At 39.1% G+C, this 72089-nt stretch overlaps 1 protein-coding gene across 1 annotated transcript; it reads left to right on the top strand.

Annotated features, from left to right (window-relative positions):
• Positions 1 to 5534: 5534 nt before the first annotated feature.
• Positions 5535 to 10874, top strand: MGST1 (microsomal glutathione S-transferase 1). The gene is made up of 3 exons (XM_029963622.1): positions 5535 to 5697; positions 7754 to 7848; positions 10259 to 10874. Exons 1-3 carry the CDS (start codon positions 5572 to 5574, stop codon positions 10503 to 10505), a joined length of 468 nt encoding a protein of 155 aa, XP_029819482.1. The 5' UTR covers positions 5535 to 5571; the 3' UTR covers positions 10506 to 10874.
• Positions 10875 to 72089: the final 61215 nt, after the last annotated feature.

Genomic DNA, 72089 nt, shown 5'->3' on the forward strand with positions numbered 1-72089 from the left:
GATATGACCACTCCCGTGTTTTGTGGAGACTGTATCCTTTTCTCTCACTGCTTGTTGGTCACCACTGCCTGTGAATGGTCACTTAAATCACAAGCTATTGTTTCTGTCTCACAAATGAGCACCTGAAACTCTGAAAAAAATGCCAAATTGCGATACTGAGAACTGTTGTCCTCTTAACAGTGGCATGAATAAAAGGGGTGGATGGATGAACACTGCTCTTTTGGAGCTAGAAGCTCAACCAAAAGGCAGCTTAGACGCTGAGCTATACCCAGCAGAGACTGTTCCCGACTGAAGAAAAAGATCCTTTCTTGCTGTTTTTGAAGCAGTTCCCCAGAGAAACCAGGCAGCAGCTTGAGATCTTCTGAAGCAGAAGTGTGTGAATCACAGCGAAATTACACAGGTGTCAACACTTGATATAGTGAAAGTTCTCCCAAACCAGAACGTGTAGGTTTTAATGGAGTAGCACAAAAACTGACTCTGGCCCGTTATACTAAACATTCCATTCGGCATTTAAACAGCACTTCAGATTTTGAGACAAAACATGGACTGAATATTAGTGTTCATTATTTGTTTTTCTCTGCAAAGCATTGGTTCATTTCATGCAGGAGGCATAATTTGTCAATTTTACTTGAAGAAAGCACTAATTTATATTATCAAGGGGATGGTGAGCAAAACCTTGAGGTATGGTGAAAATGTACTGTCAGTGCCTTCTTTACCACTCTAATTATGGTAAATAAATGGAGCCAGGGAAGGAGACAGGATTGGAACAAGGCTGATCAATATATACCTATCCCTTGCCCTCCCTGCAGTTAAAATAGAATGATTGCACTTATCTGGCCTTCTTGGGGAGTATCTATTCCTTGCTGGAGGTTAAATGAAAAACTCTTTTATTCCTACTTTTATGCTGACCCTAAACTCATGTCCTGATTCTACTGTCTCTGGCTATATGGGTAGTTCTTCAAGTCGATGGGAAAATTGTCATGAAAAAGGGTTGCTCACATGAATGAGGTTTGCAAGATCAAGCCCTTCATGATCAGCATAACCCTGGGCACTGGGCTGATATGGCATCCCTGATTTACAAGAGTAATCCCATTAATATCCAAGGGACAATTCACATGAGTAAGGACTGTAAGAATGGGCCCCTCAGGAGCAACTATCACCAGTTATGTATCCAACCTCACTTAGATCACAGCAGTTTTCAAATGTTCTACAGGCACTTTATGCTGCTACTGAACCTTGAGAAGCAAATAGACCTTGAGCACAAGTTAATTTCTGCTTTACTGACTATTGGGCCCACTTTGCACTCTTCTGAGACTCTTCCCTCGAAGAGGCTAGGAACCTGAACCTTTTAAGTGGTTCAGTGTCTGCAAGAAATCTTGGTTTCTTTTCTTGTTTCTTGCCCCCCCACCTATCTTTCTTTATTTTTTTCTTTAATTCTGTCTTTTTTAATTTTCTTGTCTTTCTCCTTTTCTCTTTTTGTCCTTTTATCTAATTTTCTCTTATGTTATTTCCTTTCTTCTTTTTCCATGTTTTCTATTTTCCTTTTTTCTTTATTCATTTTTCGTCTTTTCTTTTTATCCCTTCTCTTATCTTCCTTCACCTTCCCCTTCCTCTTCTTCTTTCTTTTCTTTCTTTTTATATTTGTCTCTTTATTATTTTTCTTTTTTCCTATTTTTCTTTTTTTTTTTTTTTAATTTTCTTTCTCTTTCCTCCTTCCATCCTCTTCCCCCTTCCTTCCTGACCTCTTCCCTTCCTCATATCTTCTTACCTGTACCTTCCTCAGAATTAGGTGAATTCAAAGACAGTAGGAAAAAATTAACAAGGTGTTGGCCTCAAAATTCAAAGACTGAGAGTATAGCAGCTTTCCCAATTTCAGAAGTGTTTTTTTAAAGTCACATAAATCTATCTGAATTTCTAAAATCTGTAAAACTGGAATGTGAAATCCAAAGAAAAACATGAAATCTGTAGAATTTCTAGCTATGTTTCTGCTTCTTTTTATATCCTACCTACAACTAATGAAAAAAACCTCTTTCCTGGTTTCCCAGTGTTTCCAGGTGTAGTTCTGAGAACAGTGTATAAATCAATTACCAGCTTTTCTTCTCAGGTATAATAATGTGTATTTAGTTTAACTGTTAACTCAATAGGTTTATCTGCTTTTTAAACTGACTTTGGATATGGATTAGAATGTCAAACAAACAAAAAGGTGGTAATAGAAGATAATTATAGTTTTCTTTCAGTAGCATTAATCACACTATGTGACTGTGATATGTGCTAGGTGTCGTAAAAAAATTTACGAAGATACAATTCCTGCCTTGAAGTAAGTTATGAGCTGCAGAAATGCTTCCATGTTGTTTGAAATGGAAATCTGCTCCCTGGGATGGACCCATGCTCATGTGAATTGTTTTGTTGACTTCAGCAGAAATACTATTTGCTGTGTCCTTAGTGAGAACAAAGGCTGTTGAACCCAACTTCTAAAAACAGACCTGATACTACAGTTCCTGCTCAAACAAGTTCTTGTTGTGTTTTGTAATTTATAAGAAGAGTCACGCAGGTATTTAACAGAACGTGAAGCACAGAAGTAACACCAATGAATGCTGAAGACATGCACCTAAGCCCAGGTTTTTTTCATAATGATGCAGCTTTAAAAATTGTCTCCCCTTCTGCCTCTACGCACATCTTTAGGATTACTTCTGAAATCTTTATTGGACACCTGAGTACATGTATCTCTACCTTCTTCAGTCCAGTTTATCATGAGCTGCTCAGTCACAAGTCCAGTTATGAGGAGGAGTGGTGTGGGAATAGCATAAGAAATATAACAGCATTCTGAAGAAGCAGAGGGAAGTTCAGACACCAGGGTTCCTCCTGTCAGGACATTCTAGCACACCGGCAGGCAAAGCCTGTGGCCAGCTGTGAAGTTCCTTTATTTTCCGTCACACCTTGCACAGCAACGTGGTGCACGTGGAACAGCACCGACGGCTTGGCAACACAAGCATTTTTACATACTTTTCCTTTGGTAGAAGGTCAGATCCACCAGAGCAATGCAGGGGCCGAAGCGCTGATTATTTTAGGTGTTTCACACAGTTTTTAGGTAACTTCAGGAGTTTGCACAATCGCTGCACGTGGCGTGTCACCACCCACAGTTGTTTGGCTTCCCCCCCCCCCCCCCCCTCTAAAACCAAGGGTGTTCGGACAGGAGGGCTTTTCCTTGCTTGCTTTTCGCGGTTTTTACTTCTCTCTCCCCCAGGTACCGTTCGCAGGGTCTCGGCCTGATCTGCCCTTTGACACCGCGCGGCTGCGGGAGGGGACAAGCGGCAAGGCGGCCGGGATCGGGATCGGGATCGGATCGGGATCGGGATCGGGATGGGACCCGCCCCGCCGCCCGGCGGGGCGAGGCGGGGCCAGGCCGGTCTGTGGAGCCGAGGCCGGGCGGGAGCGGCGGGAAGCAGCGGGGCTCGGATCGCCGCGGGGACGGGCGAGGTGCGTGGGCGCTGCGCGGGGGCGGCTCCCGGGGCCGCTTCTCCCACCGCCGCCATCCGGAGCGACCCCCGCCGGGGTGCGGGAGCCGGGGGGGGCGCGGGGGCCGGGCTGTCCTTAGGATCGCTGGTGGGGGGGGGGGGCATCTCCCCGCGGGGCCGGGGCTCCTCTGGAAGCGGAGCCTGAGCGCAGCGCTTGGGGAGAGGGCCGCGTTTTTAAACACGCACAAAAAAACGCGCTCCTGTCGCTGCCCGCGGGACACGCTCGGCGGGAGCGGCCGAGCGATCTGTGCCCTTCCGACCCTGCCAGACACGTGTTTTGCAGAGCTCTGCTATTATTATTATTATTACTGTTATTATTATTACTACCCAGCTGTTTGTAATCTTGCCGAGCATATCTCGGCGTAAAAGCCCCGCGCTGTTTTAGAACGTGGCGTTTATTTCTTTCGCGTTTCTGCTCGTGTTGTTGAAATCACGAGTTCTCCGGTTTGCTTTCGTTTCGTATCGAAGGCGTTGGGGGCGCTCGGAGAGGCCAGCCCTGCCTGCAGCCAGGGAAAAATGAGTAGATGTGTGGTTCGGAGGCGCTGCTGAACAATTTCTCACGGCCTTGCAGCATTTTGGGATGTCTTTTCAGCATGGCTTTAACATCCAGTAATGAAAAACGCTCTGACGCCATGGATTTACTTTCCTTTTGTTGTGTGAAACTGCGTGCGCTTTCTGCTGAGAGAAGTTAAAAGATACAGTTTCTGCCAGGGTTTATCTTGTGAACTGTGCTGTAACGTGAGAAGAGAGAGTTACACTGTATTTCCCATCGTCCCTAGACCCCGTGATAGGCCCGGTGACCCAAACGCAGTTGTAGAAAGGATGAAAGAGGGAGCAGAATCCCATTAGCACAGCAGACAGGTCCTGGCAAGGCTAGATTTGTTTTCTCTGAGCAAACTGCTGCTTACTTCCACCCTGCCCACTTTCTCACCCGGGGTGTGCCTTTAGAGCAAGTCTTCTAGTGCTCTCTGCTCATCTAGTTGCCCTTGTTTGGCAATAGCTGTCAGTGACTGTGCTAAAAGCAATGTGAGGGGTTGTTAGAACTGTAATCAAGTTAATATTAACCTTTTTATTCCTATTGTTAAACTTATATCACAGGAAAGAACTTAACTATAACAAAAAGTTCGTTTATTTTCGTCTCTAACACATACTAATTTTATGGATTCCTAGTCACTAAATGCATGGTTAAAGCACTTGGTGAGGCAAAAGCCTTGTTCTGTGCAGAGAAAAAAATTAATATGCAAGGAGACATGTTTTTTTCTTTTTATGTGCTCCTCACCACTTCTTAACTTTATGGTGTTGATAAAAGGTACTCCTTCCACAGGATTGTGGGTTTGGTATGGTCTCATTGGAAAGAGACTTCATTAGCTTAAACCTCCCATGATAAAAGCAGAAATAGTTCTCTCCTTTTTTGTCATTACAACTTAATCTTTGCCCGTGAATCATGCTAAAAGCAATTTTTAAGAACAAGGTCTTAAAGGAGAAAAATGCATGTTTAACTCAGTTTGATTACAAGTTATTGTTGGGTAGAAAGATATTGGTTAGTTTAAAAGCTGAAGTGCAATTATAATTGTGATATTTTAAAAAAAAGGCAACACTAATTTTCCTCTTCACATACTGTAGAATTCATAGTATTGTCACACACTCTACCCTGGTAACTGCTTAAGGAAATGCACTAGTTCAAATGAATTGGTGTAAAATTGTCCTAACTCCTTGTGTTATTTCAAAATGGTACTAATTTCTGTGACTTAAATGTTGTTTCTGCCACTACATTAAATATTCTGGTGGTGGTTTGTACTTTGACAGTTTACTAAGCAGTTACAATGGAAGCAACATATTAAATAATCTTAAAGTTTTATATTATGGCCATTGTGAAAATAAACAGAGGAAAGATTGTTTGAAAAGAAACTTTTTCCACAGTGGCAAAATTGTGCTGCCATTGCTGTGATGCTGAGAACCAAGGCTATTCTGAGGATGTTGTTGTCAGAACTTTGGATTGCAATGATGTTAGCCTAACTTTAATGTTTTCTAAAGGTCGTCTGTGAGAAGTGGAGAAATGGCCAAATCGACCCAGTTAGCTGACAATGAAGTCTTCAGGGCTTATGCCACTTATGCAGCTATTGTTCTTCTGAAAATGATGCTGATGAGTCTTATAACAGCATACTACAGGATGACAAGAAAGGTAGGAATTTGGGAATACTGTCTGGTAGAATAAATTGAAATTTCTATCGAAATACAGAAACGTCACGTGTTTCTTTTCAGCTTTCAAAACTGCTGCTATTCGTTGTCTTCCTCCTCCTTCTTCTAAAAATATTCTGAGTTTGGCATACTGGTGTCCTGTTGGTCTCAAATGGATAATATCTTTAACCTAATAATGAGATAATTATGAGACTGTATCTTATAGTTGTATTTGACTAACCCTACCCTTGTAAAATATTTCTGTTATTTTTAAATAAAAGTTTTTCAGATCTATAATTTCCACTGTCTTCTGCAGAAAGCTCCTGTCCAGGGTACCCGATTTATAAAGCAAATAAAGTGTGATATGGAGCCATATTACATGAATAACCAACTACTGAGGGTCAGAAGAGGGAGTAGATTTTTATGCAACTATAACCCTTTAATCCAGTAATTCTAAAGCTTTCTATGCTCCCTAATTGTTTTAACCTTCCCATTGCAGGTAGGTCGTTATCTAAAAAACCTGAAATTGTTTCTAGCATGAGAGACAGGCTGAAAATTTACATGGATTGTTGTGTAGGTTAGATAAGAACATGAAACATCCACTGAGCTTTACTAAATATTGCAGAAGATAATCTGTCTTAGAATAGAGTGCTTATGGGAAGCCTTGTGTTGTGTTTGCCCTGTTCCTGATCTTCTCTAGGCATCTGCTCGTGGTCACTGTTGGAAACACTTGCTCCTGGGCTGAAAGAGCCCTGAGTTTGCCTCCATGTTCTTGTGAGATCTGCTTCTGCAATATGGTGTGTGCTTCAAGGATTTTGTTGCAGTCCTTTTACTGAAATGCTGCTTTTTTGTTCTTGCTGGTCACAAGAAAACCCAGCTTGAACCACTCTGTTGTTCATGAGTTCCTAAAAGCACAGCGTTTGAGCTGCTGCTGGTTTCTAATGGCTCTTAAGGTCTTTGGTGCAGGTGAAAATTTAGTAGAGCACAAAGCCTGTCCTGTGTGTTCAAAACAGGAGCCATATGTTTGTGTCATAACCTTGCTTCCTTTTGCACATCAGCTGTAGTGGACCTATATGTGGATCCAGTGGAGTCCTGTATTAATGCTGATATCATGTTATGATCCATGTGGGTGCAGGTTACAGCAGGACCTTCATTAGTTTGGAATTTTTGGGTTTTTTTGACAGTAATATTACAACCAGAAAAATTAGTACTAATAGTTTTCTATTTGATATAAAAAAAGTCTTTAAAATGCTTAGAAAAAACGGAGGAAAGCAGTTAGTGGAGCAAGAGAGGGTATAATGTTGCTGATACTGTTAATATGTCTCTAGAATTTTGAGGCTGTGGATATTTCACAGATAGGGATCAAGGCTGCCCTAGAAAGCAATCATGTAGCTCTCCTAAAATTAAAAGATTTTCTTGACTTACATCTTCATAGCCTGGACAGTCTGCAGAACCTGTGTTACTACATGTATCAGCAAGGAGAGATCTACTGCAGTCTGCACTACCTGGATTAAATGTTGTTTTCAAGTAGTGTTTTGCAGTATTTGGGGATAATAATGGGTCATATAAGTGGAAGAATTTGTACCTAAGAGGAAAGGGAGAAACTTATTTGCTCATAAATGAGGTTGGGAGTAAGATTCTTGGATGCTATTGCTGTATAAACCTCTGAAGAAGGAAGGCATCCAAAAGGCCTTTCAGATAATTTGTCAGGAATGGTGGAAAACAGACTTGGGTAGTACAGACCTTCTCCCTTCCAGGGGCCTACATTCCTTCAGCCCACTGGCATTACTTCAGGCTTGTCCCATCTTACCAGAAGGCTTTATCTACATGCATAAATTGCATTATATTAATGTGCCAGCATGCAAGCTATATGCAGGCTGTGCTTAAGAAAGCAATAATGCAGTGGTGAATGTTCTGCTATTCCCTGTGCATTTAACCTGAGGTAAGTTATGTGAGGTTATAGAAGCATTGGTTAAAAGAGTGGCCTTTATAGCGAGCTGCCTTGGCTGGATAAAACATTTTGGCTTTTAATGTCTCTTGTGTGCTTCTGTTTGAAACAGGCATTTGTGAACCCAGAAGATACAGCATCGTTTGGAAAAGGTGACAATGCCAAGAAATACCTGAGGACTGATGCAGATGTCGAACGTGTGCGCAGGTATTGCAGAGGAGTCTTTAAAAGCTATTTTAAGTAGCAGAATAATACTAAACCAAGGAATTAATTTCGCCCCTTTCTCTCTGGCAAGCCTGTGGATGTTTTGTGTTGCTTTGTGTAGTAATCTAATACATTAATTAGTTTAAATGAACAAACCATTCCACATTCAAGTGGTCAACGTGCATGCTAAAAATGATAAGCCATTGTCTGGTTATAATAACTAACTCTTGGGTAGTGTCCTGTATGCATGGGGGAAGGGGTGAGAAGATTGTAAAATATGACCATAAGTTGATTTAATATGAAGCAGTGTCCATTCAGGTTAAATTGGCCTTCTGTCTAATTTGAACACCAGTTGGAGTAGTTACATTTTTTCCTAAAGTGTAAAGGAAATAACAGGGGAAGGAGGAGTAAAATTATGTTAAAGCCATGGAACTCCAGAGTTGTAATGAGAGCTTTAATCTGGCAGATTGTACAGAGTGGGAGGCAGAACCTGTGCTCTTTCTGCCAGATTGAATCGAGGTCGCTCACTCAGGAGTACAGGAGAGTTGACCAGCCTTCTGCTCTCAGTAGGATGGCAATGTGCAACCTGCATTTTGTGTATTTTCTTTTGTAAAATCCATGGCAGAATGTAAACTGTATTTCAGTGTGTTAAATACTGCAGCTTATTTAATTGCATTCAGCCGATGGCAAAATTTTCTGTTGCCAAAATCTCAACTTTTGAGATGCTGTTTGATACACCTGTGCTAACAAGGAAATGGAGTGCTTTCCATATGATAATTCCTTAATGAAGCTAAATTTATTTTTATGGCAAAAACTTGAATGTGAATGAACTCTTCTCATTTAAACAAGCAGTAGGGAAGATCTTGAAAGTATGTACCAGCTCTGATTTAAGAACTGCATCCTTGCAAATGATGACTGTGGTTTCATGAAATATATTTCTGTATGTGTCTTACAGATTAAAATCTCTAAAAGAAGAGTCTAATCACAGTGTGATGTAAAGATGCTCTGCTCTTTCCTTTTCTGCCCCTGAATAGTTCAGGAAGTTGTTGCTTAATTTGCTGGATGTTACATAAAAATGGAAACTTTTTGGTGAGGGGTAATCCCTTCCTATTTGTAAATTCTAAAAGTCCAGCTAAGTTGAGACTAACTTTATGACCAGATGCCCATTTAACTCAGACTGTTATATTAGAAAAATGACAACTTACTCAGTCATTTACAGAGATTAGATTTTTAAAACACTGTGTTATCAAATCCTGTGTTTCTGTTTTGCAGAGTTTTTCATACATCCCCAGACTTAGTAAGTCAACTTGGTTCTAGTTACTCCACTGGTGTTGAAGCATCCATATTTTCCTCTCAGCAGTGGTTCTTAATAGAAGTGTACTGTATTTTGCAAGCTTCTTAGCAACAGATAATGCTGCATAGATTTAGAATGGTTTCTCTCCTGTATAAGTGACTGGAATGTGTTCTGTTTATGGGTATAGGGAAATGATTACTTTCTTCAGAGTACTTTTTGGGGGAACAAGAATTAAAAAGCTGGAGGGCTATGTTTCCTTGTAATGATAAATAGATTTAAAAGGCAGCTGTAAGACAGAGCCATGTTCTGATTCCAGTTGGCTCTGAAATATGACATAATTAGTAAGGCTTAGAGATCGTTTCAATCAGTAAATTTGGCTGAAAGTACAATTTATCTAAAGAAGTGAAGTAACATAGGAAGGTTTAGGAAGGGGTGTGAAAGAATACTTCAAGATATGGAGTTCAGTCTCAACACATTTTTAGTAAATTATGTTATGGTTTCAAAATTTCAAACATTTTTTCAGCTATTTTAGTGCTTAGAGTGAAGAAAATGAACGAAAAGCGTAACTGTCACACCTGTTAGATATTCAAAAATAACCTTAAAGATGATTGAACTTCATGGAGATTTGATAGAGTGGTTCATATGTAGATATTTCATATTTTCTTTACAGAGACCACAAACTGAGTTTGTGGGATTGGAATAGACCATTGGGCCATGAAGTCCAGTAGTTTTAGTCACAGTCATCCATCCATCAGCTGATGTTCTATTGAGAGAGGCTACAAGAAAATAACAGCTCTCTCTGTTCTTCCCTGACTTTGCATTCTTGTGCACCCAGGTGCACTCATATACCTCATGTAAGTCTCTTAATATCCCCAAGATCCAGGGAGAAAACTTAAGACCTTTCATACAGAAGGTCAGAAGCAAGAGAGACCAGAGGGATGTCAGGTGAACAAGCCAAAATTGTTTCAGTAGCTGGATAGAGTCCCCACTGCAGAGGAAGCAGAGTTGTGTTAGGGCCTGAACAGTAGCATGCTCTGAAGATGCTGAAAAAATAATGAGGCTTGAAGTGGTTTATTCAACAGAATGTAACACTGTAAAAAACTTTTCTTCTTTCTCCAGAGGCCACCTGAATGACCTTGAAAACATTGTCCCCTTTGTTGGCATTGGACTGCTGTATGCCCTTAGTGGCCCTGAGCTGTCCACGGCCTTGCTGCATTTCAGGATCTTCACTGGGGCGAGGATCCTTCACACTTTTGCATACTTGATCCCTCTTCCCCAGCCTGGCAGAGGTTTGTCTTGGGCAGTTGGCTATGCAGTGACCCTCTCGATGGCATACAAAGTGCTGAAGACAGTGCTGCTCCTGTAGCAGAGTCTTGGCTGCTCTGTACGATTCGACATTCCACACAGAGTTTGCAGCGGTGTGTGGTGGTGCCCTGACTGAGCCAATATGAGTCTTCTGTGGTGACTGGAATTCTTTTCTTTTAAAAGAAGCTTTTCATTCCTGTTCAGAAATGTTTCTTTTAGGAGGAAAAAGAATCTTTCTCCCTGTATTCCCTGTTCATGCCTTCCATTGCCGAATGCTAGATTGGATGTTCCCTTTGCAATTTGTCAAGTGCTTACAATTCTAAACATGTGATGATGCTGTATTGATAGAATGTGTGATAATTTTCTACAGATGCACTATTTTTGGCTGTAGCTCTGAAGTCTAAATCAATAAAGACAAGGTTTAAAAAAAGCCTGTTTGTATTTTCGTTTTCATTTTGACTCTTCTCACTGCAGCCAGCAAATAGCATGTCACTGTGTATCAGGAAGAGATTCCAATCATACAGTTCTTTGAAGAATGCTTACCTTAATAATAAGATAAAACCAGTAATGCTAGGCTTGTTGTAAAAAGTCTTTGATGAAAGTGTTGTTTGTATAATCCACTTTGGGATTAAAAAACATAAACTGTTGCAGCTCCATTTCTTTCAGTTGAATAGATTAAAAAAAAAAAAAAGAAAATATTTGGGCTAAATTCTCTTTGGACATACTGGTGAAAATTTGAAGTAATTATTTTTGTTGAAATTACTGCAAACTTAGTTTTCCTGACTGGATAAAGTCTAGACCCTTTGTAGAAGTTTGGTTTTGTTTTTGAATGAATTCAGCATAAAATGAGTGACACTTGCAAATGTAGATATCAGGTAATTCACATGTGTATATGTAGTTAGTGTTTTGTGTCATACTGTCCTAAACATGTTGCTGATGGGAAGTTTCGCTCTTTGCTTGCGTCTTTCTATGATGTGTTAATTTGAAATGCTTTCTTTACAGACTTTTCCTGAGGGGAGTTTTGTTTGTTTATTTGTTTTGTTTAGTTTGCTGAGTTTTGTTTTGGTTTGATTCGTTTTTTTTGGTAGCTGTGTGTTAAATAACAGCACAGATTTCAAGGAAAAGAAGTCTCCATATCCAGTGAGATGGTCATTGATACGTTTTAAATGGCAGAAGTCAGGACACAACACATTTGATTTGCTTTCCTACCCCAGGGATGGCCCAGACAGGAGCTGCAGAGTTCTCTCTACCACCTCCATATGCCAAAGACTTTGTTTTGCTTTTTGCATAGGAGAAGTAGTTGTACTGCAAGAAATAATACTGGAGGGCTTACCTATCTAACCACAGTTGTGAGGTGGAATTTGGTGCAGTGCTATGTTAGTCTGCAGCTGAGAAGGGTAGCAGCAGGATTCAGGAAGGGTGCAGAGAAAGAATTTTTATTGCAATTCAAGTTTAAGTCATGTCTGCTAAAGAAGAGAGCGTGGGACTTGAAATCAAGAAGTTAACATTGATTTACCAAAAGTTAAATCTAAGTAACAAGTAACAAAATGCAGAGCTGCATCCTCTAGAAGGAGGATGCTTAAGAGAGGAGGATTAAAGACAAAGCATTGTGGAGCTTTAACTCCTGACATGGCAGAGTATGCACATGTCAGCACCTCTGGGTTAGCAGAGACTCCAGTGGGAAATATGAGCTTTCGTGTTTCTTCTCTTTTTCCACCATTTTCTACCTGTTCCTTCTTCCTCTGCTCGCTCTTTATTGGATTTTGACACAGCTACCTTGGATGGTATCGTTGTGAGAAAGGCCATCAGCTCTTCCAGCTTAAGAAGGACTAGTGATGGAGGGTGAAGGAGTGAGGGTGCAGCCTTGAACTGTGGCCCAAACCAGCTGTTGTTGCAGTCAACCTGCCAACTCAGATTGTGTCTACTCGGTCTCTGTCTATTCTTGCTTCCTTATATCATGATAAAGCTGTATTTCCCTCACTGCTTTGTAGCTTGCCTCTTTTTCTGAGCTGTATGTCTTTCTATCCATTCAAAACAAAGGGGAAGTAGCCACCACGCAGAGGGACCCATTTTAAATTCAGCAGCAGAGTGAGTCCTCTCCTTTAGCATCAAAAAAGCTCTTCTGACAAGTGTAGTTGTCATTCCCAGACATATGCAGGAACGGCATTTTTAACTCCTTTTGCATCAAATTTCTGTATGGAAATCTCATTCTGAAGAGAAATACCTGGAGCCTGTCTTTATTTCTGTGATCTTACATTTGAAACAAAACTAGTTTTAAATCCTTTCCATTTGCTCGGTGGTTTCAAAGCCCTGAACATACACTCGCTATGTGCTGAGAAGTAGAAAAGATAAATGGAAACCCTTAGAAATACCTAGAGTGATTCAATATTATTCTGTGTTTCTCTTGCATTTATTTTAAACCTATATTTTATTTTCCTCTGCTCCCACAAATACCATCTGTGCATCTGGGCGGGGTACGTGCTCAATCTGGGAACTGTGCCTTACCAGATTCAGTCAAACTCGGAGTGCCAGCTCCACATAAGTGTGTTGAAGTGGTCCTTGTCAAACAGCTCTTGCATTTCTCCTGTCCATGCCCTCGGGAGGTGCACTCTACCTGTTGTACAGCTGTTAATTTTAAAAGGTTAGCATATTTCAGGAGAACTAGCAGAGGAAAAAGGGTGTATTAGTTGAATTTATTACTGAGCTGGAGTGAATTTTCACCTTTTAAAACATGCACATGTAGATTTCACACTGCTATTGCCAGGTCCTGTTACAAAATCATTAAATGAAGTAATCTCTAACTGATGAAGCAACTGGCTGTTATCAGCAGGTATGCTGCCTTTGACCTGGTTGGTGAAAGTACAGAAAGGGCTAGTCCATGGGAGACATCTGAAGAGGTCAAACTATCACCTTCTGTGCTTCATTTCTGTTCATTATGCCTGTTATTCCCACCACTAATCTTAGGTGACTGGAGAAACTTACAGGGTTTCTTCTCTCTGCTCATTATTCCTGGTGTTTTGTGTTCTTCTCCCAAGTACTTTGTGTATCTTTGAAGTGGCTCTAATAGTTGACCATGAAGCACTTCAAAATACCAGCTAATATAAGGTGACCTGGTTAGCTGACTTCATCTCTGTGTGAATTTAAAGGGATTCTTTGTTTTCAGAAGTGTAAATGTAGGCAATTCCCGGGTTTAATTTTTGTTTGTTTGGGTAAATGCTTATGTACCTTTGGCCAAAATGACTCTGTCCTGGTACATGATACTCTGTCCATGATACATTAAAATGTTTCCTTGAATTTTCAGAAACAAGTGTGTATCTGAACTTCACTGCCTTCAAGGTATTTATTTCAGGAAGTTGGGTCAGTTGTTTCTGAAAGTGATGGAATTGCCTGTCACCAAAATACAGGAAAAGAAAAGCCTGGGCTCTGAATTCAAATCACTTGGGGCTTTTGAAAAATTCTAGTTGCTTGAAGCCCACTGTGGTCATGTACTCTGTGCTTAGCTGCATTTCTTCCTAGTTATTTACAGAAACAAATTCAATCTAGATTTTTGGTGGAAAATGCTTATAACGTAAGCCCTTCCTAAAAGCAAAACATAAAAAGCAAAACTTTTACAATACCCTTTTTAAAGGGTTGTCTGTTACTATTCAAGCTATCAGAGTTTTCAGTTCAAGGTTGAAGTTTAGGAAGAACTTTTCTCTGTTCCAAACAGTTGTCCTGCCAACTGAGATGGCACATCAAGTGCTCTGTGAAAGGTTGTATTGACAGGCATTAAAATACTCTCATGATTAAATATCTCTGGCTGTTGGACACTTAGAAGTCTAATACCTCTTTGTGATTCACTTTAAGTAATACTCAGACTTCCAAATCTCGATTAGTAACTTCACTCATAGATTTGGAAGGCTAAAATAGATCATTAGCTCCTTCAGCCTGACCTCTAGTGGAAAAGTTGCCATGGAATTGGCTGCCCTTCTGCTGAGGTTAGTTTAATCACAGCATGACTTCCAGGAAGGTATGTGATCCTCATTCAGAGACTTTGGGAGGTAGCCATTGATTCTATGACACTGTTTCTCTATGGAATACTGGAATATGTTCCTGCTAAACTTAAGCTTTAAAACCAGCATAGGTTGTTTTTGTTGGCTTTGTTTGTTTGTTTGTTTTTTAATTGAGGCAGTTCTTATTGCAGGGCAAGGAGGAATATGAAATATTTTAGTCAGAAGCGTTCCTCCCGCAAAACACTCTTTACTACTCAGAAAAAAGAAAAATTTAGAGCCTCTTTCCACATGTAAAAACATACTGCTCTTCTGCTTTAAAGGTAGGCGTGAGAAATGCAAGGCATAATGCCTGAAGTTTTTTTCTGTATGGAGATGATAACTGAGCATTCTTAGGAATATGTTGTGGTGAATATGCACACACTGGACTCTGTTCTGCACAAATGCTTGCAGTGTACAAAGCTGTAACCACAATTGTGTGCCATAAGTTCTGTAAGTAGCACTACAGCGATGGAGGGCATCCCTTCCTAGCCTGGAGTGAAGTGTCTTGAAGTGGATGCTTAAAAAACCGTGGAAAATGGCATCTCCAGCATGCTTTCTTCAAAGCCTACTGAGCTGTAACATGGGCAAGGGAATGGTGACTTCTATTAACTAGTCAGCTCCATTCCTTGACACAGCATTTCCAAGTACTGACCTGCATGCCAGGTGGCTGCATTTGCCGTGGAAACACATTTAAAAGTAATTTACTTTTATACATTAAAGGACATTATTTAGCAGTGGCCATATGATCTCCACAACTGAATACTTTTACGCTTAGTTCCTTGCTAGTGGACCCCAGTGCACATCACCACTGACAGCATCTTTCTTGTATTCTACATCTCATATGTGCTGGTGAACTTGGAGAGAGCTTAAGAAGGCGAAGTTCAAAGAAACCTGTCTTTTTATTACAACAACAAACAAACAAACAAACAGACAGAAACAAACAAAACAAGACAAAAAGAAGAGTGTTTGTCTCATGGGTACTGCTTGTCCGGTGAGAGGGAATAAATTCAGAAGGTAGTGTCAGTACTGCAGACCTGCAGAAACAGTAAGGTGGGGGGAAAAAAAAAAGGAGAACTGAAAGGAGGGAAATGCTTTAATGATAGCTTAGCACAGCATCAAGGAGCAAACTGGATGAGGACTAGTAGATGAATTGTTGTAAGAGAGGTAGGTAGCTTCCTGCCTTATAGAACTGCTTTACTGTAATATTTAACAATGTTTTTCCTTGTGTATGCAGTCATTAAATATCTGCAAAGAGGATTAAAAATACCTCAAATCAGGATGAAGAAGACCCACAGGTTGGTTAATTAATTCTGTTTAATCAGTTGCCTCTTAAGGCATGTGTGGCACATGCAGTGGGAGGTGAGAGTTGACATTGTGTGACTATGAAGAATGGCCTATGAAACTTCCCCCAAAATGGAATCACACCTACAACATGGAGAGGATTATTATTTTTTTGCATGGAAAGTCATATATGACACTTGTTTTCAAATTCTTGGAAAAGAGTCCTTTTTCACTGCAATACATTAGTGGAAATCAAAAGGACCTTCAGAAGGGTGAGTTTGGGACCTGTGCAGGAAGGGCTCAGCTCTGTAGGTTGCCCCACGTTTCTTGGAAGAAGTTCTGAGCTTCACATCTCTTTAACCCTACCTGTATGAGCTGTAGGGATTAGTGTATGTGGAATTGCCACAGAAGTGCTCAAGGTAGGTTTAGATCCTTAATCTCTAGGTGTCTAAGAGACCTATATAATTCCCATAAAGGTAGAACTTCATCTGCTTCCTCTTTTGATAGAAAATGGCAATAAAAAGTCAGTTTTCCTCAAAGAGGAGTGTTCTAATGTGGATGACTGCCTCATTTATTTAATGCTGGGCATCTGTGCAACACAAAGTCGTTTGCTATGGGATTTTGACATCAAACCTGTGAGGAGGTGTGGTCCACCTTGCAGGCTGCATTTCTCAGAGAGCTGGGCTGGCAACTTATGTACTCTTCGTGTGAGTGTCCCTTCTGTACTCTTAAAGGGGTGTTTTCATAAGTAAGGCTCAGTTTGTTGAGAATACTCTGGTACTAGAGTTACCTGGGACCATGCAGCTCATGCTACTCAACTCTTCTGTTGTCTCTCCAGCAATTTGTTGTTTGCTGTTGGTCTTTCCTTGTCTTCAGCTGGGAGAATGGTCCATTGCTGCTGATCTGCCTTGTTAGTTGACAGATGGCTTATTCCACTAATTTTTCATGAGTACTGCAGGATGATTATGATAAAATATTCACTGCTAGTATAAGTGATAAGCACTAAATCTTATAGTTTGCTCACTGGGTGAGTGTTCAGAGGTTTTGTCAAACTGGAATGTAATTTCAGTTGATGCTCAGGCCTTGACTGGAGTTTGACATACCTGTGTACTTTCAAGGTAAGTGAAGTTAGTTCTGTGGGTCCTCTTGGTTTTCCTCAGGATTATTTTGCAAGTGAAAGCTGGGATGCAGTTTCTTCTTTGAGTCTGGGGTTCTATGGTGGTATTGTGTGATTATGGCACTTTCGTTTAGATTCACTTCATTTCGAGGAATCTGATGTCCTTCAAACAAATCAGACTTATTAGAAGAACGACTGTTAATTCTCCTTTTGGTTCGTTTCATCTTTGTGCTTTGACCAAATGCATCTTAGTTACATTATTCCAATTGTGAATGACAACGTGTTAGAAAAGAATAAAACGGCCAGATTTTTCCTTTCTGTAATTTTAGTCTTCCCTTCGACCTTTCTTCATTCCTGATGAGAAGCCAGTGGTTCTCTCAGATCCATGGGCATGGATCCTTCTGCTCAATCATAATTTCACGCATGGTACCACTAGATGTCCCTCTTTGGCTTTTTTTTATTAGATTTCAGGACTGGACCTGTGAAAAATGAAGTAGCTGTGCTCTGCATCGCTGGCAGATTAAGTTGTAAGGGGAAAATATTTTGCTAGATTTAAAGAAGACGTTTATAATGGATATTAAGGCAAAAGAGTGTCTCCATGCAGTAAACTTGTGCTAAAAAGCTTTATGGAAAAAGTGACCTTTGTGAAAACAGAGTATGTAACCTGTGGCTGAAGCATTAGAATGTTTTGTTTTGTTTTGCTTTTCTAAATTATTAAGGCACCAGGTAGCTGCAACATCTGAATTCTTCCACTGAGGTTCCTAGAGAACTATGCAATTTATATTTTAATTACCTGCTATTGTTTTTGATAGGTAAACACATTTTATGATTTGTATTTAGCAGTAGAGTAAACTGAATGGGACTGAGGCTGTTCAAAAACTTGAAGTGAGTAAAGAAGCAAAAATAAAACTCAGAAGCTGTGTCTGTCTGCCACAATATCCAATGAGAGACTCGGTGCAAATAGTTTGCTTGAAATTATCTCAACAGTTACAAAATTCAACTTGGGAATTTAAAGGTGCTGTAAAAAATGTTGCTTGAAATGGTGAAAAAACTGGGATGCCCTATAAAGCAATATGTGCACAGCAGATTTACTTGTCACACAAAATGCCAGGGAAGTGGTGGGGGGCATCTTTGAGTGATCCACTTGGCACAGAGGTGGAGTACAGTGTCAGCATAATGAATAGGAGCTTGCTTGGTGGATGGAAAATATTTTAAATTGAGTTTTTATTTAATGGATTTGAACTTTTCATGCCCAATTACCTTTTTGCTGAAAGAGAACAATAATAATAATAATAATAAAGTGCAAAGGTTCAGTTTCATTCTAGAAATGGGGAAATGTGCTTGGAGACCTGTCAAAAGGCACAGCCAGATCTCAGGAGCACGGAGCAAGGTAGCTAATGCTCTGGAGCGAATGTCCATCAGCTTCTTTTGTGGCTTTATATGTCCTTGTCAATGGTAATGTGACAGATTGGGATGAGTCATGTACAGGGACTGGTGGCAGCAAAGAGTTGCTTAAGGTCGGAGAAAGTAATGTCCTTGCAAGGGGCTTTATGTGATTTTGTTAATTTATCCAGTTAGGTTTTACACGCATTATGGAGAAATCCACCCTGCGAAAGGAGCTAACGAGATTTAGGGAAACTCTTCTAGGATATATATATTTAAAGCCTTCCCACTGAAAGCTTAATCCATCCTATAGCAGGAACGTAAGAGGGACAAATAAAGCAACAATCCCTGTGAAATTCTGTAGGTCTTTTCCTTCTGAAATAATAGCCTGTTCTTAGCAAACTTCCATTGTAGGAATTTTTAACTCCAGACACATGTACACTGATGAAGAAAAGGTTTGGTCCTGATGTGTTGAACTGTACTAAATAAAAGTGTACTTTTACAAGTGTATGTAATGAGAGAGGACACATCTGGATGTTATTTGTTTAGTTCTCATTGCTATGATATCTGTATTACAATGAATCGACTAGAGACTTAGTTCAGCAACCAGTGAATTGAACAGAACTGTTCCCACTGCCTTTCACAGGCTTTGTGTCTGGACAAATAGTCTCTATCATATTCCAGTCATTTAATTAAGTACGTGCAGAGTACAGTCTGCACTAAAATATTTACTGCAAGCAAAAGTGTCCAGATAAAATATTGTATTTTGTAAAATTGCAGAGAAAAAACGTGTCGAGTAGGTGCCACCTTACTTGAGCTTTAACTCTGCTACAACTCCCCTAGAAGTGGCTGGTCCATTGTTTACATATACTTGATCACAGCAAGAGCTTTATTGATGGTTGGCCTTTGACTTGGCATTACTGATGGCTCATATGGTGCAATCCTCAGCAGGGGACACAAGAGAGCACCACTTTAAAATGGATCCTGCTGGCCATGTGGTGCTGTTTTGTTCTGTACACTGCTAAAAGGGCCACTCTCAACTTGAAACCTGGTCAATTAAAAATAAACAGGCTAATAGGAGCTCCATGTCCCCAAGTCCTTTTGCCAGTTCCTGTGGGATTGCAATGAAGAGTATCTTGTTTTTAACCATGTTTTTCTCGTTATTGTTGGTGGTTTTTGGTGTGTGTATAAAAGTATAAACCATGCTACAGGAGTCACTGGCTACTTCACTGACATGGAAATAAAAGTGTGAATATGACTAAAGCCAAAGCACACAAAGTAAATAATCCACATTTGCTTTGTGCATTTCACAAAGTGGGAATAAAAGGTATTTTTCCTTTAACTCTTTCGGCTACTAAAAGTTTTGTCTGAAAATTTGCATGGAATGAGCTTAGCAGTGGAAGAGACAAACTGAGTGGGTTTTATGGCAACTTCTAAAAATAGTAATTTTAGAAATTGAATAAAGTTTGTTAGATCTGAATAAACATTTTAAACATGTGTTTAAACAAATTTTTTTTTAAACAAATCATTAAAATTTCTCTAATTGGAGAAATAATTTTTTTTTTTGGTAAAACATGATATATAATTATATTTTATAATGGACACAATGGATTTTTTATCCACTTAAACCTGCAGATAGCACCTAATTCAGTTTTTACAAACTTCTGTTTTATCTAGGACCACTCCATCTGAATTAATAGTTCCAACAGTTCTTAAAATTGAAGTCTGGGGGTGCTGTTTGGTCTGTGTTTGGTCACACAGTGGGCTGTGTCCTGGGGAATGCCATGGAGGCCAGACAGGGCTCATCATTGAGGGACTGATTTCTAGAGGTATTGAAGATCATTGTTTTCCATGGGCTGCAGGGCAAATTGGTGGCATTCAGCACTTTAGTTTCGGTGTGGTTCAGGTCAGAAATAGTGATTTGGGATACTGAAAGGCTCTTGGGCTGTTTTCTGCTCAGAGCACTAGATGACTTCTGGAGAGCTGCCCCACCACCAGCGACAAAAGCAACCCAAGCTGTGGACAGCACATATCACATCCACTGAAGAGCAGGGACTAACTGACCACAGACACCAATGCAGAAGGTACTGACTACTCAGTCATATATTGAGAGGCCCATCACAGACCTGAAATTGTTTTTCAACTCCTGAATATAACTGCTGTTTCTCTTCAAGTTTGGTCACGGATTTTCTCCCTCCTCTGTTTTGAAGCATTAAAGTGAGGCCGGCAGACACACCAGAGGGATCCGAGATCCTCATATTCTCCAAGGTGTGGGCAATAGAAAGTCTGCTGCAGCCCTGGCAGAGCCAGTTGATGGAGTGGTTAATGATGCAACACTTTTTTTAGTAATGCGTCTCATTTGGACACCACAGCACATCCTGTTTGTATTTCATCTCCTTTCCCTGGTACTTTATCTATGTCTGCTACTCTTGCATTTTGACCCAGGGGACTTTTATTTTAATCATTTGCTCTTCCTACCTGAACTTTCTTCTACATACTTAATATTACTTGGAACTTGAACATATGGAACAGATATTTTTAATTCTTGCAGTTAACGCTTGACTGCTTAAAAGATATATTTTTTTACTTTCAGAGAAAGCATTTAAAATCTCCTATATTTTCACTTGCTACCCAGAACGATGTTTAGTGCTGCTCAGGAATGCATACAAAGTGAACCTTGTTTGATTTTTCCCCCCCCCCCCAGAAGGACAATAACTAACTTTAGTGAATGAAGAAGCCTTATCCAGTGGGGTCTTGAAGCTTCTTTACAGACATGTAGGATCATTTGGCCCACATATTGAGGAGGTACCAAATGCTGCCAGATAGGTTTTATTAGCAGGACCTTGACAGTGTGAGAATCAGGTTAGACAGCTCTGACCAAGAGTAGCAGTTATTTGCCTTTGTTAATAAAAACTAAAGTTTTATAACTGGAACACCGAATTTTATTTTTGACCAAGTCAGATAATATCTCTGTACTTCTGTTTCCACTCTCAAAACTCCTTTTAATAAAAGAATTGAAGCTTAAACAAATGCTAACTACTGAAATTGCCTGTATACATGGTGGCTGACTTGTATATCACACACACTCTCATAGTCAGGAATAAATGTTCAGCTGTGAGGTAAGAGAAGAAGAGACATAAAGGCAAAATACCAGAGAAAAAGGTAAAGCAATATGGTACCTTGAACTTGGAATTAGGAAACTTGTTCTACTTCTGACATGTGACATGATCCGGGCCACTTCATTTTGCTTTGATTTTGTTTCTGTCAACTTTATTTTTGCCAGTTTGAGCAAGTGAGTGTATCTTTATACAGAACCTACTTTAACAGGATCACATTTCTGATGGAAGCTGCAATTTTAATTTGTTGCTATAGGTGGTACTGTAATATTAATACATAATATAAAAGAATAATACACAATGTTAAAGAAAGAAGAGGCAATAATAAAAATGTGAGAACAATCAATAAAATGAATGGTAGCAAATGCTGATGATTTTTACCGACTAAGGACAGTTCCAGCTGAGTTGATTTTTAAGCTTGAAGGGGACATGGTGACATTCACGTGGTGGCTTTTGAACTGAATAGTACAAGTCTGTTAGATACCTACTCTGTTTTCAGATCTCTTCCACCAAAGCTCACAGAACCATGGCTAGTCCACACCCTGCTCCTTTCTCCCCACCTGTGAAAAAACCCTGAACACTTGAAAAAAAACATTGATTCAAGATGACAAGGATATCTTGAGATAAAGCATGAAAGTTAGAAGATACTTTTCAAAATGAATGTTCTTGACATAGGGAGCCAAAAAAAGTTTGAATGGAATCTCATCCATAAGATTTAATCTCTGCAACCTTCTCCAGTCTCACCTTGGGCAGGTTTCCCTCTCATTTATCTTTTATAGACTGTTTTTTTTAGTTACAGAGAAGTACTACTTAGTTTTCTTTCATTTTATAATATTGCTGTTTTAAAGTCTATGCAGTGGTTAGAGAGTCCACAGAGGAACTGAAATATAGCAAGACTTGTGAAAAAATCCCTTCTAAGAGAGTTCTGTAGCTCTCCCACTTCAAATTATTCTTTCTGATACCTGTTACTTTGGCCAGAAGTGTGAATGTCAGTATCAAGCTCTCCAGCTTTTCCTTGGTTACTAAATTTGGGAATGCAGAACCATAAATCAGTATTCAAGGCAGCTGGATTTTCTCAAAGCTGCTATTCTGACAGGATAATGCTTACTGATCTTCTATAATAGCACCCGTAATAACACATTCTCAAAGAACAGTTACTGTACAATGAGGGTGATTCCTTAGGCTGTTGAGGTCAGCATGGGTCTCCTGTCTTGTCCTACAACCTGAGTGTTTAGAGTTCTCACAGACTGAATGGGCTTTGAGTTGCAAGATAAGTTGTGTCAGCCAGATCAGGACCTTGCCCAGCCAGTCTTGAACAGCTGCAAAGGATGTAGTCTTTACACTTCCATTGGCAACCAGAAGGATTAGCTTCTGAAGTCTTGTTATCAAAAGTTAGTTAGCAAAGGTTTTGAAAACCAGTGTAGTTTTGTCCTAACAGTTGTAGTGGAGGTGACTGAAACATAGAGGCACCGCTCTGGGTGTACAAAGGAGGGGGCAGAAGGTGGTAGGGGGAAAAGCCAGTGAATTTTTGGAGGCTTAAAGCCCTGTCTTGTACATTTGAGATGCACTGCTGTGAGATGGAGACTACATTCCTTGTAATCCCTCTTGGGTGCCACACCACAGAGGTACAGGAGTTCCTGTTGGGGAGGCCTGTTGAGAGAGGGTCTGAAGGAACAGAATTCTGAGTTTGTGCTAAGCCATGCATAGGGAAGACAAGGATGTAGGTTCAGGTCCCAGCTTAACCACAGCCTTCTCTTCCCTTAGACCAGTAATTTGGGACCTCATCCAGAAACCATCAGTTACTTGAAGATTCACTACTTAATTGAAGGAAGCCTTTAATCTTCTCTGCACCTCATTCCTATTTGGTAAAACACACATGGTGAAACCTTTACCTGCTTTGCTTATCTGCATCACAGGATCTTTGGAACAGATACTATGCAGTAGTTCCCCTGCATGCTACCATAACATTAATGATAATAATAGTAACCATCTTTCAGTATCTGATTATGCATTTCAGTGTAGACAAAATGCTATAGAGAAGGTATTCCACAGTGTAAAATGTTTATTGTAAAATCTGAAAGGTCTGTCTTTGTGCAGCATGTGGGGTTTTTCAGATATAGTTATGTTTACTTGGTACTGCCTATAAAACATATTTTAACCTTCCTCCTCAAAATATATTCCACTGCATCACTATAATATCCTTGTGAAACAAACATTTGGATTTTTTTAACAACCAAACCCATCATTTCACTAGGCTTTATACAAACGGGAAACGTAGTTAAGATTTATTTATTATGTAAAATGGCAGGGATTATTATGTTCATTACTTTTAAATTGCACAATGCTTTTACATTAGGATCAATTTTAGAACACAGGATTAGCTACTATAACTACTGGCAGTTTTGGTGCCTTATTACCTTCTATTATATTCTGAAGTAATTTTCATTTATTTAATTTAAACTTCTGTCATTCTGCTTTTTCAAGTCTTAATGTCTCAGCTTCTAAAAATCCAGTTGGTGTTTTCTATCTTCACTGCTAAAGAAGAGCTGTTATTAAGTGATTCGATGGCTTGTTTAGTCCCTTGACTATTCCAAGGCTCACTTTGCTTAATTTAACTCCTGTACTTGCCTGCTCCTTCTCTCCTCACCCCCGCCCCTTTTTTGTTCTTAATTGTTTTCAGAGTACTCAACTTCCTGTGGGGAATCAGTCAGCATGCCAGACTTCAAAGCACTTGTTACAGTAGACCAATTTGGCAATATGCTAATTTAAGCCTATTTTTATATCTTTCTACGTTGTTTCTACGCAAACAAAGACCATTTTGGACATTACTGAAAGAGTGGGGTCTTTGGAGGCTTTTTATTTCCTCAGATCTTATTGGGGGGAGAAAGGGAAGGACTCTTGGCTGCTGGAGATGGAAAATACCTGTAGGGTCTCATTTAATACATCCTTCTCTTAATTACGTACTCCATTTTATTTGCTTTACCTAATCCAGCCCTGATACTTCAAGTGAATCCACATTCATTGCATGTGGGTTGGCTTTAAATCAGGGTAACTGGGGTACAGCTCTTACTGTACGGCCCTGAGATGTGGGGCTGAGGGGCCTCAGCTGTGCTCATCTTTTATGGGTTCGCAAAATGAAAATACGTGAAAGCAAAGGAACGTTGATTTAGACATTTTGGACCCCTGAAATTTCCAGTAACAGTGAAACAATTTGAATCTGTGAAGTTTTTAAGTGTTCCAGGCAAAAACATTGCATCTAAAATTATGTGCACATTTACTGACACTGTGCAATTTAAGCTATCAGGCACCTGACAGGTGAATCTAGGAGATGCACATGAAAATTAAGTACAAATCTACCCACACACGCAGTTGCATGACTGAACTCTTTAGAAGGATCATCGATGCATGTTCTTTCTTAGATGAAGTTACAGAATCCCACAAGGCCTAGAAAAGCTTGTGTTTCCATCCTGTTAACTGGTGGAGACGTGGTTGCTCTCATGTTGACCACATCCAGAGGCACATGACGGCGTTCACCCTGCTGTTTTATTCTCAAGAATTTAATGTCCTGTGCAGGTCCCTTGACCTTGCTTTTTTTGTGGCCAAACCAGATTTCAGAAGAATCTGAAATACTCATTTTCCCTTTTCAAACACTTCTTCCGACTTGTTACCCACATGATTGTATCACTGACGTATTGTAGGTGTTTGGGGGCTTCACCCTGTTCCAGTACAGTCTGGATTAGCCCATGGCAAATGGTAGGGCTTCCTCATCTGGGACAGTCAATTCCAGGAATATTGGACTTCCCTAAACATTAAAAGGTCAGTGAGCCTTGGGGCACCAAAAAGGACTGTGGTGGGTTGACCCTGGCTGGACACCAGGTGCCCACCAAAGCTGCTCTATCACTGCCCTCCTCAGGTGGGCAGGGGAGAGAAAATATAATGAAATGCTCATTTGGTCCAGATAAGGGCAAGGAGAGATCAGTCACTAGTTACTGTTGTGGGCAAAACCGACTGAGCTTGGGGAAATGAGCTTAATTTATTACCAATCAAATCAAAGTAGTATGAGAAATAAAACTGACTCTTAAAAAAACCCTTCCCCCCAGCCTTCTTCCTGGACTTAACTTTAGACCCAATTTCTCTACCTCCTCCCCGACAGCAGCATAGGGAATGGGGGCTGTGGTCAGTTCATCACATGTTGTCTTGGCTGCTCCTTCCTCCTCAGAGGGATGACTCCTCACACTCTTCCCCTGCTCCAGTGTGGGCTCTGTCCCACAGGAGACAGACCTCCACAAACTTCTCCAAATGAGTCCTTTCCATTGCCTGCAGTTGTTCATGAACTACTCCATGATGGGTCCCTTCCATGGGGTGCAGTCCTTCAGGAGCAGGCTGCTCCAGTGTAGGTTCCCCACAGGGTCACAAGTCCTGCCAGCAAACCTGCTCCAGCTCAGGCTTCCCATGGGGGCATAGCCTCTTTCAGGCCTCCACCTGTTCCAGCATGGAGTCCTCCATGAGCTGCAGGTGAATCTCTGCTCAACCTCGGACTGGCTGCAGGGGCGTGGCAGCCCCACCCTGGTCTTCACCACAGGCTGCAGGAGAATCTCTGCTTAGTGCCTGGAGCATCTCCTGCCTCTCCTTCCTCACTGACCTGGGTGTCTGCAGAGTTGTTGCTATCACATATTCTCACTTGTCTCTCCAGGTACAGTTGCTATTTTGTGGGTTTTTTTCCCTCTCCTTAAATCCATTGTCCCAGAGGTGCTGTCACCATCAGTGATGGGCTCAGCCTTGGCCAGCCATGGGTCTGTCCTGGAGCTGGCTGGCACTACCTCTGCTGGACATGGGGGAAGAAGCTTCTGGCAGCTTCTTTTGTGTGTGTTGATCACCCTAGCCAAACCACCCTCCCCCATTCAGCATCCTTCTTTCATGGTGATGCAGGGGAAAGAAAAACTCCCTGCTTGGTTTTTTAGAACCAGTAAACCTATGAGTGTTTTAATTTAACATCGCTCATCATCTCAGCGCAATGAGGTAATAATAGTTCCAGCTTCATCCATACTGGCTGTGCACAGCTTTGAATTGTCTGTCAGTAAAGAGTTGGTCTGGATCCATCACAAAACTACAATCAGTGCTATTTCTGATAAAACAGTGAGAGCTACCAGGTTTGTGCTTCATGCTGGTTGTAAGGTAAAAGACGAGTGATCTGGCAGAACGTATAGTGGAATGATTTTTTGAGTGCACCTTAACTGGCAGGACAAGTTAATCTTGGGTCCAGAGACCACAGTATTTTTGTTATGTTATTAGAAGTCTGAGTTGTAGAACCATGATCTCAGATTTATCATTTGCTTACAGTTAGAGAAGTTTAGCTTTTCAGTGGGATTTTTTAATGATAGAGAGTGAAATCCTGGCCAGATTCTGTAAGTCTTCAGTGGCATCAGAATCTTGTTCAAGGCTGTTATTAGCTTAGTGTTTAGTAATCAATGCCTTTGCAGTTCTTGATTATGGTAATTTCATTAGTGATACTCTTCCAAAATGGCACGGATTGATTTTTGCAAGGAGAGTCTTGTATACAAGGAAAGACCAGGAATTCTTTTATTCTCATATTCATTTTTCATCATCAAACTGAAGAATGCATTTTCAAAATGCTCTCTCCATTTAAGAAGGCACTTCTGTGCTGGAGGACTTCAGACATGAATGGAGAGGCTATTGTGTCAGCAGAGGCTGATGGCAGAGGCTGCGTGCTTACAAAGGGCACAGTCAGGTCATATTATGAAGAGTTATCAGGAATCTCTTACGTGTAACATATAATTTTTATTTGAGAAGGTGGTGAACATGAACTCAGCGTAGAGTGCTGGCTCAAGGACCCTTTTGGGAAGGCTGCAGAGCAGATTCTTGCATCTCCTTCTTCCTGTGGAGGGAGCGCTGTGCAATTCCTGTAAAAGCCAGTGTGAAGACTACATCAGAAAATTGTCCAGCTACTAGCTGAATAATTATCTTGATCCTGTGGCCCGAGATCATATTAAGTTCTTATAGACCTCCATAAACTAAGTGTGAGGTCTGGCCCTTTGGAGAGTCTGATCTATTGCTGTGATTAGTAATTCTGCCTTTTTGGATGCTTGTGATCTAAAGGTGGTCTTTTGGTTCACAATGTCAGTTGAGAAATGGAAACAAATGTTGGTTAATTACCAAAGAGAATTTTATTCGGGTGTTCCTACTATAAAGAAAAAATTAAAGAGACGTGTAATTTCTTTTTAAAAAGGAATTTAGCTCCTTCGGTTTTTATAATAAATAATAAAAGTTGGTGAATTTTAAAGTGAAAATATAACTTTTAAACAAAAGGTTGAAAAATTTTAAAACTATATATATTTTTTTTTTAATTTTTCCAGGCTATTTTAAAATTATTTTCTTATACCCAAAACTGCTATCTGAATTCTGTCTTTCTGTTAAACAGTTGCGTGCTCTCTAAAATGGTATTTCTTGGTGGTTATGCCATTGGTATTTATATGCATTGCTCCAGTACAGTGCTTCTTTAAGAAATAGTTTCTCATGCATTTAGCTACATCTATAAGGTGGAGTGATGTCTGCATATGCAAAAGATCAAACTATAATAATGTCTTTGGAAATGATGATAACAGACTCTCCAGTAGCTCTCATTAGTGGAATTATATAGTTAGAGCTAAGAAAATTATTATCTGAATACTACAGATGGTTCAATGGCTTCTTAGTGCAGGGACAGAGTGAAAAAAATTGTAAGCAAAACATGCTGGGAATGACTAAATGGAAAATGAGAAATTTTTTTTCTGACTTTCAGTAGAAATGGCTCCAAGTCAAAATGTCAGATTCAGATAGCTGCAGACCTTCAGGCTAATGAGATCTGGATCTGTATTTTGTAGCTTGCATCCATAGTTTAAAGTGAATTTGAGATCTAAATTTATATGTGTGATGGAGTTTAATATCATTTGAGTTGCTGGTTCTGGTTTCAAAGGTCTCTTAAACAGTGATGGCAATGGAATGCATACCTCACATTTTGCTGGAATCTTTAAAATCAAATGTAATATTCTTTATGAACACAAATGTACAAAAGAAGTGTCTATATTGTACAAGCATAAGAAAGTAAAGCGACTTCTTTCACACTAAAAGTTTAGGTCTTGTCTAGTGGATGTTTGTTGTTATTTATTGAATTTTGCTGTATTGATTTCTGTAACTCTGACTATTTATCTCTCTACTGCAACACACATTTCAGTAAAAACTCCTTTCGGGGCCAAAGGCCAGGATGAAGTCTTTGCGTGGCTTATCTCTAAAGTACGAAGTGAGAGACTCAGAAGTTGCACCTACAAAAAACAGTGGGAACTCTTTGATGTCTCTCTTAATGTGCTGGGTTTAGATTACTTTGAGAGTACAAAAAGGGTGAAAGGTTTGAGGTTACTTTCAACTAACTCTTAGGATCGTGATTTGTCCATGGGGTAGTTTTTAATAGAGCAGATACAAGGGGATGGGCTATCAGATGCAGTGTCTTGAGGCTGAAATCAGGCCTCTGTCCACAGAAAACTCTCATGACCAAAGATCCATGACATTTTCAATACATTTTTTTCAAGGGCAAAGAAACCCAGCCACGGCACGGGATATTTTTTTCTCCAGTTTTTCAGCCCTCTCCTGTTATTGTCTATAACTAAAAGCAAATGTTCCTCCCTTGTAATTTTTTGTTAATTATGCAGATGACTCCAAGATGCCTTAATGTAGAATACGAAGTATCACGATGTCATAGGAGGAGGCTGAATGATGCAGGGGATTTATCAGGTACCACTGAGTACTGTGGTATTTGAAGTATGTTTAGAAGAGTTCCTGGCAATCAGTTGGTTGTTCTTGGTTCACCATCTCCTGTATTATCCATATGTTTTTGCTGATATGGAGAGCTTTGTAATATAAAGAATTTTAAGGCTAAACCAGGTCTTGCATTTTTGAAAGGGTTACTTTTTTCAGCTGAGCCTGATCGTTCTAGTTTGGAGCAAATTTGTCCAATAAGAAAATGTAAAGTAGTGTGACAATGTTTAAATTTCAGAGAGGGAATTTTAAGATAAATAATAATTCTCTTAAGTTTTGCACAGGTTGCTGTGCAAAATTTCTGTCCCGTCGTGTTCTCCCACTTGTACAGGGTAACAGAATACGGTGTCAATAGGCCCCCATTCTTCTGACATCCTAATTAAAACCATGAGAGTTTCTAATAAACTGCCAATCCTATTGCATAGTTATTTTTGCAACAGTGCCAGTTGTATCTCTTGCTGTTAGATATTCCCTGAGGCCAATAAGTGATGTCCTTACACTATTGTAATGTCACTGTCCTTGCCTGATTAAGACCTGGTTTAGGTGCACTGTTTTTAGTTATGACCTAAGGCTTTCAACTCACAGGTAATTGCTTCAAAAATTCTGTTGAGCTGACATCACTGCAAGATTCCCAACAAGTGAAGAAGTACAATGAAGTAAGCAAATAAAAATTTTCATGGAAAATTATCCTTTTAGACACAATGCTGATAGGAAGCCTAAAGCTCTCATAAACATTTTCTTTACAGAAAATCTGAAATAACTATTAAAATCAATCCATCTCTGATATATAGCTACACAAATTGTATCAGAACCTAGCTTTGAATATTCCACTGGTTTATCCACTCTGCTCACACAGAGAATTGATATATTCTGCTATTCTTTTTCAAATAGAAATGCTACATTTTCACTCTTTGAATAAATGGCTAAAGGATTTGTCAGGCCAATTTTGCAGCTTTCTTTCAAGAAATTCTCAAACTTTTAAAATGTCATATTACTTTTATGCTGTAAAATGCCTTGAAGATCTACCTAGGGAAAGGATGCATCTTATTTATGACTTTCCTATATATCTTGACTTCAAATATTTAAATCTACTAATTACTGGAAGAAAAAGACAGCTGTGGTTTCTGAAGGAGTTAAAAAATCAAAGGAAAGTTACAGGTTAGGAATCTGTTAGTGTGGTGACAATGAGCCCCAGATAATTATAGACTAATTTATGAGCTAATTATATAGGCTGAAAATTCTGCCTTTTAGGATTATTTTGGACAGACACGTCTATATATGAAGACTCTGTTACGTACCCATATCTCTCTTGTTTGTCAGTGTGCTCTTCCCTGTGTTAGGAGAAGTAGGGAAGAACAGACTTTTTCCTTTCAGCATTTTCAGGAGAGCTTCACGTGCTAGAACAAACAGGGCAACACTGTCTCAGTTCTCTTCCATAAAGAGATGAAAAATCTCTCCCAGCAGAGGATCTGGAGAGGATAGAAACATCTTCCTGATCTGAAAGTATGTGAGGGACACAGGATGCCATTCCCTACTTTGTCAGTGTCACTGACCTGCATTTTTTCCCCCTAAATGCAATGTCATAATTTTCTTTAAATTTTCCAGAATTCTCAGGTAGTGGCCACCATATTCAACAGGCAATTTGAATATGGATTGTTCCATAATCGAAGCTAAGCTAGGACACTAATTAATCCCTTTTCTGCTGTTCTGTAATGAGTTGGCTGGCTTACAAGTACCACTGACCTCTAATGGATGGAAGCAGAACTGTTCAGTCATTTGTCATGTCTCATAGGGCACAACTCACGCCGAATCTGCTTTAACTTAAATAGTAAGGACTTGTGCTTTTGGGTCTGGAGAATCTAATTTCAAGCTCAGCTGCTGCCAGGAATTTCTGAGTGGTTGTGGTCTCCAGCTCAGGAGTAGGGTGTCATTAGCGAGCCCAAACGAGTGAGAAGTTACTCACAGCAATGAGTTAATGCTTTGCTCGCCACTGTAAGAAAGTTTGAAGTCTGCCCCCAGTAAAAAATGTGAAGCTGTAGGTGGTGAGAAATTTGTTACACTATGTAAACAGAACATTTCAGAGCTATTATAAAATTTGAGATTTTTGGTGAGCATAGCTCTTTATTATGTCTTTGTTCGTTGTGGTCTAGCTAGCAGTGATTCATGGAATATTCCTGTACATCTGATTTTAGTAGTTGCCCATTACATCATGTTAACATATTTCAGTAAGTGATCAATTCAGTTTTTGGTATGCTGCTTTAATTCAGGTTTCATTCCTTGCCTAGTATTTATTTTTGGAGGTATGTTGTCCATCTTTCTCTGGGATCATACTGCCCTCTTTGCAGTAAACATTTTAGGATAAAATGCTTAATAAGATTTGCATTTAAAAAATGAACTAAAAGAACCGGACCCCCTCCAGCGAGAAACAAGTAATTATATCATTTGTATTGCAAAACAGGAGCAGCTATAAAACATCAGTATACTTTTTAAGATTGATATTCTTAAGAAGCATTACACTGCATATAAAATGACAGGCCAGGCGGGAGGGGAGAAGCCCTTTCCCGTGTAAATAACCCTCAGACTCATAGGCAGAGGCATGGGTTTTCTTCTGGATTCTGCTAAATCAAGAATTCCAAATTTACCACTTCTAGTTTTTGCCTTTTACTCCGACCATCCCATGGTTGTGAAGGCTAGTGAGGGACATTATGAGACACCGTTGTGATCAGAAGAATTTTGTGGTAGATTTGTCCCAGAAAACCATCCGTGTGTTGCATAACACATTCAGAAGTCTTTTGTCTGGGTAGTTTATTTTAGATTCTCTCCCTGCATTTCTGCCAAAATATGAGTTTTCTCTGCATAACTGTGCAAAAACTGGTATAAGTAAGGTGTATTTTGCACTGTTAGTATGGTAAGAGATACTCCATGTAGCACAGATGCTCCTGGCCTTCAGACCTCTTGTTCCAAGTAAAAGTACAGGAATTGTTATTCCTCTCTGTTTGGATGACTAAACCAGTTTAAATAGTCTTCAGGCAAAGCACTGTTTGTGCTCAAACCCATGTAACGTTTTGTGAATCTCAAATAGAAATGCTCATCCTTCTTTCAAATGCCTGTGAATAATACGTAATCTCATGAACCAGAATCATGTGTGTTTGGCATTTTATTAATGAAAATATTCCCAAATCAGAGTCTGTTAGCTTGTTTAAATAGTCAGTAACTTCTACCCTGAATAAGACCATTTGCAAAAAGCTGTTAGGTGAGTATTAATAAATTAATATGTTAATTAAATCTGCATCCGTTTACAGACTTTATTGCTGTTTGCTCTGCATCTTTTTAAAGCTTTTTGAGCTTTTATTTTTGCATGTAGCAAACTTTACATTAGACTTGGTCAATCTATTCTCATATTGGCAGAAGGGGATTTTCATTGATCGTTTTCTCTGTATTTGCCTTTTTTCCTCCTTCTCTAAACCCTAGTGCTGTAATACAGAAGATTTATTGTCAATGATTTATTAAAATGTAATTCTAAGGTGACTCCTTATCGTGAAAGTAATCTGCAGGCTATCTTTGTTTAAACTTGCAACCCGCTTTGTCAAAGAAAACAGCCTATGAAATTTTCATTATAATAGACAGGTTTTTATAATGAACTGGGAAAAAGCTATTATGACCAAAAAGCAAATTGTTAGGAAACTTATGCTTTGAAACAATATGCTCATTAATTGTAATTTTTTTGGGAGGGTGAACAATTCTGTTTAATGGTTACATTTTTCAGGCTTATAAATTAATTTGAATTACCCAATATCACTTAATTTTTCCCTAGGAAAGCTTCTGCTTGCCCGAGCAATATTATAACTGCTAATTCAATTACACTGAAATTGTTTAATAGAAAATATAATTGCTTATTCATACAGAATACCCATTAAAGAAGTGCAAAGGCCTATACCCTAGGGTTACTACATATTAGTACTTTGGGAATTCAGAGGGGATTGCTGGGTAGGGAAGGTGCTGACTGATCTTTAATTGTTCATCACCTGCCTCCAAAATAATATGAATGGACCCAAACTAAATGACCACTCATTACAAGTTTCAATTTAGGAGCTTGGCTGAGGTCAGCAGATTGCTTATGCTGATCGCAATGATTTGAAGTTGTGATTACCATAAGCAATTTAAATTTTATTGATCTACCCTTCTGAAAGTTGTAATTGAGCATAGATGTTGGACCCGTAGCTCTCCAAACTAAATTGTACTCTGAAGCCCTTGCTGGATTACTGCAAGAATCAATAAGCAGTCAGTCACATTAACAATGAAATAGCTCCATTAACATACAGTGCTACTGGTGAAACTTTATTTAGGAAGGGTGTTAGTTCACTTCATTGTTTTATCAATGAATTTCAGTTGTACAGGGAAAAGTATAGCTTGTGTACGCCTAATGAGCTTGCATAATGATAATCCTGTATGCTTCAACTATGAGTCTTTTTATGGGAAAGAAAGATTATTTTTTTCTGTGGCAGATTTGCTTTATTATGAGCAGAGGAACTATGGAAGTGGAATTACAATTTGTTAACTGCGATGCACTGAAATAACTTGGGCACCAAAGAGTTTTCTACCGTGACATATGTTCGCTATTAGTGGGTTTCAGACAAAAGGTCACGTCTCAAACAAGTACACAGACACATAGTGAGTTTGTAATTTATATATATTTGGAACTTCCAAGTGGAGTTTAGCAATCAACCTCCTGAACAACCTCCCCTCCTCCAAGTTTTCTGTACCTCTGTAGCATTGCTGAAGAGATCTGAACAGTGACCAGAGAAAGCCTGGTTGTTCTTACATAAAGTAGAAGCAACACAGGAAGGGTTAGTGAGATGGATGTAGATCTGTGTGGATTTTGTGAAACATTTTTTTCCTGTGAATCAAAATTTTGGAAAGAAGATATACAAACTGGTCCGTTTGAAGTGTAACATGGCTGGAAACACAGAAGTATCTTGGACTAAATCTTTCATGTATTCCATCGTGCTTTATCTCTGCTTTTACTATATCTACTGTCTTAGTTTGTCATGACTTTAATTCTTTTCAAAATCTTCTTTACTGTAGTATCTCAAAGCTCTTGCTACAGTACAGGCTGTCTCCCTTCCCTCCATACTAAGTTTTAAATGAGAAATGAACCAATATTGCTTGACTTAGTTGGCAGTGGTATTGTGTTAATTGTGTAGTTTTAGTTGAGTAAACTTGGATTTGGAAAAGTGCTATCTTTTTATTCATCAAAGTGATAGTAGAAGATCCATTTTATATTGAGAAATTAGTTATATTTATCTACATTTGCAACTTAAAATAATGCTGATTTCATACTATCCCAGACAATCTAGTGGCAACACATTCATGAAGAAATGAAAGCCACTGCTGGGCCTAGTTTAGCCACTGATGAAAACCATTGCAGTTAAATATAATAACTTTTCAGGTCAAAAGCTCTCTCTCTTAGTGAAAGGATTCACATGCCTCTGAAGAGGGGTAATGCCATCAGCTCTGGCCATGACGTTACTTAGCAGAATTGAGAGCAACCATTACACCCTCCTTGGCTTGAATAACCCTTGTAGAACACGAACTATAATTTCAGCACCTCGGTACTACAGAATTTGTGGTCTTGTAAAGACTCCACAGTCAAAATACCTGACCTATATCCATGCAGGCCTGTCATAACTGTGTTTGCAATAAAGGCTCATTCCTTAAAATTTAGCAGTAGGTCAGGTTTTGTAGTCTAGGACATATACTTCGAAGCAGTGAGACCATGCATCCTAAAGGCTGTAGGTATCCCACAGTGAAGAGAATACCCAGCACTCTTCTAGAAATAGGCTTTTGAATTTTTATATCAGATGGTTCTTAGTGTAGGAAAGTTCAAACAGTTCTTTGCAGCTATAACAAAAAAACCCAAATAGTTTAGTCTGTCCTACAGGTGTAAAAGAACTTCATGATATTTTTGCTACCTTCTCAGGAATTTATTTTCTCCAGATTTTCTGCTGTATCCTCGCTGGGATGGTAAACTGTTTTTTCCCCAGATCTTAGTTTCTCAATTATTCAAAGTAATGCATTTGTGATATGGTTTAGTGGGCATGGTGTCATTCATTTGAAGGTTGGACTTGATGATCATGCAGGTCTTTTCCAACCCTAATGATTCTATGATTCTATGTGCACCATGATCCAGGTCTTGGAATTCCTCTCTCATTCAGCAATTCAATTGGTATGGTTTATGTAAGGACCTTTCTCGGGCCCACATCTGCTTTATGAAACTCATGCAGAGGATGAATCAAAGAACACATAAATCCTTTGTCATTCCTTCAGCTGAGGCAGCGTTGTTATCCTGGTGAAATCATGTGGAACAAAACTATATACAACTTACATATAATCTCTGTACCATCTTCTGACTCAGAGCAGACACAGAACAAGGTATGATATGGCATTGATTCATAAAAGGTTTAATGTGAACGGTCACTTTCAAGTACAGCAACATGTTTACAACTCTAAGACGCCCTAAAAAAAGACAGAGCTTATCTTTATATGGGAAGCATCAGCAAGAAAAATGTTACGAGTGAAAACTGCCTTGTGGAAATCACAATTCTTCAGATAAGAAATTATACTAATTAGAAGAGGACTTAAGTATTTTATAAACCATAAGATCACTTGTAAAATTGATAATCAGATACATACTCAGTTTTCAATAGGTATTTTTGTATATGGTTTCTACTGCTAATATATTTATTGCAGAAAATCTGAGAAAACCATATCTGATCTATATCCTGTATAAAATGTCATACATCAAGAAAATTTCTTATGTACTGTCTAAGTGTTACATTGAAGAGATGGAGACTTCTCTGTCATGATAGCCCATTTATGAGATGTTCTATATTAAATTAACATTGAGAAAAGAAGATTCTCTTTTAATGCTTGAGATTCTGATCTCTTTGTCATCTCTTTTATGTTAAAGAGTTTTTCAGGTCATTTCTGATAGGATCTCTAACCAACAAAATAAAATAAAATTCCCTTTAATTGAGAACCCTTTACACTAAAAAAAAAACAATTAAATTTTGAGATCCATTTAATTTTTACTTATTTTGAGCACCATCATGAACATCTGCCACCTGGCATAGAAAATGGTTCATATGGCAGGTGGGAAGATGAGATTTATTTAAAAGTTCTTTGTCTTTGATACTTTTCCCTGCTGCATTTTCCAGTGGAGTAATTTGAAATCGAGGGCATTCAAATAACCATGTATTGCCATAATAGAAGAATACAGTTAAAATACATAGAGTAATTGCTGTCATTCCGAGGTAAGAATACAGCAGCAGGTAAAATGGAGCAAACCATCTTCAGTCTAGTTTGGCCTCCAGTCATAACATTGACCAACACCTAGACCATTCAGAAGAAAATAGAATTCCTTCCACCTCTTTTCTGTGGATATATGTAATGCAAAAATTAACTCATTTATTAACCTGGACAAAAAAAAAAAGTTTTCTTTTTCCCTCTGTAGATAGTACTGGAAACCTCAGGTCTGTGAGCTGATTGTATTCAGTTTTGAACTCATCCACAAAATAAAAATGAGCTCTGTGTCATTCTCTGAAAAGCACAATGTATGCATGGAACCTCCTTCCCATGAGTTGCAACCTGTGCTCCCTCCCTTACAGACTTCTTGTGTATCTTTTTAATATGACAGGAATTCCAAATCAATTTATAAAGATTAAGCCTTTCCCTTGTGAATTTGCAGCAGTGTTACATGGTAGGCATAAGAGGTGAGGGTAGAAATAAAAGGGAAGACAAGTTCTTCTCCTTATCTTTTCCCTGCCTTGGCTTCCTTCAAATTATTGCATACTTTTTGGTGGCATTTTATGGACAAAGAAAGAAAGAAAGGTATTTACTGTTGTTCTTCTCATGAGACTTTTGACCTCTGTAATGGAATCAATTCATAAGCTCGTTTGTTCTTGCAAAATTTGAAACATCATGAGCAAATGACCTCATCTGAACAGTTCAACCTGCCTAATTCTTGCCGACTCTATTAGGTCTGTATGAGCCTAATGCAGAACTAAGACCATACAAATAGAGCGAAGAAAATTTAAAAAAAGCTCTGAGTGCACTGGTAGCAACTATAAAATCATCAAACATTGCTTTAAGTGAGGCCATAACACTTGATTCTTGTGCTGGTAATTTTCCACAGCTGAGTATGACTGCAAACCAGTATTTTGTATCTGATTCATTCTGATCACTCGTACATTCCAAGTGGTCCTAAAAGTCCTCCCAAGTATTGAGGGCAGGAGGGAAAGTGAAGAGGCTGGTGTATGCCATGTAAACCTCTGAATTTCTGATTGCTTACTTATCCCTCTCCAGCTCCTTAATTAGGTGTTTTAAAACTCCACTCTGTTTGTACTATCATTCAGTAAGTGTTCCCATGATTCTATTTGTTGACCAGAAATTTCCTGGAAACAACAAAGCATGGGTGTATAATAGAAAGCATTCTTGAACAGCAAATTTAAAAGTTGGTGTCATGAAAATTTTCAGCAAAGATCTGGTCTGTGAGTTCTCTGACATCTCATTTTGAGTGTACATAACATACCCATTGTGACTAATCTAGAGACCAAGATTTGCCAGAATCATTGGGGAAAATAATTTTGAACAAAAAATAACTCTGAGGAAAAGAGAAATAAGGTTCAAATGCTTGATTCATTTTATTTTATTCATTTGTCCTAGTCTGTTCTTCTTCTTCCAACTCTCTGACAAAACCAAAACTGAAGATAAGTCGTAGTCTTATGTTATCATTAAAGATTCTTGATTGCTCTTTCTTTTAACTTTAGTTTTGACTGTTGATGGAACTGGGCAGATATACTCATTATGGCATTCAAATCAATTCTCCAGCATCTTCCTCAGAGGTTTCAACAACATCCCTTGTCCAAGGCCTGCATTCATGGACCATCAGTGTGTGAACCCAGATTTGTTTTGGCCAGCAACCATAAGCTTGCCATGCTTCATCTCCTCTCTATTTTCCCTTCAGAGTCAGAACTGAAATTTCCCACAACTAACAATCATTTAAAATTGAACCATTGTCAAATTTAACTGCTTTCATCATTTTTTCACTCAAGTCATTAGAAAATATCAGAGGCAGACCAGGGAAAAACCAAGTTTCATACTTGTTTTGGAGAAAAGTAAGGTACAGGCTTTTGTATATAGTCTTTTGGACATTCAAGTTTAGTTCCCTCCTGTGCTAGCATTTTATTAAGGAGTCTAATCAGTTGAGACTACAGTTTAAAATGTTCAAATTTAGCCACTGCAACAGCAGTTAAGCTACTGGACTGATTTTGAAAATTCCCATAAACACTCATGGACTGCATCCCTCTAGCCCCTATTTTCAGATGTGTTTCAGTGTTTGGTTCCTGTTTGATCTCAGTTCACATTTAATCCTTGGTCACTTACTTGCATTTTGTTGGAAGGATGTGTTGTAAGTCTGAAACCAGAGGAGGATTATTTTCTTTTATAATAATAGACAGAACAAAATTATGGATCTAAATAATCCCGAGCACTGATTGTGAATATGGAGTGATCAAGCGCAGAAACACTGAATTTTGTGTAGTAGGTTCACTTTTAATATTCATTTCAGTATAACCTACAGGCCTTCTCTCATTTTATTGACCAAACCATAAGCATGTAAATTCTTGAACTCTTTTTTTTTTTTGTCTCAGAATTTAACAGATTGAAATAATCAGGCATGAGAGGGTTTGTTTCTTGCTATTAGAAATATATAAAAAGATTTATTTTTAAAATTTAAGTTGATTTTTTTTCTGCAGTGACTTAAATTTTATTTGGATAAATATTTTTGAGAGCAAAAATATCCATTCTTTTATTGCTGCTTTTTTTTTCCAACCAGGTAGAAGTTTCTGAATATATTTGTGATGTTGTTGCACTATTTTCTGTTATAATGCCACATAGTGTCTGGTTATACATGGAAATATTAAAATATATAATTGCTTATGTACTGTGATTTATGTGGCAAAACAATCTTGTGCCTGTATATGAATAACTGTGAATAACCTCACATAAAAGCACCTAATAATTTGTTAGATAAATAACAATATATGAGATATTAGATTATTTATATATACATACATATATCAAATTCTGAATATGAAAGTCTGAGCCTGTTCTAAAAGCCCCAACTTCCAGCTGGTGTGGATTTTTATAGGTGTTTTTATTTCCGAGTAACTTCTCTGTATGGCTCAAGATCCACATTTTGGTGCTTTCTGTTCAGTAGGAGGCTGGGGAACCCAACAAAAGCATCTGGAAAGTGCTGTGAGGATGACTTCCCACCTGTGTGTTCATGCCCCAGTGCTGGACCATCTGGCTCACTCAGCAGCCACTCAGGCTTCCTCTGATATGTACCTCAACCTCCAAGTTTAAGAAACCAGAGGGGCTGCACATTCTGAAGGTGAAATTGCCAGCATTAGTGGGGTCTTTGTGTCACTTACTCCTGTCTTTTAATCACTAAAGTGTCCTCTAAGGTAGACCTCAGGGCTGTAAGAAAGATTAGGAGGATGGAAAATAAAACAAGCCGAGCGAACTTTGGAGAATGTCATATCCTCTCCGATCAACCAATGTCTAAAAGAAAGACAAAGAGGATGGTGAAGTAGAATGAAAACACAATTTCTTCCATAGTGCAGATCATATCTTAGTAGAGATATTAGTTATGATTTTCCACTGACTTGAAGTGGTGTAACACTGGAAGTGGTACACACTGTGACGGATTTTGCGTGGAATTGTGATAATTTCTGCCCTTTGACGATATGGAACGTAATTTTGGGGCCCATGAAATAGGCCTAATAACCTATTTGATGTTCTTTTGTGTAACAGCAGTCCTTTGAAGAGTAAAATTCATTACTTTTGTCTTAACTGCTTTTTAACATCTTTTTCTGGCAATGGTTGCCAGAACAGAGTAGTGATTATTACAACCACAGAACTCCTGTTTTATGGGTTCTGTTGATTCTCCTAAGCACAAGGCTGCCCTTCTCTGACAAATTTTCCCAAATCTACTTTGATTACTTTCACCCTTGTATTTCACAGTCATAAAATAACTATTTTGTACTCACCTTCCTTCCATTTGCTGAGCACTTATTCTGTTTTTATTATATATAAAAAAATACCAAACCACGACATTATTTTAGGTAGTAAGATACACAGTTTTTGTTGAAGCTAGTTGTAGTAAGTCATAAATCTGAAATATAACTTGATGACTTACATAATTAGATAGCTGTTAATGAATGATAATTCGTTATTATAGTATTTTAACAACTTGCCAGCCTGGAGGACAAGAAAAGAAGACCCCAGAAAACTCAGATTTGAAATAATAAGTAAACCCTAGAATTTACTCAATGGGAAGTTATTAAATCAAAATTTTCTCTTACAAACTCAGGAGAATGAAACAAGGTCTTCCCCTAAATATTGAAATGTTGTTTTCTTTTTGTTAGGGGAATTTCTGAGAAATTAATATTATTACTTTTTTTCAGCCTGCCCTCTAAATATTTACTCATTTATATGAAGAGGTACCTCTCCTTAGTTGTCTTCTGTGATGCTTAAATAGCTTTGTGATTCCTGTGTCTTGTCAAACACAACAAATTTAGTTGCACTGATGGAAGGCCTACTGAAGTACTTTCTTACGAAAACAGATGGTGTCAATTGTTCCTGTAAGACAAAAGATTAAAAGAAGATGTCTGTCTGAGTTAGATTACATTCTGGAGATCTGACCCAACCATACACAGACAATCTCTGCAACAGCGTTATCAGAACGACTGTGACCCAAAATCACGTTATACTTCAGCAACAGGATTCTCTAAGAGGTACCTTTTGAAATGGAGCATTGTGTTGGACCAGATGGTTGGCCTGAATTTCCATTGTTCCTCTTGGCTCTCCAGTGATATGCAGATTTCTATATAGCTTTATAGTTTCTCACTGCATTGCCTAGAATTTACATTCAGATAACTCTGATGAAGAAAATTAAAGAGCCAAACATAAAGAAACCACAGAACACATTTGTCTCTGAAGTGTGTACATGCATTAAAGGTGATATTAAAGGTGTACTAAATAGGTTTTAATCTCGTTTTCTTTCTCTTTTTTTTTTTTTTAATTTTTTTTTATTTTACATGAAAACTGGCGTGATTAGGATAAGAGTAAAATGAACATAAGTATGATAAATGATAAAGTGCTCCTGGGAGTAAATACACCACTCAGAAAAAGCATTGCTAATCAAGCAGTGCAGCCAGCTAATGTAGTCTAAGAGCAAGCACCTCAAAAAGATTCTAAATTTGAAAATTGAAGACTAGCATTTAGCTTGAGTAGCTTCTGGTTTAAGACAAAACTGCTGTACCAGGGGAATCGCAGTAGCAAAATGAAACCTTGGAAGAGGCAGTGGACTGATGTCTTCCATTAGATGACCAACAAGATCAAAGGGAAAAAAGAGAACTAGAAGTCAAATTTGCCACTTGGTGTGTGGCAAAGAGACGAGAGTTTGGGCAGTGAATAGAGTGAGGGACAGGCAAGGATCAAACCTGTCCCGCTTAGATTCGTGGTGTGTAACTCTTGCTGTCCACCAAGCTGACCGAGGATTTGCTCTGTTACAGCTGTATCCTGACAGGCATTCCTGAATGCCTTCAAGGAGTTTGGTGGCCCAGGTGCCTCAAGGACTTCGGTCTGGCACACGGAAGCAGCATGCATTGCTTTTACAGAAAGCACAGCATATGTTCCACTTAAGAATTTCATCTGCCACCCACTCCTCAGGAGTGAAACACTGCCCACACTTCTTGCCTGAATGACTTGGAAAATATATTTTTATTTCCAACTGTTACTCAAAGTTGGAACTATCTGAGCTATGATGGGTCAGGAAAATCATGCAGAAGGGCTTCTTTCTTTAAAGAGCAGTATGAAAAGTACTCCTGGCATGAATAAATTGTACATAACTCTAGATTGTGTTTTGAGTAAGCATTGGGGAAGGATTTGACTGTTTATCTAAAAAACCTTTGTAGTTATTGTATGTGTTTGTCAATGTTTACAAAATTGCATGTAAGAAGTGGCAAATGTGACAGTAAATCCATCTAACTTTTTCAGGAAATGGTTTAATTTTGTCTGATATTTATTCAACCTCACTTAGACTTGTGAATCAGCTGTTTCATAACTCCAGGAATGATAGGTGTTCTTCCTGGTATTTTATGTGGTCCTACTGTGTGACATGGAAAGAAACAGAATTGCAAGCAGTAATCAAGATGTGGTTACACTGGGTCTAAATCATGCTGTTTTCCGTTTTAATCTATATTCCTTTCTCAGAGAAGTGTTTGTTTATTATTCTATTTTGTAGCATCTCCTAAGGACATCCTAGTACATTATAGTGCTAGGGATTTTGGGAGAGCAGTACAGTTTGGTCATCTGTATTGTTAGACCCTCTGCTTGGACTCACCTTGCTCGACAACTTGTAGTGAGGTAGAATTTCCCTTAGCTAGATGGATGGGGTAGCTTTAAAGCCTCTTTTTACATTTCTGAAGCAAAACAAACCAGTCAGAATCTTTTGTAGATGGAGTCATAGTCCAGTTTGTATAGGCATTTTGCACTGAAAAATTATTAAATTCAGTTTACTTAGAATCATGTTCTAAGAGGGAATTTATACTAAAAACTAGATATTTTTGTAGCAGGTTACATTGTGGACACTTAAAAGATGGAAAAAACTAGAGAATTAGTTATTGTTAAGTTTTTTGTGTACCAAAGTGATCAGCAGAAGTGGTTTATTTTTTATTTCAAGATTAATTTTTGCAGCTTTTAAGGGAGATAAGACAAAATCACTGTAGATGAGCCATAGACCTGGGCACACTTAATGAAAATTATTGCTCCTTCTGAACCTTCTATCATTAAAATCCTCTAAAATATTTCCTATGAATGTGAAGATATTTTAAGTGGGAGTGCTGACATTTTCCAACATTGTCCCTTACTTAAGTACAGTTAAGAAAGTTGCTGCAAGCTCAATTACTTCACACAGCATGGGCTGTTAGCGAGCGGGACCAAGATCTGGCAGCTTGTAACTCTGTATTAGCTTAGTTTGTGTTATAGCCAATTGCTGTCTGACCTCTCCACACTGTGGAGGAAATGCAGTGCCATCTGTATATCTCTTAGTCACGTTAAATGATATCATTTATATTACACTGGAATGCAGAGTTTACTTTATGCTTCGTGGCAAAATTAGCAGAAGTAATAAGATATAAGCGGAAGCGCAGAGGTGAAAATTTGTGGGGCCTGTTTCTCTCCGGCTTGCTTTGATTCTGCCAGGTGTTGAAATTAGGGAGGGAGGAAGGTTGTTTAAATCTATGGAGGTGCTAGCATGTGTAAATGTTTATAGGTCTTAAACACCCGCTGATCCTGGGCGAGACTTCCATGTGTTTGGTCGGACAGGATCAAGTCCTTATTCTTGCTACATCACACCCCTAGAAATATGAACTGCAGAAGAGGAGGGGTGAAAAGCACGTTACAACTAGAAAATTGATATAAAGTTTATAAAATAAACAAGGTATTAAATGAGAAATTTTGTGCTTTAAAAAACAACTTTAAGTTAACACTTACTACAAGTAAGTATACAGCACTCCTTCAGTGTCTCCATGATTATGTCAAGCTTAAACTCAGAGTACAGTCCTGGAGATTTTTTGCTAAAAGAAGCTGAAAGGAACCAGGATTTCTCCCCAGGAGGCCTGTTCCAAGTCCCGTGGAAGCAGATAGAAAAACTGTTATGGATTTAAGTGGAACTGGATCCTACATGTAATTTTCCTGTCTTTAATTTCCACAACTACATTTATCTCAAAATATACACCTATGGATCCACCATCTGCTATTCAAATAAAATCTCACTCTGCTCAGAATATGAGTTATTTTCCACATGGAATAGCTTCCAGAAGAAACCACTTTTTTACTGTAGTTTTGTGTAAAATGGAAAGGCAATAAGACTGTCAATTATTTGGTGGAGCTCATGCAGGCTGAAACAGAGTCCAGCTGGTCTTTGGACATTTATTGCTACAGCCCTTTCCTGTAAAATGTCCACTGTCATTTGGTTTTATGTGAAACCCTTCGTTTAAAAAATATGATCACAGACAAGAAGGACTCTTGAAGAAAAGGTTTTCCGTGGGTTAGCTGATATAAAACTAGACTCGATAGGCTTAAAGAAATTTTAAATGTTAATTTATGCCCAAAACATGTCCAAGATATTTATAAATGGTGAAAATTTATATGAATCTTTGACATAACTCACCCTATATTTTGTTTTATAAACATTCCGAAACTATTCAAGAGGAAACAGGATGTGCACTGTCTGAGGAGCTTTCTTCTCTTTCCGTAAAAGGATCTGCTACATGCATGTTATGCAGAGCTGTTGTATATCACTTTAGTCTTAAAAAGATGTGTATACATAGAGAGGCCAAGGATGAAATCCTTGAATCCTTGAATTCAGTAGGAAAACTCCTATTGATTTAATTGGAACAAAGATTTCACCTCAAATCCTCAAATGTTGAAAGCTAACATAACTTTATTGAAGATGATGAACTAAGCTGAAGGATGCTCTAGTTGGATTAAAGCTGAGGATCTGGCCCTCAGAATGCATGCATTCTTAGGGTAAGAAAGCAGTCAAGAGGAAATATCTCAGAAGACAAGTAAATGATTCAAATTTAGTTTGCAAGTTTGAGCTTGAGCTAAAGAACAGAGCAAAGCCTGTGCTGTAGTCCTCTGCTACCCATTTGTACAGGAATGATTGTCATTTTAAATGAATAAAATAAGGTAAACTTGTGTTCATGTTAGATTTATATCCTCATTTGCAATACATTAACAAATAAAGTGAAAATGTATTTATACACATTATATAAGCCGATACAAAATCCTGATGTATGAACCCACAGATTTATAAATTATACTTGTAAATCAATGTAAATTGCTTGGTCAGAGTGTTCATGCCTTGCCATCATAGAATTTAGATACAGAAAGGACTGATTCATTTACCTAGTTCATCTCCCTGCCAGCAAAGAATTATTCCTGTTCATTGTAATCTTTTCTAGTCTGTTGTCCAGTATAATTCTGAAAGATTCAATGATTATCTTATTTCCCCATCAGATATAGATTTTATTTTTGTTACATCTTGATAATTTAAACTGAGGGGAGTGACAGCATTTCAGGGTCCAATATTCAGAGGCAGTGGACTCAAACATCTCCAAAGCAACTATACCATTCAAAATCAGGAAAGAGCAGTACAATTAGCTCATAGAAAATGAAGTGAAATTGTGAGCTATGCAATCAGCATACTTCTCTTCATCCATGCCTAGAGCCCCTTTACCACTACTTTCAAAAACTGCCTTATTTCCATTTCAGAACTTGAGAAGCAAAGAGTTTAATAAACAGGTGCTAAAGTAAAGTAAAACCCGTGGTTATGAAACGGAGGCATTATTATCTTGATTGAGGCTCTTAACATAAAGGGCACATTTAGTTTAGTTTTATCTCTCTCTCACTTGCACACATTCCATTTCCCAGCTCTGGATGCATGGGAGGTTATATGGAGACATCTGACACCCATCTCTGGCTGTTGAATCTTGGCAACTGAGTCCATTAACCCCGTAGCATCACGTACTTCTGGTGTCTACTTGAGAGCTGTGTGATGACAGAGGCAGCAGAGTTTACAGGTAAATGAGTGAGGCAAAACAGGCTTTGCAGTTGTTTGTGGTGCTGCCTAAATGAAGGTTTTGTCCAGTCATCTGTTTCTGCACAACAGGAAGTTTTGTGTGTTATGGTCAGTGACAAGTACATGCTCATGATGTCATGAGCTTATAATGAATTTATCCAATTTACAAAAAGTAACAGAGAAAATAGCTAACTGGAAAACTGTGTTTTTTTCATTTGCTGATCAAACTACTCTTGCTGAGGTTTCTACCTGTGTGGAAGCTGTCCATCAAATTCTAAAATTGCCCTATTCAAATCCCCGAGCTAGAACAAGAATGATAAAATATCTTGTGATAAAGATGCAAGACTGGATCAAAACATCCAGACCCTCATCCTGGTTGTGGTGCAGCCTGTTTGGATCTGATTAGCGTTTCCAGAAGTAGCCACTGAAGTTCGTGGTGCCCAGTTAGGGGAATTGTTAGCCAGATTTTTCAGAAACTGGGGATGTTCATTCTTCCCATTAATTTGCTGGATTTTTTTTTAATGTAATGCTCTTCTGAAGTTCTGGCTCTTTCAATATGGTTTAAAACTGGGGCTCCCAAATAATTTATGTGATTCTGAAAATTATGTCCTTAATCTTTACATCTTGCCTTCTCATTATCTCCAAATAGATATAATGCTTTCCTTAAAGGAATGGGATAGGGCTGACATAATTCAAGATGGTAAATTGTGTTGAGATCTTTAGATGGAGAGAGAAAAATGCCAGATCTTTATTCTTTTTTTTTTCCATTTTTCTTCTGTATGTGTTAATCTATTGTGTACTTTTGAACTGATTTTATCTCTCTAGGTTGGAACTATTCCTCTTCTAAGAATTAAGTAATTTAGTACAGCAAAATGATCTTATGATTGTTTGATGGAAGGCTACTCAACTTTAATCACCAATACATCATCATTCATTGCAATGCTTCATATCTGATTTTCTTTCCATTTCAAGTGGCACAAATCAGGAGTAACACCAATGAAGTTTGTGGTGTAAGTAAAGTGAAGTCTGTGGTGGCAAAGTGGTGTAAGTGAGGATATTCAGTCTTTCCTTCTGTTCAGACCTCCTTACTCTGACATGTAAATTGACTGCCTTTTTACAACAGAAGCCATTTAGGAGTAAATTTCCAATGTGCTGTATGATGATTAGATTGGTATGTAATTCATGTGTGCCATTTTGAAAATGCCAGTGCCCCTTTGAAAGGGTATGAAGGAAAAATGGTTACTTCTGTAATGTTACTTAAAAGGCTTCTGTTTATCAAAACCCCCTTGTGTCATGAGGGTAGTGTTCGTGCTTACTGCAGAAAAAACACACTTGTCTTTGTGACTGATCCATGGAACAACTCTTGAATAATGGAAACTTATTTTGTACACGTAAGAGGGATATATAATCCTCCTCCTGCCCCTTGGAAAAACTAGAAAATTTTGCTTTGCTATTTCTGAATTTAATCTTAATCTTCAGAGCACTAAAACTCTCCAGTGGGGCTGGTGGTTGAACTGAGCTACTGAATATTGCCTGCAGAAATTTATTACAAGATTGAATAATACAGTATTTGCTCCATACTCTTTTAACCCGTTGTGTACCATTAAGACAGAAATTGGGATTGGAGAATTGGAGTTGTCACTTACTTTTGCCTGCACATAGCATTTTCATTTTCATTTTGGGTGCAACAAAGTAATACATGACCACAGTTCTCCACTCTCTTTTGCATTTTCCTTCTTTTGAAACAAAAAGTAATCCTAGTGCAGAAGTGGCTGCAGTTCAGGTAGCAGTGAGGGTACTGTGTGTTTTCAAATACAAAAATAATTGCTGTGGTTGTTAAAAGAATTTATTTCATTACATGGATTTATACTCCTTAAACAGGACTTAAAAAGTCTCAGGGAATTTTCTGACCAAATGGGAGGCTTAAAAAAGTCCTGACAGATCCTCGTGCAAAGCTGGAGTTTGCTGTTCTTGATAATGAATCATTCTTCACCAGTGGCTCTGATACCCTGAACTATCAGAATGGAAAAGCATTTAAAATATACCCTCATTTTGTATTTGTAACATTGAAGACTTAGAGGCCTCTAGGCCTGTTAGTTGAATATAGACAATAAATTATAAATCAAAACAAGAAGCCCACAGAAGTCATGTGGAAAAAATGCCTCAAATGGTGTAACTACCACCACCTTACAACAGGTTCTTACATGTTCCTAAACATTCCTGCTGCATATGCATCCTCTTATAGATGTTCATGTATGCAAAACATAACAAAGGAAAAACTGAAGCAGCCTGAAGGATGCCAGAAACAATAAGGCTGTAATTTTGTCTCCCAAAGATAAGGAAGAATTCTGCTGTTTACACCAATAACTCCAAAGTTCTTATCTGTGGAGAGGTGTATTTTTAAGTTTTAATATTTGTTATATTTAACTGTAGCATAGAGAGAAGAATTTCTAAATGCTTGGATTCTCAAATCATATTTAACCAGTAGTTTTCAAATATTGATAATTAGTGTATCCCAAAGAATTATCTGATAAAGCTGTAGATTCTTGTACAAGGACTGATAACCTGCCAAGATTAGGCATTTTTTTGTTAGTACACAGATTTCCAGGTTCTCAATCACGTGTTGAAAATTGCTAATTCATATTTTTTTTTATCAGTTAATCAACAATTTTCTGTTTTGGGTTTTCAAAACAACTTCTGCAGTGGGGTGCAGGTCCACTGAAGCAGAGCACATGCTGTCAGGGAGATTTCTGCATGATGTATGTGTACTTTACTAGTTCCAGTTGCTGTGGGCTTGATCTAGTTTTTCCTTGGCTCTCATTGAGTTCCTGAAACAAGTGCCATTACTTTCAAGCAGAACAGCCATGTGCAGATGCAGTCAAAAGATTTAGGTAGGAGAAGGCATATATTTCCTCTTTCCAGTGACATACTGCCAGGGTTTTGCATTATTAGCTGACTAATATTCAGGTTTTGATCCTAGCAGAAGAGTGTGTTTATGCTGCCAGTTTAAGTAACACCACTGCTCACAAACATACTAGATTGCTCCCGAGATCCCTTCTGGATCAACTAGATCTCTCTCTGGAGAAAATCTGGGAATGGATTGGCAGATGCATTAGCTTGGGGACTGAGCCCATACACGTGGTGTGAAGGCACCACCTCACTCCCTTTACCCAACCCAATCTTTTAGTGGTGTCGCAGCACCCCCGAAACCATCTCACACCCTTCTGTCGCAAGGGCTGTCACTGTCATTTGGATTTCAGAAGAGCTCCCTCATTGTCACAGTCATTTTCAGTGAATAGATTATTTCTTGAGAGCCCCAGACTGAAAGAACAGTCACATGCATCCAGAAATGTTGGGCCTGAGATTAGCTCAGTTGGTTAGAGCATGGTGCTGGTAACACCAAGGTTGTGGGTTTGACCCCTGCGTGGGTCATTCACTTCAGAGCTGAACTTAATGATCCTTGTGGGTCTCTTCCAACTCAGAATATTCTGTGATTCTAACCCTTTTGTGTCGTTGTAGACACAGAAATAGACCACTTAGAGCTGCAGGAATTTTCCTGGGCATATGTAGAGATGGCCCTCTGCACGCCGAGAAGTTGAAACACAGTCTTGTATACTGCTAGAAATGAAAATAAAGTAGCCTAGATAAAGAGTCATGGTCAGAATATGAAGGCTATGACCATGTGGCAAATAATGCATGGACAAGTGTTGAGCACAGCACAAGGAGTCTGCTAGGGAAACCTGAAAGATAGTAGGTGCAAATGTCTGTGTGGTAAATATTTAGCCAGAGATGCCTTCAAATGTACATGTGGGCAGAGCCCTGTAAATGGCACTAACTGTGAGTGGTGTGGGGACCACACTGTGCCATCTGGCCAGAGGAATGGGACTGATCCCTGCAGCAGGTCATGGGGGTGACAGGGATGCAGTGAAGGACTGGTGCAGCTCTGCATCCCTGCGGTGCCGTACCCAGAGCTGCATCACCACTACTCCCTCTGCATCCCTTTCCAGCTGACAGCCAATGTGACATGGGCAAAGGTTTCTCCTTCCTGTTGTTCCAGGTTATCTGGATGGGATTTCTGACCAGGCAGCCCCCACTGGGCTGTGAAGCTCCCATTTCTCATAGGTCTTAGGGCTGTGTGTGAAAGCCAAGTTCTGTGAGGAGATGTGGGTGTCCCTGGAGCAGCCCACCAGGAGCCAGCAGCAGCCAAAACTGTTCCAACTCAGTGGCATTTGATTTCTGTTGGGAAATCTTGAGGCTCTGGCTTTACATTGAGGCTCCAGAGTGTTTTGCTCTGCCCTTACCCACTTTGGTCCCACTAATCAAATCTTTGTCAAGCACCAGTGGGGCTGAGAAGAAGGTAAAGGGGAAAGTCTGACACAGATCCCAATAATCTGCCTGTTCTCCAAGGTATGGATTGTGTTCAGTGACCCTGAGAGGATGATCTGTTGTGTTCACAGTGGCTGGGAAAAGCATAAGTGTTTCATGGTAGAAAGAAACATTTCATAGTGACCTAGGGGTATATGTACAAAGTACCAACTAATGTGTTTATCTGATAATTTCTTTCTTGATGGAATATCTCTTGATGAAATTTCTCTCTTGTTGAAATAAAAATATGAAGTCATACCTTGTGGAGGACCAAGTTAAAAAAGGGGAGTTAAAGTTTATTCCCTTAGCAAGTAGAAGAGCATGAGGAATTGCCTGCAAATCAAATTTTAACACAGAAAATCCACATTCTGCAGTTTATTTTATATAGTTGTAGGAAAATCACTGATTTCAGTTTGTAAGATTGACCTGAAATGCAGCAGCTGTTTGTGTCTCATTCTGATATTTTGTTGAAGCTTTGCTTTAACTTTCATGGCCAGGAGCAAAAAAGAGTCCTTGTGTGTGTCAGAAAATAAATTTGATCTTCTTTCTTTTTTGATACTCTTCTACTTTAGCAATTTAGTACTGCAACTGAATGTAGAAAATCTCAGAAACTACAGATTCTTTCATTTCACTATTTGAAAAGATATGTCCAAGTCATGGTAAGAGTCAGAATTATATAGAGAAATCTTCTTTGCTTTTCATTTACTTTTTCAAATAGATGCCTTTCCACTCCGCCGTATCTCAGATCACATTAAAAATGGCTTTAATATTTTTAGCAAAGGATAGATAACATCAAATTTCCCCTGCTAAATTAATATATGAACTCTACTGTATAGAAGATCAAGTTTCTGAAAAAAGAGCTTAATGTACCCTTTTTTTTTTCCTGCAATGAATATTTTTATTTTCTTATTCCCCTCCTCCAAATATAGTTTTAACATGTTTATGGTTAAATGTGGTGTGGTGGGGAAACAACCACTTAATAACCTTCATTGGTGTTCAATTGTTAATATAACTTGGAAAATAAAAAGGTATTTGGTGGTTACAGCAATCTTTTTAAACTTTTGCAATGGAGAAGGAACATACATAACCTGTATTATAGCACAGACCACTGCTACCTTTACTGATATAGTTTTATTTCTTTTTGTCAGTTGTATAACAGTTTTTAGAGGCAATCTGTTGCAACTGCTTGGAATTTCCCACCAAAAGTTTTCTAATTAAAACCAAAATTATCAAAAAAAAAAATAAAATCAGAGAGAGAAGTAATTTCCCAAGTAAAAACCCCTAATTTTCTGCACATATGAAAATGGATTTATATTTTTCTTGGTTTTTTTTTTTCAATCATTCACTAAAAAAATTTAAGTGGGCCACTGAAACACTACAATTCAACATGGTGCCACTGAACCTTGAAGGAACTGTACTTTACCTATCTTGAGCTCTTATTCTCATAGATGAGCATGTTGTGATTCAAGTTGTTCTCTGCAGCCTGTCTGATTTTACTGTTGTCTTGCTGGTTGCCCACAAGCTGGCAGAATTTCCCAATTTAGAGGTACTGGATGCGTCAGAGTTACTGTACATGTGCACAGCAGCTGATTTGCACGTTGCACAGGAACCCCGGCCTGGCCTGGTCTCATCACACCTGCTGTGCATGCTCAACAGATCTGTGGGTATGTGTGAGTCACTACCAGAAGTATCCACGTCTGTTTTTCCTATGGAAATTTTCAGATGCAGTGGGGAAAATTAATTTGCTTTCTGAATAACTCTAATGAAGAAAACAAATAAACGACTTAATTTCTGACCCAGGCTTGTGCACATATTTTCAAATGCATCCTTTCCTATGATTTTCCTGAGTATAAGGATAATGTTTTGGATGAGTACAATGATATTCGTGCAGGACAAACCTGTTCAAGTCATAATATACCAGTCACTGCACTTGGCAGTAGTATTACAGCTACATTGATGATGAGAAACCTTTGGACAATGAAGTCCTTGAGCTACAACCAGGTTTGAAGTGCAGATTTCACATAGAGATTTTCATTCCTGACAAATTATGCAGGACCTCCAGCTGATTAGTTTAGCTAGAAATACCTGGATATATCTCCCTGTTTGTACTTCAGATCATATTAATGCAGCAACAGCAGTGACCAGATTTCTCAGTGCAGACGAGTCCCTAAGTTATACATTTTTTTAATGGGATGCTTTCATTAGTGCCTTAGCTGATATTACTCATAAACCAACCCTTGCGCTACCAGGTTTAATCATTGTCTCGAGGCAGAGGCTTATTAGTGCAAGGTCATTCTATACTTTTTTATTTCATGTTTTCCCTTAGAGAAAGTGAGCTATGTCTCCAGAAAAATCACCTACCTCCTGCCTGGCATATCAACATCCACAGACTTGCTGCCAGCATAGATATAATGCCTCTTGGTCAAACTTCATGTTGCACCAAAAAACAGAGAGTTTACAGTAAAAGACGGATAACAAGATCAAGTCCTGAAAATTGTAAGTGGGATTTTGTAAGCTGTTTAAGGAAATAATGATAAAACTTCTATTAAAAAAAAAAAAGGTGAACTGCTTCTTGAAAATATTAAATGTCTCATTGTGAGTTAAGTGCTTTTGAGATGCTGGATTGATAACTCTGGAGATCAAAGTCTTACAGCTGGTTGAGCTACTTACGTGTCCCCTTGGCCTTGGAGCACCCCACAGTCTAGCCCTCAGGGGTGGGGAAGTGCTCTGATTCCTTTGCTACCATTGAGGAACTGAGGTGCAAAAAGGCAAAGCGACATATTTAAGCTCACATTAGAAGTCTGTGCTGAAGCGGGGATTTCAGACCAGGCATCTGATCTCCTTAGGTAGCAATCCAAATGGGAGCTGTCACCTCTCTCTCCTACAGAAAAAGTGATGACAGACAGAAAGTCTCTGATCAAAAAGGACGGGAGATTTCCCTGTTCGATCAAGTCCCTGGCCCTTCAGGAGAGAAACAATAAGAAAAGAGTCAAGACAGAGGGCAGTGTGAGGGGGCTGACACCATTGTGTTAGCAACTGGACTGTGATCAAACAAGCTTATTTGTTATAGGACAGTAAATAATGACACTTAGCATGTTTTTTATAATTCTTTGCCATGTGACTATTCCTTGTTTTGGAGTGTATTTCTAATTGAATTTGAAATAGCTTGGAAATTAGATAAAAAATTCTGCTGCATCACTGCTCTCAACTCGTATGATGGGAATGTTCTAAAATATGACAATTATATAGAAACACGCTGGTCTCTCTGGAATTACCATTTTTCCTTTTCCTCCTGCCTCTCTCTGCAGGCTCCTCAGCATCATGTAGACAGGATTTCTGTGCTTCTTCACTCTTTGGTGACTTACTGGACAGGAAACCAAGAAGCCAGATCTCTATGTTCATTACTTTCCATTTTTTAACTCCTGCAGAATCATGCAGAGTGTATTAGAAGGAATCCAGATTCAGAATCTGTCTGACAAATCAAAGATTTCTGCACGATAGAAATGGTAGTTCTTTGATCTAAAGTACTGCTATTGCTTTGTTCATTTACATCAGCAGGCAATTCAGCCCGTTTCTTTTACTGTCTTGTGCACACTCCTTAACCCCAGACAATAATAAATAATATTTTAAAAATTAAACATAATTAATCTATCATATTTATAGCCATGTAAATTAGAAAGGTCTCAACTAATAATGTGAATCACATATTTTAAAATAAATAAATAAGTGGTATAGGCAGAAAAGCAGCCAACCATATGGTTTCACCATATGCTGAAGCATACTTACTGTCCCTTATATCCTGTATTCCCTGTGAAAGCTATGTATACATATTCACTGACAAAAAAAAAAACCACACCAACAACCCTGCATGAAAGAACTTTAAAGCTACAAGATCAAGTGCTCTGTATTTGGACTCTGTGAAAATTCATGCAGTCATTATTTCTCTAATAGATGGATGTCACAAAGAAGTGTTTTTTTCTGGGCTTGATCACATCAGTTTTTACATGGAAGCTCTTCCTCGTTCACTGGAAATGATGTACTGTAGTCACTGAATGAGTAGGAATATTCACATGAAGGCATTGATCCATATCCTAAAGATGTGTCTCATATACCACCTTTTATTCAATGGGGAGGTAGTTCTGGATTGCTTAGTGTCTGTATCTGATATCCTTTAGATGTACAGGGGACAACGTGTATTTCCAGGAAATAAATCAGTTACTATTGTGGCTTGGAGGTCTGGGTTCAACTTTTGCTGCTTCGTTGATGGAAAGAACACAGAGGTACCAAGCAGTGTTCACATAACTGTAGGACTGGTTGAAAAAGTTCAAAACATTTTTTAATTGAAAAACTTATTTTTCTTGAAAATATTAATCATATTAATCATATTAAATCTTTTTACTACAAAAAAAATACTTTCACTTGAATTTTCCACTGGGAAACCTAAAAGTAAGCTTTTCATTCCAGCTAGGGTAAAAGTTCTCTGCCTTTGCACAGCCACCATATAGCTTTTAGGATGCTGATCTCTTCAGCTAGAGGTGACCTTCATGCTGCACTACATTAGCTGATGTTCGCAGTTAAATAATCTGGGATGCCCTTTGTTCTGTAAGAAGTGCAGCCATTTTCATACTTTGTCCCATTCTGAAAGAAAAACATATTCTGGAGAAGCAAAGTGCTGTAGAGGAGGATAAATTCATTTTTAAGCAGCTACTTTTAGGAGTGTGGCCACAGAAATCTTTGCCTCGCGAAAGATTTTTGTTTGGGAACGACCGGTCTGGAGTCACTGCCAGCTGATGTGCAGTATCAGTCTTGGCACTGGTGGCACAAAAGTCAGTGCAGGCTCTTTGCTGGACCCTGCAGGATGTGGCCAGTGGTGCTCTTTGCTCCTGCAGGATGTGGCCACTGGTGCTGAAGCTCTGGCACGTCCACTGCGGCGCTGAATGTTCTGAGCGGTGCGGCTGAGGGTGGCAAATGGGATGAGTCCCAAACCCAGCAAGAGGTGTGAGCTGCCACCTCTCCTGGAGGCAAGAGCCTGGAAAGTGCCCAAACTGCACCTTCCTCTGTGACTGCAGTGCTGGTCATGACTGCACTCCAGGTGTGTTTTCTCTTCCTAACCTTTCCATCAGAGAAGTGATCCTCTACTTCCCGTGTGTTTGCCTGACTGTTTCCTCACTGTAATTCACTGGGGCAGGACTCAGAAAGCCTGTGTGGGTCACTTAAAAAGTAGACACTGCTCATCATGGAAAAAAAATGAAGAAAAGAGTGGAAAGGAGCAGAAATTTGTTGCATCTTGTAATAAACAGAATGGAATCGAAATTTGAACAGATGAATTATGTTTTTATGTTCATATCTTCTGTGTATCCATAACAATCCCAGGAGGCTTCACATCAACATTTTGAAATCTTTTTGATAAATGCATTCACATTCCTACCAAAATTGACTTGTGTTTGGATTTCTCATCTTATACTCCAATTAGCATTTGAACCCAACACTTTAAGCACATGATACAGTGATTTCTTGAGCGCATATATTTAATTTAAATGTTTCAGATCATTACTACTGCAGCTACCAAATACTATTTTATTTCTGTGTGTTTTCAAGAGCTGATTTTATGATTATTTGGCTTACCTTGAAAATCTATTTTTTCTATAGTCTGCTTTTAAATACCCATTTATGTCTTTTTAGAAATATAGAAACCAATTAAGATTATGTCAGTGCTGAAGATACTGAAGTTTGAGGTTGAAACCTAAAGTGGAACCTATCTTTCAAAGAGGAACGGGTCAAAGGAGTTAATGGCTAATGTGTGACTTAGAGCTAATTTTGAGGAAAGAATACGGAGTGATGCTTGCTGCTATTATTTCCTGATTTTTTTTTCTGATTCTCCTTTTTTTTTTTTATGATCTCAGCTTATACAGAACAAAAAAGCTCTCTGCTAGGAAGAAAAATGAGAAGGAAAATAAACCAAGAGGTGACATCTCTCCATCTGAGAACTGTAGCTGGTATAGGCATATAGCAGTGGCTTCTTCAAAAAATGAATTGTAATTATATCCAGTATTCTAAATAGAAAGTTGTAGGATTTTTTTCTAATTTGTACCTTCTATAGTAAATAAATTGGCTGTTACCATTTTTGCCTCTAGCAACATCAAGAATGTAGTCAACTTAAAAGACAGAGACCATTCAGGGCAGATGAGATCAGGTCCCTGTGTAACACAGACAGAAAATCCAGAAGTTTGTCGTGTCCCTTTGAACAAAAGTTGGCCACAATGAGAGACGTCATCATTTTTGGGCCCTGGTGTAGCTCTCTTTGTGCTGGCTCAGCTGCTGGAAAGGAGCCACAGAGTTAGATTGATCACCCCGTGTGGAATACACCTCACAAGAAGGATGTAGCATATGTTTGGCATGATGACCCCACACTATTCCCTTGATTGGGACAGAGGGAGAGGGCAGAGCACTCCACCATTCCGGCTGATCACAAGTCACTCAAAGCCATGGTAAATTAGGGAGGCCATTCCGAGGAGTGTTAATTTATACTGGAAAGGGGAAAGACACAGATCTAGTGTCCAGGAGACGTAAAATATTACTTTCTCTGCTCCCTCTTCCTTAGTTCTGGGCCGCATCTTGTGACAACTGAAAGCACTACAGGAATCACCATGGCTAAGCCGTTTTATTGCTGTGAGACTCTGCAAGGTGGTGAAGATCATGACTATCCAGTTAGATGCAGAGACAGTAGACTTCACCTATATTATGCTTTTAAACTGGCTGTGAAGCTACATATGACATCCTCTGCCTGAGCAACCCACCCTGTGAAAAGGAGACTTATCTGTCTCTAATGCTCTTTGAGATCTGTGGTTGAAAATTACGTATTTCAGTTATAAAGGGCTGTTTCTTTGTGTCACTCACTGCCCGGGCTTTGCTTTGCATGTGGAATTCAAGCAGCTTCTTGTTTTGAAAAGAGCATGGCTGAGAGGAAGGAGCCAGCAATGCATCGGGGTTTAGGAGAACTTTGCTTTGCCACAGGCTTACTGTGGACTTTGGAGGTTTTTATCTCTTTGTGTTTCGGTTCTCTGTATGTAAACTCAAGATAATAATGCTCCTCTTGACTTGATCTTTGTCCTATTTATTTAGTTTATAAACTTCCTGCGGGCAGTGATCATCTCCTAGTACATGTAACACCTACCACAGAGAAGCTCAGCTATCATTTAGGACCTCTGTGTACAGCTATAAAATATCCATTAAATAATTATGTTTTGGCAGGCATTGCCAAATGATCTTGTCCCCTTAGAGTTCTAAAAAATTTTACTTAATATACAGAAACGATTCAGTCTCAAGTATCTGCGAAGATTTTTGCCTTTCTGCGGAAGGCTGTAAGTGCAACTTCATTTAAATGTGTAAAATGCATCCAGCTCTGGGGTCCCCAGCACAGGAAGGACATTGACCCGTTTGAATAAGTCCAGAGGAGGGTCACCAAGATGATCAGAGGGATGAAGCACCTCTCCTACAAGGAAAGGCTGAGAGAATTGGGATTGTTCAGACTGGAAAAGAGAAGGCTTTGGGGTGACCCAGTTGTGGCCTTCCAGTACCTGAAGAAGCTACAAGAAAGAACGGAGAGGGAGTTTTACAAGAGCATGTAGCGACAGTGCAAGGGGGAATGGCTTCAAACTGAAAGAGGTTTAGATTAGATGTTAGAAAGAAATTCTTTATTGTGAGGCACTGGCACAAGTTGCCCAGAGAAGCTGTGGATGTCCCATCCCTGGAAGTGTTCAAGGCCAGTTTGGATGGGGCTCTGAGCAACCTGGGCTAGTGGAAGGTGTCCCTGCCCATAATAGGGGTGTTAGAACAAGATGATCTTTAAGGTCCCTTCCAACCCAAACCATTCTATGATTCTATGGCAAGATTTTGTGCATTCTCTCTTGGCAAAGAGAAGATGAGTCATTGGGATCTGCTAGGGATAATCAAAAATGTTCTTTCCAAACACATACCCAAATTCTGGGTAAATATAAGTTCATGAACATTGCATTTTTTTTAGCATTGGGTAGCTCAGAACGATGAAGGTCTTCCTGTGTCTTTTAGTATCTTACAAAAGTAGAAAAGTCAAGAAAGAATGAAGTCCAGATACTCTCAAAAGATTTTCAACTCTTCTGATGAATTCTGATCTTCTAACAAAATTACTGAGTAGACACACCTCCTTACGTGTATATTTTATGTGAAATCTTCACCCAGTTCCATTGCTGAGCTGAGCTCTGTCCCCAGGATACAAGTGTTACCAAACTTTATTTCAGTTCTGATCTCTGCTAGATGAAACCAGAGGATTTGAGAGGTGTGAGTGCCACTTACTCTGATGCAAGATTTCGGCTGAGAATCAGGCCCGGGGTAATTGTGACACTTAGTTACTTACTTTTTTTTCTTAGAGACAAATAAATCTAGCTAGGTTTAGGCAAAATTTTGTCTGTTGGAATCAAGGATAAAAGAAGAGGGAAAATATTATGTTGAGGGGTTGAAGAAAATGCTCAGCATTCAATCTGCCATTTTTTTCTGGTGTTTTTTTGTGTTTTCTCCATTTTCTCCTTCCTCCCCTCCCCAACATGAAATCTCCTCTCTCCCTTAAAATAATGCTTTTTTTTCCCCCTCTTCCCCCCCCACTCCTTCCTTTCTCTTTGGTGGTTGCAATAAGACAACTCCAATGAAAATGGCTGTCATGAGATAATCACACCTCTGGGGGATTATAGGCATCTGGCTATGATTCATAAAATCCCTCAGGACTGATTCCCCCTTTCCCTCCTCCTTAAGATAACCACACCTCCTGCTGTGTTTTATGAGTTGAAAAATACAGGTTTTGTGATTGTAATGTACAGATATTATTTACATTGAGTTATTTTGTTTCATTGGATTGTGCCTTTAAAGAAACCAAAGGGGTTTTATTCCTGTTTTGGAAGGAGCTCTCAGGGCCAGGAAAAAACAAGCGGCCGATGACTTGTTCAAAATATTTCTTGAGCATCCATCCCAGGCTGAGCACCCTTCACCAACATGAATTAATGACATTGTTGTTCCTTTGCCTTGCCTTGCCTTGCCTTGCCTTGCCTTCCCTCTTTGATGTGTTTTGCTGGGCAGTAACATTACGGCAACATATTATGAGCACTTCCTTTTTTGGTGCATCCTGTACCACATCTTAACACTTAAATTGCTTGGCTTATCCTAAATACACTTCTAAACCTGCCAATAAGCTCTAGAGTATCTGTTGCCAACTGTGCACACACACCAAATCCTGCAATAACTTGAAAGGCATCATATTCTGCTCACACTTTCTCTCAGTTTCTATTAATTGTAAGAGCCAGAAATTAAAAATGACTGCATGGTTCCAGTTTGTTTGGATTCTAGTATTCCCTATAACCAAAGATAGGGACACTTCAAAAAAAAGGAAAAGCAGAGAAATCTGTAGCAGGAACTGCTGAAGACTTGGATGGCTTTATTTACACATATTTTACTCTAAATTTAACTCCATGTCTTGACATTTAGGTTGATGAAAGTGTTAACATCTCCTGAAAAATTTTACTGAAACACAAGGCATATTCAGTGTTTTCTTAGGCATTCCTATTTCTGCCTGAATTTAATTCTTTTTAACAGTATAAACTAAAAATAAAAACTGTTCTTCCATAAAAAAAATAGTCAATCATTTAAAAAGTAATTAAAAGCATACAAAATTTAGATTGAAACAACAATAAAGAAATAAAGGGCAAGGGAGAGATTCAAAACACAGCATTAGTATAATGCACTTAGTACACTGTAAATGCTTTGGCTGCTTCTGAAATTCCCTAACAAGGTGAGTGAAACTATTCTAAGAACACTATTATCAAGAGACACCTTTGAACTGATCTATCCTGAAGAATAACCCCCAGAAAGATAAGGTGAGGAGGAAAGGAAGGCAGAAAAAAAAAAAGAAAAAAAGAAAAAGCCAACAACTTTCATATGTTTTTTGGCCACACAGCACAGCTCCGACTTCTGAACATTTTTCCCCAATTATTTTTGTAAAGTATTGATCGCAATTTAATTTTGCAGTCCCAACATGAGAGGCGCTTCATGCTGAAATGTCTCACAGGAGATTGTAATCAGGGTCTAGCCTGAAGGTGAAGCACTAGTACATAGGTTTTACTCTATTCCTCCACTCTTCATCAGTTCTGGGATTGGAGCAGAGGGCATTCTCAGGCAGATTAATTTTTGACGATGGGATCGATGGAAGATGTTTTTTCCTCCTGACATTGAGTCATCTAATTTGCTGTTTATCTTTGGCTTATTGAGTTTCGAGCATTGTTAAATCATACCTTTCAGCTGTTTAATTTCAGATGTGAATTTTGCATTCCCCTCTTGTACTTTGGCATAACTCTTTTACCTAAAATGAGCAGGGTGATGGGCCTTTTTTGACACCAGGTTACTGCTTTCGAGTCTGTTAAGTACTCCAAGGTAATGTTATAGTACTTTCTAGCCTTTTTTCTTTGCTTGTGGCCATAGATCAGATCATCTCTAGGGAAATCATTACTTGCCATCATTATTATCCCTAGCACCTTCATCTATTCTCCCTTGTTTCCTGACTCCATTGCTTGATGAAGTGCCTACTTGTGAGGACACCTTTAACTCAGGTCTTATAATTAACCCCTTCATTGCTCAGGATGGTTCATTTTTTGTCCCCTTCCTCAATAAGCTGTGATCTATGTGTTTAGCTTTTGGAACAGCTCTTAATAACAGCATTCTGGACTTGCCTGGGAAGCTCTTCTCTTGGGGAGGCTGGTGTTTTTTTCCTCTTGTTTTTGTTTTAGATGCAAAGTGAACATTTTGCCAAGTATATTGCTAATAAAAAATAAAAGGCTTTCACTCAAATTAAAATTGACTTTACTTAACCTTTGCTAAAGGTTTATACATTATTGCTTTACATTTCAAGGGGAATCCTCTAACCTTGGCCCAACTCTGAACAGTTTATGAAATAATCTTGCAATTATTAATTTTTACTGACTCAACATATATGCATATACTTACAAATATTTGTATATTGTGGTGACCAGTGAAAGATGGTTAGAAGCAGTAAGTTATGTTGTCGTGGGAAGTTGCTAAACTATGGTTGCATCACACTGGCTCCAAATAGCCCATTGGTAATAATCAGAAATATTTTAATTTCATATTGCTTTAGACTCAAGGCCAGGAAGGCCTACTTTATGTATTGTATGATGACTCAGAGAGACACCATGAGGAGTCTATTCCTCCTGTTCAGCAGATCAGTGTGATAAGTGCTTTCATTCTCTTGTGTATGCATGGGGTGTCCATTGCAGTCATGGTGCCCCTGTGAACTCCATGGGAAGCAAGGGGTTGAGTCACACCAGTTCTTATTTCTGCCCAAATCCCCTGGGAAATGACATAACAGTTCAGCTTGCAGCATGCCTGCTTGGTTCTGCTGAGGCAACACACCAGCACAACCCTCCCTGGTGGTTTTCCACAAGATGTACATATGCTGTAGGGGTATGAGTGCTACCACAGTGGTGGGTGCTGCAGTTCAGCAGGATGCTCCTCTGTGGATGAAAAACACATACTGGCTGTCACTGCCTAACTTTGCTCACAGTCCTCTTATCTAACCCACAACTGGCTTGGAGAAGGCAGTTTAACTCCCAGTCATGTCGTGGATCTCCTGTTGCCTCACCGATTCCTCCACCTGTGAGAAGGGAAGGCTCGTAGCGCTCAGCATCTCCATCCGGCCTTTTGATCCTTCCCTTAGATCCATGGTGGCCCTGTGGTCCTCCACAGCAGTGACCCCAGCAGAGCAGCAGCAGGAGTCCATCTCTGGCAGACAGAGGAGTGTGCCTGCCCCTCCACACACAGCCCAGAGATCAAACAGAGTCGTGACAGTTGTGACATGGGTGTAGGATCCCGCAGGCACCGCTGGTATGTATTTGCATGCATAACAGTATGTATGTGTATACATGAATAAATATAGGTACACACATACATATCATACATATTCATAACAGTCCCTGTACCTTAAATAAGATCACCTGTCTTGATTCTTCTAGCTGCTCCCTTCTGCACATTTCAACTCATATCACTTCCAAAAGTTCTCAGCTGTGAGGCAGAAGACTGCCCATTTCACCTTGGAAAGGCAAAAAAACCCCTCAACTCAGCTCATTGAGGTTTGATTGGAAAATTTTTTGGCCAATTTATGTGAGAAAATTTTCAATATACTTTTGGTTTTTTTACAGCTAAACTGACATCACTTTGCTTTGAGGCACTTAGAAATCTAAGACAAAAGGTTGAGTAACCCATGGTGATTTCCACATAATAATAATTAAATTGTGATGAAAATCAAACCCACTGATTGATAAAAAGTTAAATTGAAAATCTCATAATTAGAATATCAAACTTCATTTAAATGTTATTTTTATGTGAAAAATAAAATAGTTTTCACGGGATCTTTTAATATAAATATATTAACATTTTTTGCCTCAACAAAGGGCTGTGTGTACACAACTATCAAACACTGTGCAGGGCACGAGAATTTTGTTGGGCAAGAATTTTGTTGGTTGTGGATTTTTTGTTGTTATTGTTTTTCTTGGGTTTCTGTTTCTTGGGTTTATGGGGGTTTGGTGGGGTTTTTTTAAGAATATTCTGTTTGGAACATAGTCTATCACTGTTTCAAACAATGTCAGAATTCACAGCTTTAGCTTGTCTTTGATTTTCAGAGGCTTTGAAGAGACTTATGGTGAGGCATGTTTTGTCTCACTCTTTTGTCCCTCCATTATTCCCATGTTTTAGAGCGCTGCATCCCAACTGTTTTGCCAAGCATCCATCCTTTGGGCTTGGCTGTATGAGCAGCTTCTCTAGGGCCACCTTTCCCAACTGCTCGCTGCCAGCAGCAGCTCTGTCCCTTCATGGCAGGGGAGTGAAAGTCGCTGTAATTACTGGCTGCAGGTGTAAATGCTTGCTCCCTTGCCCTGGGGGAACTGAACCATAGCCATGATTAAAGGTATTTAGCAATCCCTAATGACTGCAAACATGTGGAGCTGATAATTGCAACTACTTTTCATTCCACCACCCGTGAGGACTGACCTACTGTCAGCAATAAACTTTCTTAAGTTTTATCCTTTGCTTTTCCTTTCAGAATTCCGTTTTATAATTGTTTTTTAAAAGTTTTTTTTTTTATCCTTCTTGACCTTCTGTGGATTTGTGAACGACCCTATGAGAAAGACTGCTGGAAAGGATCTGAGAGGAGCTGGAAAGGGGAGGATAGTAGGCAGAGAGGAAATCTGGTCCACTATGGTGAATTTCTCTATTCCAATTTGTGCCAGTTATATCACTTTATACATTACTTTGATGTTATCAGTGAAACCCTAGCTAATGTTACTTTTCACATGGTAAGGTTGATTTAGGACTTATATACCCTGCTGCCTGATGGCCTAAATGAATATATTCATGGAATCCACAATAAGAGTTGGTTATTTGAGTGTACAGTGAATTAGGATGTTCCTATCCTTAGGCTCTGAGACTGCCTTCTCTGAAAAGGAACAATATGCCAGTTCCATCAAATGCCTATCTATTAATCAATTGTATTCACATACAATCCCCTCTGAAGATATGGGTAAAGGGCAACCCTTCCCAAATCTGCTGCAAATAATTTCTGGCACTAAAACCATTACTTATTTTTCCAGAGGACACATCTGTTCTGAAGGTCTACTGTCACCTGTGTACTCCTCGTTTATGACTCTTACCACAGAAATAGCAGTCTTTAAAACTTACTGAAATCTTTTCTCTCTGCCTTCACAAAAATTAAAGGCTAATTAAGGAAATGCAAACAGGAGCCTCTTCTGAGCCTTCAGTAACAAAATAGCAGATTGTAACATGAGAAACAGAAGAAATGAACGTGCACTTTTGTCCCTCTGATGAAGGAAAAACAAACTAAAAAACATTGCAATCTTTTTGGCATTTAAAAAAATATCCTTTCTTCCTTTCTATTTTGTAACATATAAAACCCAAAATCAATAATGCAGAGGCACAGTTAAAAAAATAAAAAAGTACTACAAGATGCTCCAGTCAAAACATCTCTTAACTGGCTCCAGAGGGGCAGAGTCATCCCTCGTCCTCTTCAGCTGGAGCAATTCTGACCAAGAGGTGAGGTTTCACACATGATGGTGAAGCAAAGCTGGGGAAAAAGGAGTGGAAAGGGGATTTCAAGGTTGAAACGTCTGTACAGCAGATTCCTTTGAGACAGGGATAAAGCAATCAGTCAGGAACTTTTGCATGACTCGTTTTTTTGACAGAGTAAAACTGATTTCAATACTGGACTAAAGATTTGCTCTGCAGATAATGATTGTATATGATCCCACTGATGGTGAACTTAGGTCTTTAATGATAAATTGTGGGATTATTCTGTTTATTTGAGGACAATTCTGTACAATCTGACCCTGGGAGAAGCAGGACCTTTACCACGGTCTGTGATAAGGGATTCCCATGAGTTAGCTTTTCATGGGTATTGAGTTACATGATTTGGGGGAAACCATTTCACCCCCTTGGTGATGATGATTCCTCCCTCATCACCCCCCCCCTCCCCCACCAAATCTGTCTTCTGTTAACTCTTTTTACCTGGAGTTTTTTTGCTGCTGATTAAATAACACAACTGCATATGTAAATCCATTGCTGCTAGTAAATAATAAAAATATTAAAGTTTAAGGGGGAAAAAGGAGCCCCCCACACTCCTTCAGCTAATTTATCTGCACCTTAGATGATTTGGACAATGCAAGACTTAGTTTTTCTGTCTGGAAATAAATACAGGACTGGACTGCGCAGTCTGAGTTTTTAAATGTGAAAATTATGACCATTAAATCTGTGATTTGAAAATGTGTCAGCAGAAAGGAGAGAATGATATGGGTACGTTCTGCAGGTTACTGCCTTAGGGTCAATTGAAACAAGCAGATCTATGGGGCACAACAGTGCAAGGAGCAAGCAATTGCAGGTGCAAATATGCCTGGGGCTTGTCTAACTTCCATTAAAATAAAAAGTTTGATAGCACTAATCATTTCTGTCCCTTTGCATTTTAAACAGCCACTGACATTGCCTAAGTATTTTACCTGTGTGCTGGCAGAACTGTGGGATTGCTGGGAAAAGACATCAGGAAGGATGATAAAAGGCAGAAAAAGGCAGAGGTGCAAACCAGTATTTTCAGGAGAAAGGGTCCAAACTAATATCTTGAGGCCAAAAATGGAACAATTACAGGACTCTGAGTTTGCACCAGTAACAAATACCTGTCTCCCAGCATTTTCAAGTTCTTGTGGATGAAATTGTGAGATGCTGGCGTGCCTGTCTGGGCTGAAAGGGTCAAAAACCCATCCAAGAAACCATGAGGTATATAAGTGGGCTCTGAGAGAGGAACAAGGCTGGATGTAGTGCTGCATTTTACCCATTTCTCCCCAGCAGCCTGCCCCTCATCTCTGCCTCACCTTGGTAGCCCCATCCATTCTGCAGTGCTTTCTTGTCAACACCTCCACTGGTGGCTTGAGGTCCTGGGTTGTTTGTGGTCTGGTGGTAGAGGACTGACAGATAAAGGCAGAGGACTTTGCTATGGACAGAAAAGATCTTGAACTGCTACAGCAAAGTCTGTCAGGGTTTGGTTTTGAAAGACCTTATTTTCACTGATTTGCTTGCTTAAAGGGTAAGAAAGTAAAATTTCCCATTTTTGCATTGATTGTGCTTCTTTTTTTTGTGGTGAAGTTCTTGCTGGGCTGCTTGGCTGCTTGTAGAAATGGATTATTTTGCCATTCACAGATGTGTGTGGATTAGTAATACCTGATGGACTGATGACTGGAGAGCAAGATATGTGAATGCAGGAGAGAAGCCTCAAGAAAGACCATATTTCAGTGTCTTTAAGAGAGACCAGGGGGCATTATAGGTTACCAGAGTACATTTTCAGCGCTCAAAATCTATATTTGAATTTTTGCTAAGGTGTTGAGTGAAAGTCAGTTTGCCATATCTCGAGCTGGCTCCCAGTCAAGTCATTCAGAGACCTTCAGTAACTGGCCCATGCTTTGACTGGCTAAGAAGATTAGCCAGGGCTGTGGCAAGCAGTTGATGTAGAGTGGCAGAGGGCTGCCTCCTGCTATCCATTATTCTTCCCAGAGGTAAAATCCTATCTCTCTGCTGCTGTCACCAGCAGCAATTCTTTTGATTTTAGCGAGAATGAATCTGATTTATATGGGCCTGTTTTTTTTGTATGATCAGAGGTGTGTACCAAATCAGGTCTCTGTAACTGATTTTTGGTGTATCTGAATTAGTCAACTAATTTGGAGCAATAACAAAGAAAGAGCAAGCTTCAGAGTTCTGATTTGCCAGCTTGGGGCTTGGGTGAGAATGTGGTGTGAATATGGTTGGAAAAATTGAACTTAAACAAGCTTCATTTTTTTCAGGGAGATAGCAGAAGTTGCTTCTATGGGCGATGCTACATAGTGGGCAAAGAACTAAATCATCTCTTTGGGAAAAGTAGAGTTGGCTAAAAGAGCACATGAAAAAGATTTGTTGTAGTGGGTACTCATTCTCCAACAGAGCCAAAACCTGTTTGTTCCCAGTGTTCTTTGTCCATAGAGGGTTGGACACAAAAGACCCCTGCGGTATGGGCTCAGTTTGGTATGGTTTTCTTTTTGCTAGGGACCATAAGGAAGCACAGCCATAACAGGTCTAAAGGTACTATCTTTTTAAATTACAGCTGCAACATTTTCTTCCTCTGTGAATTTAGCCTGAAGGATCTTATTCACTCTCTTTCAGGTCTTTCAGATCACATCTCGTCCACTTCTGCTTTATGTAATCAACCAATTAATAATGGCTTGAGAAGCAGGCACGGATAATTGGCATATGCTTTGTCAAAGAATAATTGTGAATGTGAGAATAAATTGTAGAGATTGTAATTGTTTTCGTTGCCTCTCATTCTTTTTCACCATATTAGTCCTTGTAGTACCTCAGGGAAGAATATAATATAAAATGGCCATTCTGGATCTGTGCAAAGTTCTCATCTAGCTAAGTATCTGCCTTTGACAGGGACTATTAAAAAGTGGTTTGGAACTGTGATAAGAAAAAGTAAAGGCAGAGCAATCTTTTTCCCAGCACTTCTCTAGTATCTAGCAATTAGCGTTTTAGACAATTCCTAGGCTACAATTTGTATATATCACTGTTCTCCTGCTTAGGTATTTTATATGCTTAGCTGGTGCTGTTGAAAAATCCCACAATTACTACCATCACACATCCTGCAAGGTAGAAAAGTGGTATATTATCTCCACATTATGGATTTTGAACTGAGGAGCAGAGAGACTTGAAATGCCATCACCTAAAAATAGATTAGAGCTGTTACAGTTCATTAGCACAATAAAAACTTGGGAACAAATTGATACGCAGCCTGTCCTTAAAAATCCAACCTCTCTATAAACTTCCTATTACAATACTACACGATGAGACAAGGGTGAATGCAACCCTGAAATTTTATGATAGTTCTGTGTTGCTTCACTTTCCCAGTAAATGCCAGCAAGGCGGTCCACAGAGTTGCTTCAGATGACTTTCAGACTCCAAGATCAGGTGCTCCCAATTAAAGAAGGAAAGGTGTATGGATGTGTGGGATGTTCATCAGGAATTTGCAGATTGTTTAAAGGGATTTTCAGATGGCTGAAAATGTCTATAGCTTGTGACACTGTGACATCATGCTGCTAAAACAATTATAGGTGAGAAAGACTTTGGATAGATTGTAGAATATGTGCCAGGAGGCCTAAGCTGATTGTAGGCAATAAGGTGATTTCTTTTCTCTCTTGGACTTTGTTGCCTTGGCACAGTTCTGATGCTCTGTCTGTGGAAAATTTTCAGTCCTCTGTCCTGCTTGGTTAACCTGTGGCCCTCTCCACCACTATTAATTTAACATCTCAGTATCACTAATGTGTTTGTGTTCATACCACTTCCAAGATGCATTGGTGGCCTGAGCACTATTTTCTAGATGGACAGGAGGATACAGAGAATAAAGCCCACACTGGTGGGTCCAGGTGTGCACTGCTGATACCACAATGTGACACCTTCAGGTACATGTCTCCAGGGTTACCATGTGCCATTTGTGAGTAGTTGTTTCTAAGCTTGACTTTGAATTAGAAAGATGTGTGTCTTGTGTCCTGCTCATTTCACAGCCTCCAGGTAGACCTGTCAGATCTTCCAGCTGGCCATACAAGACACGGAAAAGGTGATTCCCTTCTTTTAAGAGGACTGTGAGGGGAAGAGAGTGGAAAAACCTATTGTAATGCTCTCAAAATAAACTGGGATGAGAGGCCAAAGTAGAAATTTCCTCGCTGCTACAGTCTTAGTGATGATATTTTATCCTTATATGATCTTTGAGAGACTGTAGGAACAAATGTGAGTCTGTCATTCTAAATTAAAGACATTTTTTAGGCATTTATCTTACTTTTTCTTTTTTTTTTCCTTTTTAATATGCACACATTGTCACAGGACTACTGTACTCCAGAAAGGCGTTGTGTACAATAAGTACTGAAATGCTCTGCTTCAACTTGAACAAAAAACCCCATCAAAATACTTTTATGGCTAATGATATATGATTATTGTTCACAGCTCATATATTTGGTTAGCAGCGTGGCATCTGGTTTGGGTACCTGGATATTATACTGCAGTTGTGAATAACTAATAAAGCTATGTAATATGTACCTAGAATTTCTTCCTGATGTAACTGTTTACACTAGCAATGTATTGGTTGGATGCCACTGAGAGTAGTTTTAATGTCCTTGATATAAAAGAAGGCTTAAACAGATATCATATATTTTGAAAAAGAAATAAAGATGCTTAAAAATATTTATAGATAACATAGGACAAAACCTAAATTTCCTGAAAGCAGAAAAATTTTAAAAATCTGATCTCAATTTCCAGATCTGTGTATTCAGTTACATGAATATGTATGTATTACTTTTTTCTTTGGCATAACAGTCTATTGATAAGGCTTTTCATACCCATTATTTTATATATGTATCTCCTCATAAATCTCCCACTCTTGGGAAGAACATAATCTCCTTTGTATTGCTGTAGACTATAGGTAGAAAGGCTACTTTTCCACATTGGAGTTTAGGGAGTTTTGTGAAAGGAACCACAGCCTTGTATATCACAAACAAGCACAATCTGGATCCCAGCTGGATACAAAGACGAATCCATAGTTTGTAGTAATAATGTTTGTGCTTCTTTCTCTTTTCTCTGCCAACTCTTTTGCTTATGTATTTTATATAAAATGAAAGTCATAGTTTATGGCAAGATTTAAATCGTGATATCCTCATCTTGGCATCCATGGAAAGACGGTGTCAGGACAGGGAAACAAATTTGTCATCTCATTATCTTCTAATTTGGATTAAAAACTCCTCTAAATAGTTGGCCTTCTAGTGTGGCTCTTGTTATTTCTCAATGGCACAGCCTATCACATTGCTAGATGTAAATTGCTCTTGGCTAGTTTTTCAAAAAATTTGACAACATTGTTTCCCAGTAGTGGGACAAAGGGATTGTGAAGAAACTATTATACAGAATTTTCTTGCAATTTGCTCCTCTCTTACGATACCTATCACACTTTGCTTAACTGTAGCAATCTTCCAGGTTCAAACGCTCTACTTAGCCGCGTTCAGCGATTACACGAACTGTATGGATTTCATACATTTGACGAGACCTTGCTTAGAATACTAATGTTTGTATGCTTTGCAGTGATGCAGTGAAGCCCAATTTGGTTTTGATTGCAATAAACTGGAGTCAAACGTGCAAACTCTTGCTAATTTCAGTTGGTTTTGCCTTTATCGTTTTGCATATTACATGATCTAGAGCCGCGCAAACAAAAGCTTGTTTGGACTTACCGTGCTTTCCTTTTCAGAAAACAGAATTCTTTTTAATTAAAAACACTTTAAAAAAATCAGTATGTGTAATTGCTAACACCTGCTATGTGTTACTAACAGATGTTTCTTACTTACCTAAGGGAACTGTTATAATTACACTATACGCTTATTGGAATGGCATTTAACCAAGATAGTTTAGGAACTCTAGGTGGTGACTTTGTGTTCTTTCATTCATCTTTCCTCTAAAAAACTTAAAAAAAATACCCAACCAACCAGCCCTCCTCACTAGCCTCCCCAGCTCATATTCACCAAGCACAGTTCACCACAATGAAGCTTTGGATGTTCAGCATTTCCCTGCTCCTCAGTCCATCCCTGAGCATGGAAGAGCAGTTTGCATGTGTTGCTCCAAGCGTGGCACTGGAACCTATCTTGGCAAGGCCCAGGATGGGGTGGCTGTGTGAGGTCTTACAAGTCATGCTAACAGTGGGGTTCGAGGAATGCAGCTGCTTGACCTTGGGCAGCCCACTTATCTCCCTGGCTCCCTGTTCTTCTAAGTGAAATAATAGCAATGTGGCCTGTTCACAAGGATATTTTAGGCTGGAAAATAACTCTAAGATCATTGATTCCAACTGTTACCCAGCACTGCTGCATCCACCACTGACCCATATCCCAAAACACCACACCCACACATCTTTTAAATACTTTCAGGGACTGTGACTCCACCACTTCCTTGGACAACCTGTTCCAGTACTTGATAATCCTTTCAGTGAAGAAATTTTTGCTAATATCCAATCTAAACCTCCCCTGGCACAACCTGAGGCCATTTCCCCTCGTCCTGTTGCTTGATGCTTGGGAGAAGAGACTGACATCCACAGAGGGGGGAGGCCCAAATCAAAAGTGTTTGCCCAGGGCTTTGAGATCTTTAGATTAAGATAGAGCTAAGTATGACTGGTTCTGAGTGTTGTCCTGTCACTAGGGCCTTGCAGTCAGGAGGCAGGCTGGCCTTGTGGCCACTGCAGAGGGGTCTGCTGGCTTGGCAGGTTGCAGGAGGTGAGGTGGATTCCTGCATCTTCAGACTCAGCTGCAGAGCAAGAGACTCCATGTTCTCCCTCTGCATCTTCATTTATGAAACTTATCACACAATTACCTGCAGGCATGTGTTAAATGTGACACTGGTCTCTGCAAAATAATGGGCCAATTGCAAACAATGAATAAAGAGAGGCAGCCCCATTTATAACTGCTGTTTCAACAGAGCTGTGTTGTAATCAAAGTGATCTGAGGGTGACTCATTAATTAATTGATGTTCTTTTTTATTATGTGCTATTGAGTTAATGAGTAATTTGTGCTAGATAACTCTCTGAACACACTGATTACGTGAGATATTTTCTGGGGCTTTCATATCAATGACATGCTGAATAGGTGGAAGATGGTATTTGCTTATGTACACTCATTATTAGCAGGTTCAGGATGAATATAAATCAGCAGAAGGGCATTTTGAAAGGTATTAGATACATGCAGCTCTTACTTTAAGGCTTTAAACAGATACTCTTCAGCTTTTAATGCCTTAAATAGTATTAAAATCATTTCCTTTCTCTCACCCACAATTGGCAGCTTCTAAAAGGTGCCTACACAAAAGATTTTTACTGGGAGCATGTTTGTGCTAATGGCCTATTACCTTGCACATATTGTATTTTGGTTTCCTTTTGCAAGGTACTGAACAGTAAACAGGTTTGGTCTGCATCATTGGCCTGAAGTAGGAGAAATGTGTTAAGTGAATATGTAATTGGCTTTTTTTCTCTAAAGTGGTATTTAAAAGAATAAAAACACTGTTCTTATATAGAGTACACACTTTGTTTTCTGTAGTTTGAGTTGTTAAAGCTTTTGCTTTATTGAAACCACAACATCTCCAATGCCATAGGAGTTTTTATTCATTAAACAACAAATGGCTAAATTGATAATTTAGTCTGACA

The sequence above is a fragment of the Manacus vitellinus genome, unplaced genomic scaffold (genome assembly GCF_001715985.3).
Source record: "Manacus vitellinus isolate BGI_N305 unplaced genomic scaffold, ASM171598v3 scaffold_5_pilon, whole genome shotgun sequence".
Taxonomy (NCBI): Eukaryota; Metazoa; Chordata; class Aves; order Passeriformes; family Pipridae; genus Manacus; species Manacus vitellinus.

Excerpts from the sequence above, each read along its gene's own strand:
- MGST1 (XM_029963622.1), top strand. The coding sequence starts at position 5,572 with ATGGCCAAATCGACCCAGTTAGCTGACAATGAAGTCTTCAGGGCTTAT. Across the intron at positions 5,698-7,753 it reads ACTACAGGATGACAAGAAAG|GCATTTGTGAACCCAGAAGA; the intron begins GTAGGAATTTGG and ends TGTTTGAAACAG. Across the intron at positions 7,849-10,258 it reads GATGTCGAACGTGTGCGCAG|AGGCCACCTGAATGACCTTG; the intron begins GTATTGCAGAGG and ends TTCTTTCTCCAG.